The sequence below is a fragment of the Eulemur rufifrons genome, chromosome 24 (genome assembly GCF_041146395.1).
Source record: "Eulemur rufifrons isolate Redbay chromosome 24, OSU_ERuf_1, whole genome shotgun sequence".
Lineage (NCBI taxonomy): Eukaryota > Metazoa > Chordata > Mammalia > Primates > Lemuridae > Eulemur > Eulemur rufifrons.
Genome location: NC_091006.1, coordinates 17,745,689 through 17,817,777, shown reverse-complemented (window position 1 = coordinate 17,817,777; position 72,089 = coordinate 17,745,689). Strand labels below are relative to the sequence as shown.

The window sequence follows — 72,089 nt, the reverse complement described above, 5'->3', positions numbered from 1 at the left end:
TCACCAATTATCAGATAAAAGCAAATCAAAACCACCATGAGATATCACCTTATATCCATCAAGATGACTACTATAAAAAAACAAACAAATAAACAACAACAACAAAAAGAAACAGAAAATGTGTAGAAACCCTTGTACACTTTTAGTGGGAATGTAAAATGGCATAGCCACCATGGAAAACAGTATGGCAGTTCCTCAAAAAATTAAAAATAGAGCTACCATATGATCCAGCAGTGCCACTTTTTAGTATATACCAAAAAGAAAGCATGGTCTGAAAATGATATTTATATAGCCATGTTCTAGCAGCACTGTTCACAATAGCCAAGAGGAAAAAGCAGCCCAAATGCCTATTAACAGCTAAATGGGTAAAAAAAAATGTGGTCTATACGTACAATGGAATATTATTTATCCTTAAAAAGAAGGAAATCTTGTCACATGATACAATATGGGTGAACTTGAGGACTTTATGCTGGGTGAAATAAAGCAGGACAAATACTATAATCCCACTCATATGAGGTATCCTGTCAAATTCATAGAAACAGAAAGTAGGATGGTGGTTACCAGAGACTTGGGTAGGAGGAAACAGGGAGTTATTTAACGGGTACAGAGTTTCAAACTGGCAATGTGAAAATTTCTGGAGATCTGTTTCACAACAATGTGAATATACTTAACACTGCTGAACAATACACTTTAAAATGTTTATGACGGTAAATTTTACGTGTTTTTTACTAAAATAAAAAATTAAAGATTGGTAATAAAACTGGGCAACTTGCTGGTTCCTCAGGAATTTCTACGCAGGTGGGGCTTTAGAAAGGCTAAGAGGAGGGATCTTGAAGCTGGTTTGTATGTAACTTTATAAATAACCTTGAGAAGACATGAGATGCCCACATTAAAGAATGAGGGTTAATTATAGGGATGGGGCCTCCTGTGGTGTGACAGACATTGTTGGAGGGTGTCAGAGGCTATTTTAGGGGGGTTACCAGAAAAGGTCCCTCCAAGGAGGTGACATTTAAGTTGAAGGAAGACTACATCAGAAGTCAGGCGACAATCTGAGGTTAAGAATGTACCAAGAAGAAATGTGAAGACCCTGGAGAGAAAGATGTTGCAGGCATGGAAAGAAACCCGGCATGGCTAGAGCATAGCAAGTGAAGTGGAAGCAGGGAAAAGATTATTTATAGGTGAAGGTAAGGGCTTTGTAAAGGAGAAAGGTCTACAGGAATACTGTAGTTCACAATAATAGCTGTGACTATTGTTTCTATCATTATTATTGTGTTGTCGATTTCCAGAGAGACAGACTGGAATCATGGTGGCCATTACAGGTTGAGGATACCTAATCCAAAAATCTAAAATCTGAAATACTCCAAAATCTGAAACTTCTTGAGCACTGACATGATGCCACAAGGGGAAAATTCCACACCTGACCTCATGCGATGAGTTTCAGTCAAAATTGTTTTCATGTACAAAATTATTAAAAATGTTGTATAAAATTACCTTCAGTCTATATGTAGAAGGTGTATATGAAATGCAGATGAATTTTGTGTTTAGACTTGAGGTGGATCCTATCCCTAAGATATCTCATTATATACATGTAAATATTCCAAAATCTGAAAAAATCCAACATCTGAAATACTGCTAGTCCCAAGCATTTGGATAATGGATACTCAACTTGTATCAGGATGAGCCTGCACAGCCTGGCTTCACCACTCACCAGCTGCATGCCTGGCCCCTGCCCTACTGACGTTTATAGTCTAACAGGAAAGCAACACATCATATCAGCAAAACAGGATGCCTGAGCAGCACAGAAGAGAGACCACTCAGTGGTGGGCTGGTAAATGTCTAACAACTGGCTCTTAGTGGAACAAAACCATGACCGGTAGAGTTTGCCAATTTCTGTGGTGAAAATACTCCCATCATGGCTGATGTCAAGCTAACAACATGGTATCACTGAATGTGGAGCTGGGAAGAGAGAAACACAACTGGATCTCATGAGCCTATGAAAGCCAGTGTCAGCACTCCACTGGGACCACTCCTCCTCTGAAGGGGAGGCAGAGGGATCAGAGAATGGCCCTGAGCAGAGGTGTCCTGAAAAGTACAGGCAATATCAGGAATGGGTGGAAAGAGGAAGGGAAGTGTTTCAGGCCAAGTGTGGTGCTAAGAATTCCAATAAATGCTGAGGAGAATGGCCATCCTGAGGAGCAGTGACCGTTGGGCATTAAAAGTAAGCAGGAGGGAGAAGTGGTCAGATTTTCCTATTGCCAAGCTCCATCTGGCTACAGGTGCGGGTGCATCAGTGGCTACCCAGGGTGGGAGAGGTGGTGAGGAGATCATCGCAGAATCCAGGGAGACACAGGGTGACTTGGAACAAAGGTGTGGCCATGGAGACATGGAATGGTTGGAAAGACTCCTAGAAGGAGAGTCGAGTTACTGTGCAAGATGTGGAGCTGGTGAAGTCATCGAAAGCTTCCAGGTTCCCCGCCTTGCACACCAGGTGGCTGAGGGATGGCTCCCTTCCCTAAAAATGGGGCCACGTTCAATTAGAAATGGTTAGCAGTTGCTGGGCAGGGATCTCCTATAGCTACAGGGAGAGGGAGCCTCCTGTTTCCCCATATGCTGAGCCACCAGATGTGTCCTCGGATCAAATGGCAGCTGTAGGGGTAGAGAGGATGAGAGTTGGGAGGATGCAGGAAGAACTGAGGTAATCCAGCCCAGACTTAATCCTCCACAGTTGCTCTGGCTTTGTGAAAGCAGTATGCCATCTGGGCTGGCCTATCCCCTCGTTCTCTCTTTCAGATAAGATTGTTTTATTCTTCTTATGATAAAAGAAGTATGTGCCCATTGTGGCTACTTTAGAAATCACAGAAAAATATCAAAGGGAGAAAAAAAATAAAAGTCACCTACATGTAGGCCAACCAGAGATGAATTCTGGAAACAATTTGGAATATTTTCATACATTTTTTTCAATGCAAATATATTCACAAAAACTACATTTAATGAAATTGTGAGCATATTATTCATTTTTTCACCAATTTTTAATTGAGTGCCTATTACATACAAAGCATTGTTTCGGATACTGGAGATAGAGTAGTGACCAAAACAGACAAAAGCTTCTGCCTCTATGGAATTTACATTCCGCATTATATGCAGTTTGCTTTTGTTTGCATGTAACATCTCATCGGCATGGGCTCATGCCCATCAAATATTTTTTTAGAGACATGACTTCTTGTAATGGCAGTTTAAATTTTCATCTTATTGAATACACCAAAATGTATTTACCATTCAGAAATTATTGGACATTTAGGTTATTTCCAGCTTTTGAGTTTTTTTTGGTAAATGCAAAAAGAGCTGGAATGAAAATCCTTGTACACAAATTGTTTTGTGCCTTGCTGCTTCCTTCCTTAAGGAAAATTCCTAAGAGTAGAATTATTTGGTCAATGGGAACAAATAGTTGGAGATTCTTGATGGAAGTTAAAAAATTCTTCTCTATAATAAGACAACATAGAGACAACTACTTTTAAGATTTAGGGATGTTTATTCCAGTTTTGTTTTTGTTTTTGTTTTTTTTTGTCCATCCATCCATCCCTCCCTTATCAACATCAGAAACTGCATCATGTCTGACATCAGGATATCAAACTGTTCTTGTTCTCATCACCAGCCCCTGTCCCTTCAGGTCTCCTCCTGTAACACACACACACACACACACACACACACACTTCACATACATAATTCTGTGACAATATTACTGATACATCCATTCTATTACACCTGACTTCATGTCCCTCCTTATCTAATTTAGATTCTGTAGTCCATTCTGACTATCACTCTATATTAGTGTTCTATTGCTGTTTCACAAATTAACACCAATTTAGTGGCAAAACAACATCCACTTATAATTTTGCAATTCTGTAGGTCAGAAGTCCAGGCAGACTCAACTGGGTTCTTTCCTTAGGGCCTCACAAGGCTGAAATCAAGTTGTTGGCTGGGCTGGGCTCTTATCTGGAGGCTTTGCAGAAGAATGCACTTGCACATCCCTCCTTCACCAATACTGATTGCAACCGTCAGCCTCGAAGATGGGTCTAAACGATGCTCACCTCCTTATAATGTGCCTTCCACACTGAGCAGTGATGATCTAACAACATGTTGCAGCAACAGCAGCATGTGGCTCCTGAGGCTAGGTCATAAAAGACATTGAAGCTTCTGCCTTGCTCTTTCTTGGGTCAGATACTCTGGAGGAAGCTGGCTGCCATGTTGGAAGGGCACTCATGCAGCCCTGTGGATATGCTATGTTGAGGAGGAACTGAGGTCCTGTCTGTAGCCAACATCTGCTCACTAAGCACTTGAGCAAGACATCCAGGAAGTGGGTCCTCCTGCCTCAGTCACGTCTTCAGATGGATGCAGCCCTGGCCAACATCTTGATAGCAACCCTGAGCCAGAACCACCCAGCCAAGACATTGTTGAATTCCTGACCCACAGAAACTGTACAGCTATAAATGTGTATTGTTATTTTAAGCCACTAAATTTTGGGGATAACTTGCCACACAACAATGGAAAACTAAGACACTGAAGATTTACATTAACACCTCCAGAAGTTCACCACTAAATTGTTCCAGCAACAGCCTCATTCTTTAGACAGGGATATGTGCTTTTTGGAAGAGAAAACACTGCAAAGGAAGAGGTCCTAATGGGGCCCGTTTAGCTGGGGTGGTCAAGAAATGGTCCCTCAGAAGAGGTGACATTTGAGAATAAGGAGAAGCCAGTGGTGGGAATAGCTGGAGCAAGATGATCCCGGCAAGGGAAATGGAAAGCTCACAGGTTCTGAGGAAGGAACAAGTTTATGTGTTAAAGGAAAATATAGTAGGTTAGTTGGCTCACCAACAGAGTTCAGGGCAGGAAGTATAGACTTAGGCGATGATGTTTAGGAAGTGGGCAGTGGTCTGGAGCACGCAGATTCCTGTAGGCAAAAGTAAGGGTTTTGTGTTCTATGTTTTAAGACTCTGGGTAGCCACCAGGTGATCTTGAGCTGTAGATTGGTATGACATGACTTAATTTTTTAAAAGATGCTTCTAAGCAGAGAATAGACTATAAAGAAGCAAAACTGGAAATGAGAACAGTGAGTCCACATCATAGATGACATGTGGACAAGGGTGGTGGCAGTGGCCATGGAGAGAAGCAGGCAGATTTGGGGTCTGTTTTGGAGCTGGAGCCAACAGAACCTGGCAATGGATTGGAATAGGGGCAAGGGAGAGACAAAGAAGAATGCAACATTGACTTCCAGTTGTTTTTTTGTTTGCTTGTTTCTTCTCATCAACAGCCAGGCAATAGGGGACCAACTGACTTAGAGTGTAATGATAGGGAACATATACCAGGTGCTTAATATGTGATACACTCTGTCACACTGTTGCAAGTGCTCTGTTTGTGTGAAGGCCAAACCTCACAGTGACACTGTAAGGAAGATACATTATCACCATCTCACAAATGAAAAGTAAAAACTTTCCTTGAAAATGACAGAAGTGGGATTGATCCCCTGCAGTCTGGCTCCAGACTCTTACCCACCCAGTACATCAGCTTTTTGGGGGAAACACTGGGAGGATGTGGTGGAGGAAAGTGTAGGGTAGGTGGATGTCCAGGGCTCCACTTGGCTGGGCTAATTTTGAGATGCCAGATAGAGCTCCATGGGAAGACGTCGGAGGGTGTTGGCTGGATGAGTTTGGAAATGGGTCAGAACTCAACCCTGGAGGGTTCCTTGCACCATTCTTTCTACTTTAGCGTAAGTTTCTTTACGTCAACAATATAAAAAGAAGTCAACCCCAGAGAGAAACATGGGAGGTTCATTGGCATAAAGATAATATTTAAAACCAAAAGTGTAGTTGAGCTCTTGAGAAGGGCAGGGTAGATGGAGAAGGGAAGGTGCCTAGGACCCATCCATGGTGAATTCTGAAATTCTGAGGTCCAGCCTGGGAGGAGGAACCAGAAAAGGAGGCTGAGAAGGAGCAGCCAGCAAGGAAGAAAAAAAACCGGGAGAGCATGGTGTCCCTTGATGTCAAGAGAAGATTCCTTACTGAGGAGAGCTTTTAACGGTGCTCACAGCTGCTGAGAGGTCTGGTAACACGAGGACAGGGAAGTACCCATGGAGTCTGGATGGAAGGAGGACACTGGGGCTATGACCACAGCAGTTCTGTTGAAGTCTGTGATAGAAGACCCACTAGACCACATGGAATAGAGAATGTGAGACCAAGCAGAGACTGGGCAGGGCGTGTGGCCTCTAGAAAACTAGTTTGGTGTTTCTGGAGTGTGCAGAGCTGGGACAAGCTCAGGAAGAGACGAGGCTGACGCCTGGGATAGAAATCAGATCACAAAGGGGCTTGAGACCCTAGTAAACAGGCAAGACATTATCCTTAGGACAGTAGTTTTGTTTTTCTAATTGTGGTCAAATACACACAACATAAAATTTACCACCTGAATGATAATATTAAACGTACTGTTCGGTGGTATTAAATACACTCACGTTGTTGTGCAACCATCACCACCATCCGTTTCCAGAACACCTTCATCTTCCAAACTGAAACTCTGAAACCTAATTAAACAGTAACACCTCATCCCTTTCTCTCCCCAGCCCCTGGCAACCACCATTCTACTTTCGGTCTCTATAAATCTGACTACTCTAGGTACCTCACAGAAGTGGAATTGTACAGTATTTGTCTTTTTGTGACTGGCTTATTTTGCTGAGCATAATGTCCCTGAGGTTCATCCATGTTGCAGCATGCATCAGCATTTCTTTCCTTTTTAAAGTTGAATGAGTCCACTGTATGTGTATATATTTTTGTTTATCCATTTATCTCTTGATAAGCACTTGGGTTGCTTCCATCCTTCGGCTACCGTGAATAATGCTGCTATAAGCATGAGTGCACATGCTTCAAAACAGTGCTTTCATTTGGTTTGAGTATGTACCTGGAAGTGGGATTGCTGGATATATAGTTCTATTTAAAATTTTTTGAGGAGCCTCCATACGGTTTTCCAGAGCAGCTGCACCATTTTATATCCCCAATGATGCATATGTGTTCCAATTTCTCCACATCCTTGTGAACACTTTTTTATTTTTAAATGTTTTTTTTTTAATAGTAGCCATCCCAATGGGTGTGAGATGGTTAGGGCAGTAGTTTGCCATGGAAGGGTTTTAAGCTGGGAGAGACTTCATCTCTGTTTTCACACTCGTCTGATGGCTGTTTTGAGAATGGCTATGAGGGGATAAGAGGGGAAGCTACTGCAGCCATGGAGGGAAAGAGGACAGCTGACTCCAGCACAGGATATAGGGCAAGGAGAGAAGTGGGGCCATTTGAGAGTGATTTTGGTGGCAGGGAAAGCATAAAGGAGGCAGTTAGGAGAGAAAGTTTATGTCTAGAAACCTCACTAGAGCACTAACACAAGGCCCAGAGTCCAGATGAAATTTCAGGTCAACAGCTTCCATGGAACTTTTCCTGATTCATGAGCTGAACACTGGGCTGGAGGCCAAGCTACATATGTATCAGTGTCTAGTAACTAATGATGGCAAATTTTCTTGGAAGGGCACAATGTGCCCAGTATTCTGGAGAACGCCCATTTCCAAAATGGAAAAAGGTGTAAAGACCAGCCATCTGTTTTGCAAATATATCTCCGATTTTGATTTTTAATGAGGTTTCCCCTAATTTCCAGGGTACTGATTATCTTACACCAGCATTTCCTAATGTGTTGAGTGCATTTCATATCACCTGGCACAACAACATCAATCAAGGATGCTTCTCAATCTGAATAAAAACCAAGTTTAACTATAAAGCAATGAAAAGAATTTCACTTTTATTGCTTTTTTAAAAAAATTTTATTTATTTATTTATTTTTTTACCTCATTCTATGGTAGTGGTACTCAGGGAAAGGGGGTGTGATTTGGGCCCCCAGGGGACATTTGGCAATGTCTGGACACAATTTTATTCACACAACTTTATGGGTAGAAGCCAAGGATGCTGCTCAGTATCCTACAATGCACAGGATGGCCCCCCACGCAGCAAAGAATGGTCCAACCCCACATGTCAATAGTGGTGAGGCTGAGACACCAGCTTTGTGGATACCTAGAAACACACTCATGTGCACACACTTACACAATAGTCATAGCCATCAGCTGTTTTTGCAATGATTTATACTGTGTAATAATTAGAAAAAACGTATAAGTACAGCTTCAAGAAAGCTTGAATAGCCTCTTCTCACCCCATATCGTACAACAAAATTATGGCCCCTAAGCCCTCCATGGTGGAGATTCTAGAGCTCCCACTACTTACAAGCAGGAGCTTAAATTTTATTCCCACAGCAATGGGGAGGTGCTAGTTGCTCTGACGTAAGGGACTGGAGAATCTTGCCTGTTTAGGGGACCAACGGGAGGGTGGGCAGGAATGGGGGACCAGTGGAGTGGTCCAGGAGAAAGACATGGGCAGGAGGGGCCATGGGATGCAGGGGAGGGTCGGGAACCTGGTGTGGAGGCGGAGGGACTTTTGAGGCACCTCGGCAGGACTTTGAGGTTTGCTACCCCTGCTTCTGCCTCACAGCCCTGTGACGGGCACTTCCCTTCCCCCAGAGATGTGTAGGTGCGACTTGGATTTCCAGAGACTTTTGAGGTTAATGACCAGCCAAGGTTTTATAACTTGAGCAGAAGAAATCAATTCCTTACAAAAAAGAAAGACCAGCTCAGCCAGGATGGTCTGGGAGCAGTATGGGGCCATCTCCACTCTGCTGTGGAAAAGCTGAGCAAGGAGGGAGGAGATTGGAAATGAGCTAGAATAAATCTCTCCCAGAAGTGTGAGCTGGGGTTGCACTCCCTCCCAGGTTCACATAGGGGTAGGGGCACCTGCTACCTACCCACCTGAGCTTGAACCACCTGGGGCCTTTCGGAATCCACTCTGTAGTTCTTCACTTTCTAACCAGGACTACATGTAAGAGAAATGACCCCCAGTCTCTGGGCAAAGGTGTCAGCATGACTTATCACAGGCTCACTACTCTCCATTCCACCCCTGCTCAAGGAACACGAAGTTCTCCAGGTTGCTGATGTCCCAGGCAGCAGTGGGCAACCCAGAACATGGAGAACTTAGGTGGCATGGATTTGGTTCATATGGAAACACAGTCCAAGGAAAGCAGGGAGAGCTGAGGAATACAGGAACAATCTGTAACCATATATGCAGGACATTTACTTTGTCAAAGCATAGCGAGATTACTCTGTTATGGGCTGAACTGTGCCCCTCCTAACAATTCATGTGTTGAAGCTCTAACCCCCAGTACTTCAGAAGCTGACTACTTTAAGTTGGGGTCTTTAAAGAGATAATTCAGTTAAAATGAGGCCATGAGGGTAGCACCCAGTCTCATCCAATCTGACTGGGTCCTTATAAGAAGAGGCAATTGGGACACACACATGCACAGAGGAAAGACTCTGTGACAACACAGGGAGAAGACGGCCATCTGCAAGCCAAGGGGACAGGCCTCAGAGGAACCAACCCCACCGACAATTTGATCTTGGACTTTTAGCCTCCAGAACTGTGAGAAAATAAATTTCGGTTCTCTAAGCTACTCAATCCATGGCACTTTGTTATGGCACGCCCAGCAAGCTAATACAACTCAACATCTGAGATAAAAGGACAATGCTGAATTTATTTCTCACCATAATAAGGCCAACGAGGCTGTCTCTCTGTACAGAATGGTCTGGTTTTATAGAAAGTTTGGGTAACATGGAGTTCAGGGGTTGTCAGGCTTTCAGAGACACAAAGGGGCTGACATCATCCATAGAACTGTGATCTCTCAAGTGAGACCCCTGTGGATTGGTTGGCACTCAGAGTTGTGTTTATCAGAGTGAGTATGTCCTTGATGAGCTCAACTCTCCAAAGCAAAGTGATTATTTGGCTTCCAAAAGTACATTTACTTCATTAATCGGTTGAAAGGGTTTAAAGCCAATTTTGATAGCTACTTGTTTCCCTGGTTGTGGATCAATCCATCTTCTCCAAAGCTTGTGGAAAATGTTTTATTCTCCACTTTTGTGGCCACTGTGGCCCCACTAGACTGTCAGCTCCATGAAATGTGAATGAGATCTACATTGCTCATCTCTATGCATTCCCGTGCATGGAACATGACTGGCCTATTTAGGCATTCAGTCAATGTTGGAAACTGTTATCACTCCTTGCTCAGTATGCATTCTTGGATACAGTCATTTCAGCTCCTTGAATAAGAATGGTTGGGTCAAAGTGTGTGCACACTTTCCGCTCAGGAAGGAGAGCTAGAATGAGAAGTGGGGCCAGTATAATTAGGAGTGTAGAATATCTAAGAAAGTACAAGAAAGAAATATTTTCAAGGAGGAGGAATAGGTCAATCGTGTTGATTGCCACAATGAAATCACATAACCTGAGGACAGGGAAGTGATCATTGCATCTAACAACATAGTGGGTTTTGAGCAGAGCTGTTTCAGGAGTGGGAGGGGAGCAGAAGAAGCTTGCTTGTTTAGAAGAAACTGGTGAGAGAACGGCAAAGCCAACAGATCCTTAGTTGTCTGGTACTAGCCATGGGGTGATTACTGCAAGTGCATAGTGGCTCTGAGTATGAAAACTCCATAAAGGAGGTGGTTGGGTGTGAGTTCTGAATTGGTGGGCTTGCATTTGAAAAGCATGGTCCCAGGAAGGGGACTCCTGCTGGGGAGAGGAGGGGTCATGAGGGAGGCAGGACACCAAGGCAAGGTGACTTGGACATACTATTAGGTTGTCCAGAATGAGGTCCAGCATATACATCTAGGGCAGATGTTAAAGCAGCAAATTTATAGAAGCTGGAAACATGGTCAATGCCAAATGGAAGGTAAGGACATGGAAGCAATGTGGGGAGACAAGTCTAGAGATGATGAGGGCTCCACAAAGAACTGAAAGTTGAAGTGTGGAGAGCCAGGAGGTGAGTATGAGATGAAGCCTGAGACAAGAGCTGGATCACAAAGATGAATGTGGCCCAGGTTGGGGACGTGGCATTGATCTAAGGGCAGTGGGAAGCCACGTAGCAGTACAGTAGCCTGCTTGGGCTGCCACAGCAAAGCGCCACAGACTGGGTGGCTTAAACAACAGAAATGATGGTTTTCACAGTTATGGAGGCTGTAAGAACAAGATCAACATGTGAGCAGGGCTAGTTTCTTCCGAGGCCTCTCTCTTTGGCTTGGAAATGACCATATTCACCACGTTCACATGGTGTTTTCACTCCCTCATCTCCTCTTCTTGTAGGGACAGCTAATCATTAGCATGGATTAGGGCCCACAGTAGTCCCTACAGAGAATTCTCACTCACCCCTTTGTAAATCACTAACAACACTGACTAACATTTATTGAGAGCTTACTATGTGCTAAGCACATTAGGCGCATTATCTAATATAAATTAAAAAAAAAAAGACAGTGGATGCTGTAAGTCTCTTGCTTTATTCCCTGATAGGCAGAAAAAATTGGCCTATGGCCAGGCACGCTTCAGATCAGTTTAGCATCCTAGCAAAGAGAACATCATTCCCCATAATTCCCAAAGACAAGTCCCAGGTAAGTAAGTCTTTGACTGGCCCTTATGGTTCCATCCCTGCACCAGTCACTGTGGGCATGGCAACAGAATGCAGAGAGCAGACCTGGGTTAGGTGCTAACCAGTTCCCCATAGAAAAGAAGGAGCCTGTGGCAAGAAGCATAGGAAGGAGTGTTGGGCAGAAAAACTATAGAGGTCTGCAAACAATATAAATTATGAATAAGAATACTGATAAGACAAACTGTATCTCTGGCATTTTTAGTTACTTAGACCAATAAATTCTTTTTATTTAAATAATTTGGAGTTTAATATCCCGTTTCTTGTAACCAAAAACATACTCATTCACTATATATTTTTTCTCTTTTTCCAACAGAATGCAAGTTCTATGAGAACAGATACCAAGTCTATTTTGTTCCCTGCTATGTCCCCTTGCCTAAAACAGTGCCAGGCACCACAGTAGCTGTTCAGTAAATACTTGTTGTTTTTGTGATTATCTATTTAATGTCTGACCTCAATCCCACCAGGGCCATTTCCAAGCAGCACAGTGTTTTTTTGTTTGTTTGTTTTTAAATAACTCACCTCTGTATCTCTCAGACCCAAATATATGTCTCACATACAATGGGTCAGAATATACTGAAGAATAAGCAAATAAATAAATGTCTTTCTTGCTGGATTCGAAGAAACAGGAGGATAGAGACCATGTCTGTTTCAATAGTAATTATAACCTCCGGCTCTAGCACTGACACATAGAACCCCCCCATCATTATTGGTAGAATAATAGACTAAATAAATTAACAAACAATAAGGATGCATAAAGTTAATATCACTAGTGTTTGCAGCAGCTTTTGAATTGAAAATCTATGGTTTCATGGAGTCTGCAGAGGTTTACATAGCCAACTTTTTGTTCTTCTGCAGAGACCCCATCCAAGAACAGATTTTCAAACATCCAAAATTCTTGCATAAACCATAGATGGAGGAACAACAGGCTTTAAGGCTTCAGGCAGTCCTTCCCATCCTCCAGCCAGGCCAGGTTGTTGTCAATTGTTCTGGTTTATTCCCCTCCAAAAGCTCTTAGCTCTTGTTAGCTAGAGAGACAGGTTTGGTGTGTTACCATAGAAACTGCAGCTGGAGTGAGGAAGGGGAGGGAGGCTGAGTAATGGGCAGAGACTGGAATTTTCTAGCTCTGAAGGCAGATTGTGTGGAATCAAAATCCCAGACTAGCACACAATCAGTTCTCAATAAACATTTCTGGGGTGACAATGAAAATGTGAGAACTCAAACAAGTGACCTGTCTCTGAGCCTCTTTGCGCACTTGTAAAGTAAGAATAATAATCATTCTACTGTGTAGCAGGTTTCAATTAAGAAGATGTAAATACAACACTTAGCACAAAGTTTATAAATCATAGTTTCTCAAGCGTGGTCTTTTGATCTGCTATATAATTGTTTGGAGGTACTTATATATAAATTCCAGGTACCATTTTCTTTCCTACTCCAGTTCTTCTAAGAGGAACAAAATCATCTTCCCTCCTTACCATAACATGTTGTCTTCTCACTAGGATGCCAAATAAAATATAAGGTACCCAGTATCTCCAAATGGGACCTATTTATGCTAAAAAATTATTTGTTGTTTATGTGAAATTCAAATTTGACAGAGTTATCCTGTACTTTTTATTTGCCAAATCTAGCAACTCTACTTCCCACAGTAGGCTACTTTGTGACAAATGAAAAACTGGTATTATCAGCTAATCTGGTTCACTTAACAATTACTCCAGACCCACTTTTTCAAAGACTTCATTCAGTCAGTCGTTTGAGAAATCTTCACCGAGCATCCACTCCACGCCAATTATTAATACCGTTCTAGGCACGGTGGATACCGCACTGACACTGGCCAGAGCCCACCCTCTAATAGCTTTCATTTTGGTCACATTATCATGTATCTTTTCCCCATCCCATAACGAAATCAATTCAAAATGTGATTAAATATAATTCTAAAACCTGAAATTTACTATAATTCTAAAGCTGAAATTTATTCTCAATGGCTTATCTCATTGCCCAGTGTAGAAGTAACCTGTCCAAACGCGCGCCTCCCCATGCCCTGTGACAGGCCGTCTGCACAGCGGATGGATGCCCAGGTTCCGCCCGTGGCTCTACAACTGCTTCCGGGTTGGCGGTGCGCTCCCTGAGGGCAGGGTTTCGTGCGGTCACCGGCAGGCTCCGGGGCGCATGCGCACCACGTACGTCTTCGTGACCAGGAAGTGCCTGTTCCTGGGTCCCACCCGAGTCTTCCTTCGTGAGTCGGGTACGACGTGGGAGACCTGAGGACTCTCAGAACGCGGTAGATGGAGGCTCTACTCTCTACTAACCATCCTCTTCAGAGGAGCCAGGCGACTGGCCCACGAGGGTGGGTGGATGTGCGAACTCGATGCCGCGGCTTGGGCCTAGCTCGGAAAGCGGGGCCAGGGCGCCGTCGTGCCGGTCGTGGGAAGGGCCGTCGGCGTTTCCTTGGGGTCCGCGGGGTTGGTGGGCTCGCGCTGTGGGGCCTCTTGGGCATGTGGGCGTTTCCCCCCTGCGGGAGACATCTCCGACTTCCTCGGACGGCAGGCCTGGATCCCCGTCCGCCCCAGGCTGTAGGCCTTACGCCGAGGCCCAGCACGTCGCGGGGCAGTTGTTCCTCGGGGACCTCACAACCTCGGGTCGCCGGACTCGGTCTGTTCTCGGCCGGAGGCCTGCCAAAGCTTCCACCCTCGCCGCCAGGGACTTTAAAAAAGCCGGTAGTCTTTCAGAAATGGCTACTGCAGTCTCCTCCCCACAACGCGCCCACTCTACTTAGTGTTTTCTCAGAACTTGGTATCCGATTATTAGCATTGACTTGACTGAGAGAAGTCCTATGAGATGCTTAGCACAGAGTCTAAGAAATTGCCTTCGATAAGAATCGGTTGCCGGTATATCCAGCGGCTGGTAACACAGCTTTATTGAGATGTAGTTTACATACGTCAAAATGTACCCAGTGTACAACTCAGTGTTTCTTAGTGCATTTATGGAGTTGTGCAACCATCACCGCAATCCACTTTTAGAAGGTTTCCATCAAACACCGCCCCCTTCCCCCCCAAATTCCCTCGAGCCCATTTGCGTTAGGTTGTGGCTCCCAGCCCCAGGCAACCACTAACCTACTTTATGCCGCTTTCAATTTCCCTTTTCTGGATGGTACGTGAAAACGGAATCGTACAAATTGTGTTGTGTTGCGGCTGTCTTCTTATACTTAACATTTGAGATTCATCTCTGTTGTCGCACTTATTTGGAGATTGGACCCGTCTCGTTTAGAAGATAGTTATGATTCAGAACTGCTTTTTGGCTGAGTGAATTGTGAAGACTTGACTTTGTTTAAAAACTGTAGGTATACCACGCACCCTTCTCTCCCCTTAAGTTTGGCTCAGTTTTGCCAATTTCTGTTTTCCCAGGATTGAGCATGTTTAATTAGGGTTTTCAGATTTATTAGCTGCAAGTCTGTTAAGGATGCTGACTTTGTTGACTGCCTGGCTTGGCTGTGAATCCAGCCTTCTCGCTTGCTGTGTGCCTTTAAACAACCATTGAACTTCCCTGTGTCTCAGTTTGCAGGGGATACTTTGTTTGTAGTTGAAGTGAGTTATTGCATGGGAAGTGTTTGGAATAGTATCTGGCACATAGTCCAGCTAAACATGTTAGCTGTCATTATCTTGCATGGATTTTTTATTTGGAGAGGGAGGTGATGGGTTAAAAAAAGAGATGAGTGCTATGGCAACCCACTGGGCTAGGGAATTAAAATTTGTTAAGAAGCCCTTTTTTATGACCCGGGTCAATTTGTGGCACTTATTTATTTGCTCCTTGGGAATTAGTAGGAAATTTATATACTTCCCCAAGATTATTTTGATACTTTTGGTACTTTGTATTTTGGAGGAAAATTATGCATTTCCTTAATATTTGCAGATTTATTAGATTAAAATTAAATGGTGTGGTGAAGAGTGTAGTCTCTGGGGGCAGAAAATAAGGGCTAGAGTCCTGAGCGCTTACAAGATGTGGGGCATTGGGTAATTTGCATAACATCCTGAGGCCTCAGTTTCATCCCCGGGATTAGATAACAATGGCACCTTACCTTTACTGGTTGTTGGGAGGATTAAATAGAAATTTTTTACTTACCACAACACCTGGCAGCACAGAGAAAGTTCCATAACTGTCAGCTGGTGTTATTTTCATTATGCAGAGTTCTTTCCAATTAAAACAGCTTAGAGATTGTAAACCTTTGTGAACCAGTTAACTGAAATGAACTGGGAAGCCCTCCACTGTTTTCTGGGCCTTGGAACACCTTATGGAACAGAAAAATTATTTGTTCCTTGAAAGTTAGAAGAAAGTTTCCATTTCTACGCCAATCACTCTTGAAAGCCATGTTTTTTCGTCCTTTTTGGGGGGTACTTTTTGTACATTCCTCCTCCATTTCACTAAGAGTTTTAAATTTAATAGCAAAAGGGATCAGCAAAACTTTTTCTGCAAAGGGCCAAAGAAGAAATTTTTCAGGCTTTGTGGAATACACAGTATCTGTTGATATTACTCGACTCTGCCCTTGTAGTGTGAAAGCAGCCATAGACAATATGTAAACAAATGTGTGTGGCTATGTCCAATAAAACTTTATTTGTGAACATTGAAATTTGCATTTCATTTGATTTTCTTATGTTACAAAATATTCTTTTGATTTTTTTCAACCATTTAACCATTTCTGAGTCAACCATTTCATATGTGGGCTGTGTGTACTGTATAAAAATACAGCAGACTGGATTTGGCTAGCAGGCTGTAGTTTGCTGACCCCTACCTTAGAAGTTCATGATATGGTGACTATTAGTGCGGACCTGGAGTCAGAAAGACATGGGTTTAAATCTTGATTCTGATATGTATTAATTGGGCATATTTGGGCAAATTACCACACCATTCTGAGCCCCATGTTCTTGCAAACAGGCTGTAAACATATCTACTCTTTAGTTGTTAGGTTGTGACAGTACATGTGAAGGATCTGGCACAGTGCTGGGAGGCCAGTGAATCACATATTAGCTGTATCACATTATTTAAGAGGCAGTCAAATAGAATAAGTGCTGGAGGGTAGAGCTAGATGACCTGGGTTTTAATCCTGGCCACTTACTAGCAATACTTTGGTGCCCATCATCTACCCTCTCTGTGCCTCCCATTCCTCATCTGTAAAATTAGGATTATTAATAGTACCTACCTTAGACAGTTATCATGAAGATTAAATAAGCTAACAGTTATAAAGTGCTTAGAAACATTCCTGGCACTTATAAATTCTCTATTTAGCTGTTATTGTTTCAAAATATTTGGGGTTGAAAATCCTTGTGCTGCATTGTTCAAATGTAAGACTTTTGCCTCTTTTCACTGAATTGGTACAATTTATAAAGCTTAGGAATTATTTGTTTCTTGGAAGTATGAAGAAAGTTGCCCATAAATGACAAGCACTTAGAGCACTTTTTGAGGAAAGCACTCCCTTGACATTTGCCAAGTTTTTTATTATCTTCCTTCCTTTCAAGAATGATCCATTTCATTATGACTTTCAAATTTAATAGCCTGGAAATGTTCCAGTAGTAGTAGAGAGTTCAGGCTCAGGAGTCTGATAGATTTGGGTTTGATTCCTAGCTCTGCCACCCCTTAGCTTGTACCTGGGAAAAGATACTAACTTCTCAAGGCTACTAACTTCTCATTTATAAAACCTGGATAATAACATCTTTCATAGAGTTGTTATGATAATTAAACATAATTCATATAAAGTGCTTGGTGCCAGGCCTCACTCAGTGTAAATGTTTAATAAATGATAGCTATTATTTTTATTATTCTCCAGGGCACTCTTCAAGTAAGACCCATTTGAGATTGAAAGCCATTTGCTAGCTTCTAAAATGGGCAGCCTTCTCTCTTATTCTAGGTTTGAAATGCTTAATAGCATTACAGGTTGAGTATCTGAAATGTTGGCATCAGAAGTGTTTTGATTTTGGATTTTTTTCAGATTTGTGATTCTCAACCTGTATAGGAATTATTTGTTTTTAGGAGGCTGCCCTCATGCATCTGTTAGTCATCGGTTTATGTTTTCTCAAAAAAAAAAGGAGGGGGGAGGGCATTTCTTGAAGATTTTCAGTGTATTTGCATGGGATTGTGTTGGGAGGTAATAAGCAGAAAGACCTAGATTTGAATCCTCGTTTTCTCAACTAATTTGATTATGACCATGAGCAGATAACATCCTCTCTGAGCTGCAGATTTCTCATGTATAAAACACGTATATTAGTTTCAGTCTCATTAAGGTTGAGAGAGATATATATATTTAATAACAGCTTTATCAAGATATTCAGATACTGTACAATTCACCCATTTAAAATGTACAATTGTGTTTATTACAACAGACTTGTACAACCATCACTGTAATCAATTTTAGAATATTTTCATTACTGTAAAAACCCCTCACTCCCCATGCCCTTCCACCGCCATCCGAGACAACCATTAATCTACTTCCTGTCTATAGATTTGCCTATTCTGGACATTTCATATAAATAGAATCACACAATATGTGGGCTTTTGTGACTGCCTTGTTTCACTTAGTATAGTTTTCAAAGTTCATCCATACATATATCAGTGCTTCATTCTTTCATATTGTCAAATAATATTCTGTTGTCTCCATACATCATGTTTGTCAGTTTATCAGCTGATGGGAATTTGGGTTTCCACTTTTTGGTTATTACGAGTAATGCTGCTGTGAACATTTGTGTACAGGTTTTTGTTTGGACATGTGTTTTCATTTCACCTAGGAGTAGAATTGCTGGATCATGTGGTAACTATGTTTAACCTCCTGAAGAACTGCCAGACCTTTTTCCAAGTGGCACCTAGATCTTTTTTGAAGCACTTAACCCAGTGCCTGGCACACAGTGAGTGCCCCGTACAAGATAGCTATTCCTGTAAAACATTTTCATTTTAAGAAGTATGTTCTTGAAAGCTACTCTTCTAATTTTGTTCAATGAATTGACAAGCAGAAACTTCTGTTTTCTTTTTTTAAAAATGCTCTAGAATAGTTTGTGCAAATTAAGAATAATGTGTTTCTGGGGCTTTGAGGGACACTTCCAGTTAAACTGAGATTTCAGGTAATTGCTGTTTCTCTAGAAAATGATGCATTTCTTTAAGGTTTTCCAGTTTATTAGCATAGAATGACATAACATAGTGGTTGAAGACTCTACCTCTGGAGTCCCTAGGTATGCAACTTCTGAGTGAGACCATAAGCTTCAGTTTCCTTATATGTAAAATAGAGGTGGTGAGAACATCTGTCTCAAAGGAATTATGAGCATGAGCTGTAAATACATGTAATGTCTGATGCAGTATATAGTACACAGAAAATGCTCAATAAAAGTTTTATCTCGTGGAGCCTGTGGGGTGCTAGGTTATCAAAGTGTACTGGAATGTTTTAACACACAGGAAGCCATTGTAAGAAGACATTTCTTACCTTTGTTTTTCCTTCCTATTCCTTTGTTAGACAGGTTTGATAATTTTTATTTTCCTTGAAAATGTTCCTTTTTAAAATTTTCATATGTATTAATCTAAAATCATATTGAATATTAACATGTTTTCTTTAACTTTTAATAGGTAATATATTTGTGTGGTACAAAATTCAAAAAGGAGAAAAGGGAATACAGTGAAAATTTTCTTCCTACTTCCCATCTCTTAGCTACCAGTTTCCCTCCCTGTAGGTAACCAATGTCACTAGTTTTGTGAATATCTTTCCAAAGATAGTCCATGCATACAGAAGCAAATATGTATATATGTATGTTTCTCTTTTTATTTAATAAATGAAATATACTGTGTTCACTGTTCAACACCTTGGCTTTTCATTTAACAATGTATCTTGGAGATCATTCCATAAGAGTTTTTGCATCCTGTTTTATGATTGTGGAATTTTCTGTTTAATCTATGTGCCGTAATTTATTCAACCAGTTCCCTCTTTATGAACATTTTGGTTTTTGTTAGAATTTGTAAAATCTATATCTCTTATCTCCAGCTGTTTTTATGCTTTCTGATTCATGTTTTACTTCTATCTCAATGATTGTCTTTTTCTCTATTCTCCTTAGATTTATCTTGTGGCGGACCTTTAAAACCAACCAGATAAGAATGCATTTTTCTCTACCAGCCTGCTGATCTGCACTGTGGAAGCCAGAGGACCCCTCTTATCATTCTGGTCATGTCCTGAAGCATTGACATGTGAGTATGGGTGGAAATAATGCCATTTTTTCCGGGGGCCTGGGTGAGATTTGAGTGCTGTTCTCACCTAGGAGGAATTCCTGTAGTGTGCTAGAGAGGTTGTGGTTGTCTGGGATCTCCAGTCCTGGACAGGCTTACAGGATCCTGCAAGGTTTGAGTCCTCTCGACTTCTCTATCCTTTATCTTATGCCAATCTGTATTCTAGTGACACAGGTCTCCATCCATATTCCTGTTTGCCTCGTAGCCCTTGTGTACCTTGTTAACTACACATAGAATGTCTTTCCTCACTACCTGGACCAGTTCGGGCTCTCTGGTGTATGCTTTATAGCACAGTGTATCTTTCATCACATTTACTGCTTGTTAGTTCATGTTACTTGTGTGGTGCTTTGATTGTTTGGCTTTATCAATGGGCTGTAAGCCCCATGAAGCCAGAAACTATGTTTTGTTTGTCTATCATTATATCCCTAGTATCTGGATGTAGTTGATTCCCACCAATATTTATCCAATGGTTGGATAAATGAACATCTACTATTTGCCACTTAAGGATTAGAGCTTTATGGCTGGTAAACCAACTTGAACAAAAAGTGGATGAATAACTCTGCATTTTCTAAATAAGTAAAGAACTTTGGTTACCATGTTATGGCTTGACTTCTGAATGTTTTACCTTCCTATGAGAAATGGTGTCCAGTGCCTTTTTGGACAGGGACATGTGAGTTGAACTTTAGATCTAAACCTTAATGCCCTCTGCTAGACGTGACATATTTTCCTTTTATAACATCTGATTCATGATGGGGTGGTTCTTTGCCTATCTTTAATGTTATATGTAATTAATTGCTTTTGGGAGCTGTTCTTTTAATATTTGGATTTAGAGCAGCTTTTGGGAAGGAGTTGATTGCCTTTAATATGAATGTTTAGCTTTATATTGTCCTGAAACTCCTTGAGAGGGTTAAAAAATAAAAGTAAGCCTTCTTTAAGGAAAATTTGTTAGATTTGCATTACTGAGGAACTATATACAAATTTGTATACAAAGATATTTACTTATCCAACACTGAATATATATATACACAAGAATCCTAACTACTGAGGAATTAGTTTCTTTTTTTATTTTATAAAGTAGTGTCTATTTTAATCTGACTATTCCTAAAACAAATTAACTATATGGGGAAGACTTCCTGAGCTCTAGCAGAGACCTCTTCAGAATCCCTACTCAACAAACATCTCCACTTGCTTTAATATAAGCATCTTAAATGTTACATATCCCACACAGGTCTTGATTTTATGCTCTTCCCCTGCCCAAACCTGTGTCTGAAAGATTCACTAAATAACATTTTCACCTACCCAGTTGCCCAAACCAGAAACATGGGAATCATTTCTGATGCCTTTTTTTTCTTTGCCACACATATAGAAATCATTGGCAAGATTTGTCTATTTTATCTCCAAAGCACACTGTACATTTTATATTTGTTCACTTCTTCTATCTCCACTGCCGCCATGTTAGTTCAGAATCCTGTCATCCTTTGCCTAGACTGCTGCCTCCTAACTGGTCTTTTTGCTTCCACTCTTACCTATCTCTAGTCCCTTAGTTCTCCACAGAGCAACATGAATCATCTTACAATGGATTTTGTCAGACCTTATTTAAAAGTTATTAATGGCTCCCCATCACAGTTAGGATTAAATTCAAGATCTTTATCTTGGGCTACAGTTCCTAAAAAGCTGGCTCTTACATACTTATGCAACCTCATTTTTTGTCCATCGCTATCCTCTAGCCATTCATGTATATTTTCTGTTTTTTTTTTTTTTATGGTCTTTGTACATTTTTGTTTTGTCTGTCTGGAATGTTCTTCCCCTTGCTCTTCCCAGGGATAGCTCTTTTCCAAATTTAGTCTTAGCTTCTCTTCCTCAGAGAAGCCTTCCCTGACTACTTTGTATCTACCATACAAACACAACCATTCTCATTTCAGCATCTTGGTTTTTTCTTCAAAGCATTCACCATACTCTTTAAAGGTTGATTTTGTTGAATATTTCTCCCCAGCTAGACTGAAACTCCAACAAAGACATGTTTATTAAATAAATGAATTAGGGTGGGGGCCATTTCAATTTTACTTATAATGAACCATGAACCTGGTCTAGCATTGGGCCTTATACATAGTAGGTACCCAAATATTGATTGAAAGAATAGCTAAATAAGCATTTATCGAGAGACTTCTATGTATTAGACTTTGTGCTAAGCCTTGGGATCATAATAGTGAAAAAGACAGACTTCTTTCTATCCATACCCACCCAAATAGCCCAATCTGTTACAGATTTATTATACAGCAGTAATTCTCAAACTTTTTGGTCTCAAGACCTATTTACACTCTTAAAAATGACTGAGGACTCTAAAGAACTTTTGCTTATGTGGCTTATACCTACCACTATAGGTTGCAAATTTTCAGGTTTCAATCAAGTTGCAAGTTACAAAATCAACATATAGAAATCAGTATTCAATATACTACTGATGAACTATTGAAAAAAGAAATCAAGAAAACAATCCCATTTACAATACCATAAAAGATATTTAGGAATAAATTTAACCAAGAAGATGAAAGACCTGTACACTGAAAACTGTAAAACACTGATGACAGAAACTGAAGAAGACAGAAATAAATGGAAAGATACCTCATGTTCATGGATTGGAAGGATTAGTATTGTTAAAAGTTCATACTACACAAAGCCATCTGTAGATTCAGTGTAACCTCTATCAAAATTTCAATGACATTTTTTACAGAAATAGAAAAAAATACTTTCAAAATTCACATGGAACCACAAAATACCCTGAATAGCCAAAGAAGTCTTGAGCAAAAAGAAAATCTGGAGGTATCAGACTGTCTGATTTCAAAATCTACTACAAAGCACTAGTATAAAAACAGATATATAGACCAATGGGACAGAATAGAGAGCCCAGAAATAAATCCATGCATTTATGGTCAATTGATTTTTCACAAAAGTGCCTGAAACACAAAATGAGGAAAGGACATTTTCTTCAATAAATGGATTGGGGAAACTGGATATCTACATGCAGAAGAGTGAAACTGAATTCTTATATCACCCCATGTACTAAAATCAACTCAAAATGGAAGACTTAAACCTAAGACCTGAAACTAAAACTACAGGGAGAAAACATAAGGAAAAAAATTCTTGACATTGGTCTGGGCAATAATTTTTTGGATAAGACTTCAAAAGCACAGGTAACAAAAGCAAAAATAGATAAATGATATTACATCAAATTAAAAAGCTTCTGTACAGCAAAGGAAATAATCAACAGAGTGAAGAGACCACCTATGAAATGGGAGAAAATACTTGCAAACTATTAGTCCCATCTGATAAAGAGGTTAATATATAAAATATATAAGTAACTTAAACAAGTTAATAGCAAGAAAACAAATCATCTGATTTAAAAATGGGCAAAGGACCTGAAAAGGTATTTCTCAAAAGAAGATATACAAATGGCCAAATGTAGAACGTCACTAATCATCAGGGAAATGCATATTAAAGCCAGGATGACCTATCACCTCACACCTCTTAGAATGGCTGTTATCAAAGAAACAAAAGGTAAGTGTTGGTGAGGATGTGGAGAAAGGGAACCCTTGTACACTGTGGTGTGAATGTAAATTAGTACAGCCACTGTGGAAAACAGTATGGAAGTTCCTCAAAAAACTAAAACTAAAACTACCATATGATCCAGCAATTCCATTTCTGAGTATATATCCAAAGGAAATGAAAATGAGTATGCACTTCCATGTCCTTTACAGCATTTTTCGCATTAGTCAAGATACGGAATCAACCTAATTGTCCATTGATTGATGAATGGATAAAATAAAATGCGTGTACACACACACACACACACACACACACACAGAATGGAATATTATTCAGCCTTTAAAAAGAAGGAAATACTATCATTGGCAACAACATGAAAAAACTTGAGGGATATTATTTTAAGTGAAATTAGCCAAATACAGACAAATGCTGCATGATCTCCTTACATGGAATCTAAAAAAGTTGAATGTATAGAAGCAGAGAGTATAATAGTGGTTGTTAGGGGCTGGGAGGAGATGGGCTGATGTTGGTCAAGGGGTATAGTTAGGATAAAGAAGTTCTGGAGATCTGTACAGCATGGTGACTATAGTTAACAATGTATTATATACTTGAAAATTGCTAAGAGAATAGATCCTAAGTGTTCTTACCACAAAAAAGTATGTGTCTTATAAAGACATTTTTACAAATGCAAATACATAAACCACCGTATACACTAAATGAAAGACTTATTTAAAGATTTACTGCAGTGAGGAAAAAAAACGTACCTAGAGGGAAGGAGTAAGATTCAAGAAATCAGAATGAGTGAGTAAATTATCAAAATGTCAGTAAATATAATCACTGACTGTAAAAATTGTTTTTTTTTTTTTTTTGGTTGGTTTAAGAAACAGTATAACTAAAATCCTAAATAATAAGGAAGGTGGGAATGGGAAATTCAATTAATTACTAAGGTGTGCCAGGAACTTTTTACTCTGTTAAAAGAAATGCTTATGTATAAACAGGAATTTAAAGATAGGCAAGAAGTAACTGAAATATAACTGAAAGCTTCCAAATAAGCAGAGGGAAAATGGGGAGTAAAGCAAACTTGATCAACTCAGTAGAGTACAGGAAAGGAAAAAATAAGCAGCAAAGGAAAAGGCATGTTAAACAAACAAATATATCAGTAATTAAAAATGTAAACAGATGAACTCCCCTATGCTTCTTAACAGGAAATCACGGATTTGTATGCACCTAAAAACATGGCCTTGTTGTATATAAAGCCAAAACTAAAAGAATTACAAGGAGCAATGGATAAAACCATAGGCATATTGGGAGATTTTATTGTAACTAGAAAAATAGATCAAGAAGACAAAATAGTAAAAATACTGAAAATATAAACACGGTATACAAGCTTGATCCTGTGATCATAAGTATAAATTGATACCTAACAATTAGAAGATATTCATTCTTTTCTAACACATTGAGCGATTAAAATTGACCATATTAAAGATCACAAAGAATGCTTTAACAAATGGTAACCTTTAGGCCATATTATTTGAATATAATCCAGTTAATTTAGACATCTATATCCAAAAGATACTTTTGTAAAAGAACTCCGAACCCTAAACATATTCCTTAATGTCACTAAGAGGAAATATAATGGAAACAATGGGGCATTATAGAACTGAACAACAATGAGGTATATGGAATCCGGTTTAAGTGGTACTTGGAGGGAAATTTATAGCCACAAATGCATGTGTTAAAAATTAAGAAAGGTTAAAAATAAATGAAGTAGGCCGGGCGCGGTGGCTCACGCCTGTAATCCTAGCACTCTGGGAGGCCGAGGCGGGTGGATCGCTCAAGGTCAGGAGTTCGAGACCAGCTTGAGCAATGAGCGAGACCTCGTCTCTACTAAAAATAGAAAGAAATTATCTGGCCAACTAAAATATATATAGAAAAAAAAAATTAGCCGGGCATGGTGGCGCATGCCTGTAGTCCCAGCTACTTGGGAGGCTGAGGCAGTAGGATTGCTTAAGCCCAGGTGTTTGAGGTTGCTGTGAGCTAGGCTGACGCCACGGCACTCACTCTAGCCTGGGCAACAAAGCGACACTCTGTCTCAAAAAAAAAAAAAAATAAATAAATAAATAAATAAATGAAGTAAATATGCAACTCAAGAAGCTAGGAAGAGAAACACAAGTAGGAAGGAAATAAAGAACAGAAATGAATTAAATGGAAAAAAAGAAAGAATATGGTCAACAACATCAAAAGTCACTTTAAAAAGACCAGTTGTCAAATTTTTAGCAAAACTGATACAATAAGAATAGGTTAATATTAGTAATAGAAAAGGGGATATAATTCCCAATGGAGAAGAGATTATAAACTGTTGTAGAGAATATAAGAAGTGAAATAACAATCCAGGGCATTTTATTAGGCTAGTATAACCTTGACACCAAAACTAGATAAGGATAGTATAAAAAAAAAGGATGACCTTAGATGTGAAAACAAAGGTACAATATAAGCTAATAGTATCCAGCTGCATGTGTATATAAATCAGAGTCTCATAATCATGACCAAGTAGGGCTTAGGAATGTGAACATATTTCAACATCAGAAAATCTGTCTTATTTACATTATCAAATGATATGAAATAATAAAATATAATTTTCCCAATAGATACAGGAAAGTCATTACATAAAATTAAACTTATTCCTGATAAAAGTTTTTAAAACCTAGAGTTTGGGCTGGGTGCAGTGGCTCACACCTATAATCCTAGCACTCTGGGAAGCTGAGGTGGGAGAATAACTTGAGATCAGGAGTTCGAGACCAGCCTGAGCAAGAGTGAGACCTTGTCTTTACTAAACATAGAAAAAAAAATTAGCCAGTCAACTAAAAATAGAAACAAAAAGTTAGCTGGGTATGGTGGCTTGCGCCTATAATCCTAGCTACTCTGGAGGCTGAGGCAGGAGGATCGCTTGAGCCCAGGAGTTTGAGGTTGCTGTGAGCTAGGCTGACGCCACAGCACTCACTCTAGCCAGGGCAACAAAGTGAGACTCTGTCTCAAAAAAAAAAAAACAAAAAAAAACCACTAGCTTTCCAGGAAATTGGCTTAAAAGAGGCTCTACAAAAAAGCCTGAGGCCGGACGTGGTGGCTCACGCCTGTAATCCTAGCTCCCTGGGAGGCTGAGGCAGGTGGATCATTTGAGCTCAGGAGTTCAAGAGACCAGCCTGAGCAAGAGCGAGACCCCCATCTCTACTAAAAAAATAAATAGAAAGAAATTAGCTGGACAACTATGTATATATATATAGCTGGGCATGGTGGCACATGCCTGTAGTCCCAGCTACTTGGGAGGCTGAGGCAGTAGGATTGCTTGAGCCCAGGAGTTTGAGGTTGCTGTGAGCTAGGCTGACACCACGGCATTCTAGCCCTGGCAACAGAGTGAGACTCTGTCTCAAAAAAAAAAAAAAAAAAAAAAAAATCCTGCAGTCAACATTGTTATTTGATAGTAAAGTTAAGAGTATCCCGTTTCAAGTCTAGGACAAGACTTGTTCCATAATACCATAGAGATCCTAGCCAATGCATTATAATAATGAAATGAGGCATGATTGTCAATGAAAGCAAAAAAAGTTATGAATGACAGTGTTAACATTTTAAAAATCCAGAAAAATCTATAGACAAACTATCAGAGCTAATGAGAGGTCAGCAAGTTTGCTGGATACAAATTAACATATAAAAAGCAATAACAGATCATTCTCAGAAACTCATTAAGTCAAGTCATGGAAAATATCAAACTCAACTTGAGCAACATTCTACAAAATACTAATATGCTTCAAAAACTGTCAATGCCATAAAAAAAATAAAAGGAATACTGAGAAGCTGTCACAGTGTAGGAGAACCTAAGGAGATGTAATCACTAAATGTAATGCAGTATCTTGGATGAGATCCTGGGACAGAAGGAAGACATTAAGGGAAAAATGGGGAAATCTAAATAAAATCTGTAGTTTAATTAATATTTTCTGCTAATATTAATTTCTTCCTTAGACAATGTACCAAGGTTATGTAACGTGTTAACATCAGGGGAAAGCGGGTGAGGAATTTTTGTATTTGCAACTTTTCTGTAAATCTGAAATTATTAAAAAAATAAATTAGAAGTAACCAATTATACAATTAATAGGAAAAAAGACCTCTTAAACTCAAATAGGACCTTTATAGGAAAAAAAAATACATTGTTGATGGACATAGGAGACATGAATAAATAGTGCTATAGACCATGGTCAAAGATAAGAGGTCTTGATATCACAACTTTTTCAGTTTTCTCTAAATTGGTGTCTGGATTTAATAAAAAGTCAGTCGAAATCTTAATAGGATATATCATTAAACTTTACAAGCTGATTCTAAAAATCATTTGAAAGAAGATAACTTTTGAAAAACAAGGTAAGGCAGTTGTCCTTTTAGATACCAAGATATTGTAAAGCTGTAATGATTAATATGGTGCATTAATGCATGGAGACAGACAACTGTACCAACGAGACAGACTAGAGAGTTCTAGAACAGGTCCACTCACAGAAACATGATACAATGTCAGGGGAAAAATTAGATCCCTACCACAGAACATACACAGAAATAACCATAAAAAACTAAAATTTACAGCTATTAGAATATATGACCTCAGCATGGGGAGGGATTTCTTAAGTAAGATATAAAAAGCAGAATTCTGGGAAGGAAAAGATTATGAAATTTTAGAGCACCAATACTTAACACTTCTCCAAGATGATATAACAAGGGCTCGTCTAACTTTGTGTATGGTATGGGTTTTGGATTTTATTCTAAGTGTGATTGGGTTTGGGAGGCAAGAGGTCATTCAAGCTGGAATATGGTATCTTATTTGCTTTGAAAGATCACCCTCGATGTGTGGAGAATATTGGAGGAAGGGATTTGGAGTGGAAGAAGGTTTTCTCCAGAAGATAGTGGTAGTTAGAACTACCACGGAAAGGGAAAACATGAGTCAAATTTGGGATGTGTCTTGGATGTAGAGTAAGGAAAAAAGGAACAAGAACAATTGTGAGATTTTTGCCTACAGGAGTTATTGCTGTTTACAGAAACGGAGAAAGGGAAAATATTTGTTTTGAATGCTTTGAGTTGTCCATTAGACATCCAAGTGGAATATTCAGCTTCCAAGCAGACAGTTGGATATTTGAGACTGGGCTTATGTGTAGAATTCTGCTGCAGAGGACTGGATTTTGGGAGCTACTGGGGAATAGGTGGCATTTAAATGATGTGGTTAGGTGAGGGTGCTACCCCAGGAGTGAGTGTTGACGGAAAAGACTAGTAACTGAGTTCTGAGCAAGCTCCTCCAGCATATAGAGGTTGAGCAGCAGAAGCCAGCTATTACAGAGAAGAGATCATTGACATAGCGAGAGAATGGGGACCATGTATTGTCCCCTGAAATAAGAGAAGATAGTGTGAGATTTTGTTTGTTATTGTTGTTTGTTTGTTTTAATAACGATGTTGACTGTTACTGAGAGATCAGGTGAAATTAAGAGCAAATGTCCTAGCCACACAAGGAATTGCTGAAATTTCGAGCAAAATATGTTAGCAGGAGAGAATATGCAGTTAGATGTTGAGCTGGTGACAGTGGACTACTCTATGAAGAGGTATTTTGGGGGGGGCAGGGGGGTGTGCTGAGAAAAGAAGTGGTAGCTACAAGAGCTCTGAGAATTTGTGGTGTCTAGTGTCTGATGGAAATGAATGATCCAGGATCCAGACAGAAACTGGGCTTTGAGGAAAGGGGATGGGGTCCTTAGAATATGTTAAAATCACCTCCAAATCTTTAACCAGATGTTAGGATTCCTGGGGACGTCCACAACAAAGATCTCTGTGGGATCCTGGGCATCTGTGTTGTTTAACAGCTCTCTGAGCCTAAGGAATAGCCAGATTTGAAAGTCTTTGACCTAAGTATGGGTAGTACCACGTCACCATCTGTAGTCCTGCTGGGGAACTTGTTTTGAAGTTATATTTGCATAGCAAGCACAGTATTTTCATTCATATTTTATGTTTATGTGGCACTGCTGGGCAAGAAGAGATTGTTGGTGGTCTGGGGAGTTTAAAACACATACTCAACCCCAAGCCTGCAGCTTCTCAATGTAGCAAGCAACCACTGATAACTCCTTAGGCATAAATATAAAATCTAATTTTGAGTATTATAGTCTATATGTTTTTAGGTAACTTCTTTTTGTAATTAACTGTATCTTACAATTTTTTCCTTTAAAATTAAAACCATACAATTATTTTTATTGGCTACATAAAATTGCAGTGTGTGGATTTACCAGAATACAGTTTAATTCTTTTCTGCAGAGTACATTTTTGATAATAAAAATGGTGATCTGTGAATATCCCTGTATATAATCGTTTGTACATCTCTGTGTAATTTTCTTTGCTTTGGTTATTTGAGAGTGGAATAGCTCGAGCAAAGGTTACATTAATGAACTTTTAATAATTTATTGATTTTACTACCAGAGAAGAAATAATGTATTTCTGCCAAGGAAATTCACAGTCTAGATGGGAGAACAGAAAAAAAAAAAAATCCCTCCTTCACCTCCCCCCCACATTCCTTTTCCCTAGAGGTAACCAGTTAACAATTTCTTGCATACTTTTTTAGAAGTTTTACATGCATTTGTGTTTATCCTTAACAAACAAATGAGAAAAGCACTTACCAGTTCGTTTCTACAAACTTCAGCAACTTGGGTATTTCACTAAATTACTGAGACATTGGTCCTTAATAGTCCCATATACTTCTACTTCATTATTTTCCCAGGTTACACAGGATTTCCTTATATCAGAGACAGAGTCGTTTATTTACACATTAATCATCTTTTAATTTCTTGCTGTCTTACTAAATGGTAATGCAGTGGATTCACGCAGTGGATTCGCGCAGTGGAAGGGCTATGTGGAAGGCTGGTAGGAAACAGCCTAGTAGTGTAGGAGACTGCCCGCTCCCATAAACCGCAGTTACCCGGTGTTTTGGGTTTGCATTTCTTTATGCAAAGGAAGTCAGGTCGTGATTTTTCTTCCATAGGTCTCCCTGGCATTTGTATTTTCCTACGAATTGTCAGTTTTCTCCCCTTTGCCCATCTTTCTGGCATAGTTTGGTCTTTATCTTGTTGGTTTCCAAGAGCTCTTCATTTGTTAAGGAAATTAACACGGTGTCCTTCATGTGTCCCAGGCAGAAAAGTCTTCCCCGTTTGTCCTTCGTCTTTAGACCTCAATTGTATATGTTTTTGCCTGCGAGATTTTCATTTTTTCATTTAGCCAAATGTGTAGGTTTGCCTTTTTTTCTTCAGTGGTTTTGCGTTTGAGCATCATTAGTGGGCTTTTCTCCATTTTACCCCCATTTCTTTGTTTGGGGGCTGCACCCCCACCGCCCACCCCCGACCCCCTTTCGGGCCCCTTGCGTTGGCTCCGTTGACGTCAACCCCCAGCCTTGGGGGGGGGGGCCCAAGCTGTTACCACGACAACCATGGCCTGATTGGCAGGGCTCGGGGGTGTGGCTAGGGGGCCGGGGCGGGCAGCGCAAGTGCTGATTGGCTGGCGCAGAAGCCCCGCCTCTGCAGAGGAGCCCTGACAAGGAGCCGCTGTCGGCCCCTGTGTGCAGACTCCGGGAGCGGCAGAGGAAGAGCGTCGCAGGAGCTGGGGATGTCCACTCTGGGCTGGTGGCCCCGCCGGGCGCCAGGTGCCATGTGGGCGTGCTAGACAGCTGCACTCTGAGCCCGGGTGTGCGTGTGGGGAGGTGAGGTGAGTCTGCCCACCCTGCTGCCGCCGTGCCGTGCCTCAGTGTCTGCACGATGTCCCGCGTCCAGACTCTGGCCGTCCTGCGGCAAGTCCCCGAGCCCCTCGGCAGGGGCGGGCTGGGCGGCAGTGCAGGGGACCGGGCCGGGCTCCCTCATGAGTGGTCACTCTGTGGAGGTGACCGCAAACGGGGGCGCTCGTACCATCTTCCCGCAAGGCTTCTGGGCTGCGGCACGGGGACTAGACGGGATTGCCGCGCGGCAACCCAGGGAGGAGGCAGTACGGCCGTGGGCTTCTCTCACGGGTGAGTCGGCGCAGGGTGTACACAGGGCGCCGTCCCTGACACCGCGGGCAGGGCTGCGGTTCTCGGGAGACCTGGGTTTCCCCAGCTGGGTCTGGGGGCTGCAGAGGACTGCCCCGCCCCATGGGCCTCTGATTGGCTGGGCCCTCGCAGGCCCGCCTCTGCGCTGTCTTGGGGGCGGGGCTAGTTTTGCCGCAGTGGCCAAGGGAGGAGCAAAGAGCTGTAAGGGGTGGGGCCGTGGGCGGTCCTGTCCGCCACAGAGCTTTGCTCCTGCCCCCACACCATATTTGGTGGGGCGGCTGAGGCTTCTTGCGCAGGAGCTGTCCTGATTGGCTGACTGTCGGTGGGGGCGGGGCCAAAGACTAAAGAGATTCTGCCCCGGCGCCATCTTTGATGCGGGCGGCTGAGGTTTGCCGCGGAGGTGCGGCTGGGCTGGCGGGCAGGGGCGTGGCTGGGGAGGCCACCTTCTCTGCAGTGTTGGAAGCTGGGGTGCTGCCTTCCTCGGCGGTCGGGGGGCCCGCGGCGGAGGCTTGTGACCTTGATTTCCGAGATCATGTCACGGCCAGTGGCCTCGAGGCTGTCTGGCCGGCATTTGCCGCGGCTGCTGTTGCCGCGGAGCCATCTGTCCTGAAGGACAGGCTGTAGGTTGTCAGTGTGCCGCAGCTTCTCCTTCGCGGAGTCTGGGGCTGCAGAGGCTCACCCCTCCCCAGCGTTGTCTGACCGAAACTTTTTTCACCCTAGGATATCGGGCTTCATCATTTGGGGGTGCAGAGGGGTGGAGGTGCTGCCAGCGTGTGTTGCACAGGCGCCCTGTCTGCAGAGCCGAGGAGGTCGTCGGAGCGTCCTTTGGGATTGACAGTTGCAGAGCCCCGCTCACCCACCGTGGTGCCGTCTTTGCTGGCCGCTGGGGGGCGCTTGAGGTTTACTGCGCAGGCGCTGTCTTTAGTGACAGCTGACCAGGCTGCAGGGGGCGGGCCTGCGAGAGGGCTGTGTTGTTCCTAGTGACTGACGGGGTCACAGAGCCTCGCCTACCCTGGCACCATCTTTGCCTGTTTGGGGCTGAGGCTTACTGCGCAGGTGCCATCATGAATGACAGCCAGGCTGACTGCAGGGGCGGGCCCAAGGGAGGGGCTGTCTTGTCCAGAATGACTGATGGGGGCTGCAGGGCCCACCCACCCTGGCACCATCTTTGGCCAATAGGAGGCAGCCAAGGCCATGCTGCGCAGGCGCCATCTTGAATGACAGCCGGGCAGGCTGCAGGGATGAGCCAAGGGGAGGGGCTGTCTTGTCTTGAATGACCGATGAGGGCTGCAGGACCCACCCTCCCCGGCACCATCTTTGGCCAGTAGGGGGCAGCCAAGACCCTGCTGCGCAGGCGCCATCTTAAATGACAGCTGGGCTGGCTGCAGGGATGGGCCTGAGGGAGGGGCTGTCTTGTCTTGAATGACTGATGGGGGCTGCAGGGCCCACCCGCCCTGGCGCCATCTTTGGCCAGTAGGGGGCAACCACAGCCGTGCTGCGCAGGCACGATCTTGAATGACAGCTGGGCTGGCTATAGGGGCGGGCCGGAGGGAGGGGCTGCCTTGTCCGGAGTGGTTAAAGGGGGCCGCAGCACCTGCCCATCCTCTGTGTTGGCCGAAGGGAGGCGCCTGAGGTTTACTGCGCAGGTGCCATCTTGAATGACAGCTGAGCTGGCCGCAGGGGTGGGCCCATGGGGAGGGCTGTCTTGTCCCGAGTGACTGACAGAAGCCATAGAGCCCCGCGTATCCTAGCGCTATCTGTTGGCCTAAGGAGGGGGCACCTGAGGTTTACTGTGCAGGGACAATCTTGAATGACAGCTGGACTGGTCGCAAGGGGTGGGCCCATGGGAAGGGCTCTCTTGTCCTGAGTGACAGAGGCCGCAGAGCCCAGTCTGCCCGAACACCGTCTGTGTTGGCCGAAGGGGGGGGCACCTGAAGTTTACCGCATGGGCGCCATCTTGAATGACACTGGGGCTTGTGGGAACAGGGACCTAAGTGACTGACAAGGCTGTACAGCACCATTCACTCTAGTGCTGCGTGTGTTGAGCAAAGGGTGTCAGCCTAAGTGCACGATACTGGTGCCGTCTTGAATGATAGCTGGTTTGGCTGGTGAGGGTAAGCCTGAGCCCCGCCCACCCTAGCACTACGTGTGTTGGCCGATAGGGGCAGCAGAGGCATACTGCGCGGGTGCCATCTTGAATGACAGCTGGGCTGGCTGGTGAGTGCGGGCCCCGAGCCCCGCCTACCCTAGCACTCTGTGTGTTGGCCGATGGGGGCAGCAGAGGTGTACTGCGCAGGCGCCGTCTTGAATGACAGTGGGACTGGCTGGTGACGGTGGTCCCGAGCCCCGCCCACCCTAGCACTAAGTGTTTTGGCCTGTGGGGGCAGCAGAGGTGCACTGCGCAGGCGCCATCTTGAATGACAGCTGGGCTGAGTGGCTTTGAAGGTAGGCGGGGCTGCAGAGTCCATTCATTCTGTGCCATCCTGCTGGCCGACGGGTGGGGCTGTGCTGCGGCTGTCTCGAGTGACAGCCGCCTGCAGGGGTACGCCCACTAAGCCCCACCCCGCCCTGGCCTGTGCGGCAGTGCCGCTATCTTGTGCGACTGCACAGATGGAGTTGGTGGCGCTGGGCTTCCAGCAGGGGGTGCCAGAGCCCAGTACCGGGAGGGAGACTTGGCCGCGCAGATCTGGGGTTAGTGAGAGAAAAGCGGGTCCAAAATCCAGGGTTTTAATATTAATAGATTTGGAAGAGGGAGGAGGACAGCTCGACTGCACAGCTCTGGGATCAATGAGAGAAAAGTGGGTCCAAGTCCAGGGTTTTAGTAGATTTGGAGGATGGAGGGCGACTGATTGTAACTTGCAGCTCTGGAGTCAATGAGGAGAAAAGTGGGGTCGAAAGCCCAAAATTCGAGAAATTTAAGAGATTTTTGGGAGAGTGGGATTTTAATTGAGAAAACAGACTAGGTGGGCTGTGGGTATAAGATTTGGGGTCTGGGTAATTTGGAAGCTCTGGAGGGTGAAGGGATTTAGTCAAAATCCTACAGCTTGTGGAATGGAGTTTGGAGCCGTGGGTGGTCTTGAGGGGGGACGGGCCTTGGGAAGTAAGCTAGAGGAGGCTGGGGGAGAGGGGAGGATGGCCGAAGGGGCTGCCCAGGTGCTGGGTGGGCAAGAGGGGTGACCTGCGAGCTGCTGGTCACGCGGGCTTGGTGCAGGTCGGGGAGGGACACTGCGTACGCACGGAGCCGCTATGGGGTTCCACAGCATTTAAACCTGAGCTTTTTTGAGTGGAGCCTCCCAGTCCTGCCTCCCCCCAAGATTTTTAACTCCCTGCCCCCATCCCCTTTTTTGAGGTGGAGAAAGTGACACACAGGATTCCTACTTCCCAGCTAGTTACATTTGCCAATGACTGTAGCATTAACAGTAGCAATTAATGACATTTGTTGAACATCAATAAATGGCAGATAGTTTTTGATAAATAAACTCTCTAACCTCACCAACTCCTGTTTCCTGGAACATAAACCAGAGCGGTAATCGTGAAGCTGTTTCCAGCAAGAGTCTGTAATTGATTGAACACGTGGGCGCTGTGGGACTTGAATTATGTATGTGGTGTTAGTCTACTGGGAGCCTGTTGATAAGCCCTAAAATATTACACATCATTAAATAATGATACCATTATCTAAAGATGATGATAGCGTTGAGGTCCTGATACAGGGATGGCCAGTGCTATACAGCTAATCAGTGGCAAATTGGGTTCTTGAATTGATACCTTAATCCAGAGCCCCAGAAAATGTTCTAAAACAGCGTAGAGATTGGCTTGAATGTCCCTGACATAATCTTGGGAAAAGGGTGCAGCATGGCCTCAGGGAACATCCTGGGAGGGATGCTCCTTCTAGTCTCACTTCATATGTGCCATTGTAGAAGATAAAGGTGAAGCCATTATGGGGTCATTTCCAGCCTGAGGAACCCAGTAACTCAAAATAAATTTGGTATCTCATGTTTTTTATTTTTTTGTTTTTTTTCTTCTTCAGCTCTGCCTTCTTGATCCTCCACCCTTCTTGGAGACAACTAGCAAAAGGAAGACGGACTAGGTCCAAACACTAGGTGTCTGGGTCCAGGTGAGTTGAGCTTCCTCTTCACAGGCACACCTGTCCTTGAAGTGACCAGTGTTGTTTCTCACCCTGACAATTTTCTGCTGCACACAGTTCCACATAGCTTCTGGAGCACTGTCTGTGCCTTCTGAGAACACACAAAGTCTTCTGGTGGGTTGGGTAGTCACCAGAAATTCTCCTTGTTGGCCTCACACCATCCTTTTTGGTGTCTTTCCTCTTTTTTCAAAACTCAGCTTCTGCCTCAGGCCTATTCTTTCTCTCTTGTCTGCTAAAGAAGCATGAGTGATTCATTGACTTACCTGCCATTGTTGACGGAGTATATACTTTGTACCAGGTACTGGGAACATGTCTCCAACGGGAAAAAAAATGTTTTCATGGAGTTTATAGTCTTTTGGGGAACTAAAGATGTGGAAAACAAAATCATGTGATTCATGCCTTTGCACGAGAACATTCACTGGGGATAGCTGACTTAATCTGGGAGAGGCCACATAGGGCCTCCCTGAGATAGTTGGAAACATTAAAGCTGAGCCCTGAAGAACTGTGAATGGTGTGTGTCTTGTGGGGAGTAGTCCTAGCAGAGGAGACAGGGATGTTCCTGAGGGATGCAGAGAGAGGAGCCAAAAATCCAGGATGCCTAGAGCAAGAGAAGAGTTGAATGGCATCTGACTGAGGTGGGAAAAAGGTAAGTTGAGGCTTCATAGTGAAATGCCTTCAGTCAGTGGTAAGTATTTGGGCTTGACCTGCAGTGCATTGGGAGGCTGTTGTAGTGTTTTAACTGTGGGAGTAACATTATAGTCATGTTTTCATCATGGTTTTGAAAAGATCATCTGGTTATAGGATGCAGAAGAGGAGGGTGGACATAGTGAGTGCAAGGAGACCACCTCGGGTCTAGGTGAGAGATGGTGGCCTGGCTGTGGTCACATCTTGAGAGGGGAGTAAAGAAGGTAGATTTGAGAGGTGCTGAGAAGGAAGACTCCACAGGGATTACTTTGTGTTCACGGCTTACTGGCTGATTCAGAGCAGGAGCAGTGGATCATGATGAGGGGAAGTGAGTAAATAGCCAGGGGTTGCCCATTTGTTCATTCTGTTAGGAAGTGTTGGTCCTGGCCCTGATCCAGGAAAGGGTCATGCCAGACCAGGGTCGCCAGAGGTGAGTGATGCCATCCCAGGCCTCAGTGGGTACTGAATGAGAATTCCCATTACAAGGAGAGTAAGGAAACATGCTTACCAAGATAGGTGCCTATGCTGGTGGTAGAATACTGCCTGGGGAGAGGCTAGCATGCCTAAGTGGGCCCCTGGGGATGGGTTGGTGTATTCCTGGCCTCATTGAATGCTCAGGGTATCCAGTATGGTACTCAAGTCTGTGGAGACTTAGAAACCTTCCTTCACCTCAGGACTCATAGTGGTAAATCCACACCTAATGAAGCTCAGGAGACTTAAAACCATACTGATATATGACTCGAGATAGGATGTTCCTGTTCCCTCTATTCTGGTTCATTGATTCATGGTAGGAGACCACAGTAGCAGGGACCCAGGTGCTGAACACTGTGTATGATCATCAGATTCTCTCCCTGTAGGCAGTCCTACATGGGTAGCAAAACCATAGTGAGAAGGTTGCTTGGTGAGTATGGAATCAGAACCAAGAGGATGTGGGTGAGCTTTAATAGCACCACCTGCAACATGGCTTGTGCAGCCATCAGGTCACAGTGCAGCCTTTGCTATGGTTACCAGGATACTGGAAGCCCCTTATCTACCCTCCCCCGTATCCTTCCCAAACTCCATTCAAGTTAGGTCTGATTTGAGTAGCTCTCGCTCCTGCAGATGGTTAGATGAACCGTAATTGGTGGCCTGCTTTTTCATGCCCCTTCCCCTTAAAAATAAGATAAGCCAGTTGTTATCAGAATATGGTCAAATAAGTCATACTGGTCTGGAAGACATTTTTTTCTCTTTAAATTAGCTTTGTCTTGAGCCATTTTTGTGCTAGCCTTAAAACTAGACACCTAGATAATATTTCCTCTCTTTCTAAACTTCTGGGGAAATCCCTCAAGAATGGACAACAACAAGGAAATTTTGCTGCAGTGTGCTAAGTGCTAAGCAGATGAGATAGAAGTAAGCCCACGATGTTGAGATTGAGGAGCCACCCAATAGAACAGAGGGTAGAGAGCATGGCCTGCATGATAGTGTTGGCAGTCATATACTCCTGATTCATATTCCCATATAAAATTGTTCCCCCCAAGCTCCTGTTGTCGCATATGTGCCCTGTTCATAATTGATTGGACCAGACTGGATACCTAAGCTCTAGAGCATTGGTTCTTAAAGTAAAGCTCTTGAAGTGGTTGTTAGATTGTCTGTTTCCTGGGGAACCACAGACCTCCTGGGTCGTTCCACTTGGAAAGGCAGCTATGTTTTTCATAAGCACCCCAGGCAACTCTTCCACGTACCTGAGTTTGAGAACCACTGCCCTAGAAGGAATCAGGCTGTAGCATGCACTTTTAGACTGAGAGTTTGGATGAAGGGATACAGACTGATAATGATGAGTCTGTCAGTGTTGGGCACTTAAACTGGGAGGTGAGGTAGGCCTGGGGCTGGGACAGCATCTTACTCGATGTGCATGCTGAAGTAGAGAATGTCAGTCTGCAGAGAGAGACAGGAGAATGGAGCAAACAAGAAGAGAGAAGAAACCACACACCACACTGTCCCTGAGAGATGAAGAGAGTAACCACCTCGGTTCCTGACTTTAAAGTTCTCAATTCCAGCCCCCTTTTAATGAGGTAGGTAGAACATGTCAGGGGGCTGAATTTAGGTGATCCTGATGAGGGACCAAAGTAAGTAAGTAGAAATGGGGCTGAAGGAAATATGGTGGAGTTTCTTTTGTGTCTGATGGGATGTGGGAGCCTGAGGTCAAACAGTGGGGTCACAGGATTTCCTTCCCTCTTCTTGCACATGGTCCCAGACACATTCCAGCATCTGATACTGTTCTTTAATTGAGTTCTTTCCTGTTCAATTCAACACTGACCCACAGTTTCTCTGATTGAGGCCAAAGATCTCCCCCATTTGTGGTGAAGAGCTGCAAGTATTTCATCTTTGTTATGTATTATATTAACTGTGAGACCCCTGCCTTTATTTTCTATTCATTTTATGGAATGGGAGTGAAGTGTTATAAAATGTCCAAAGAATGGCATCAACACCACCACACAGACCCCAGTGGCAACGCTGGCATGCAGCTGGCAGTGCCACTGTCCTGTGGTTCTAGAAGTTCCAGGTCATAGATGAAACTTACTCTGTATACTCAGATGTTTCATGCTTATAAGTTGCCTAGTATATTTAAGAACAGATTCTTTGAAGGTTGAAGAACAGCCAGACACCTGTAAGCACCCTCTCTTCCCAGCCATGTAGAAGGATCCTGCATTATTGGCCCCCAACACTTGGCTCCTGTCTTTTCCTCTCCTTGGAATTGGTGGCCTTACTCCCCTCGCACAGAGTCGGGCTGGTCCCCATTGTGCCCCCACCTGCTTTTGTCTACTACTCATGCTAAGATTCCTGCTCCAAAGAAAGAGCAGAGGGAAATGTGAAAGCTTTCGTAATGAGGGGTGTGCTGGTGCCCAGCTTCAAGCCAGGAAATGAAGATGGGTTTGTCCTGTGGCAGAAATTTAGTCTTGAGCTGTGAGACAGATGAGACAGCTAGCTGTCAGTGAAGTTAGGTTTGGGGGGTACAGCTTGATGCCGGGTAGTGAGCCTCCTAAGTAGTGTACTCACTGGAGACGAGTGCACAGGTAGTGACTGAAGGATGGCCCAGGAGTGCTTAGGGAAGATGAAGGGATCGGAGATTAAACAGGGAGGCCGTGTCATGGGGATCCAAGCAGGGGAAGGTGAGGGGCTGATGAGCTGTAACAAGAATGCAGGAAAGAAAAGGAAACACTCTATAAAATGACAATTGAATTTACTTCCAAATTTTTATATTCAATTTTATTCTGATTGTGAAATTAAAATAGCATTCTAAGTAGGAATGGAAAAAGAAAGAGAAGCATATTTTATTAATCACTTATTTTTTCTGATAGATTTTCCCTATGTTATGAATAGTCCTTATACAAATTTATGTGCAAGTTCTCTTCCAGTTTAGTTTGTATGTGCCACTATATATTTAAGTAACTATATTGTTGTATTTTTTACTTAAGTGAAATCATGACATTCATCAAACATAGCAAACTCAAGCTTTCCATCTATAGCTTTGCTTTCTGAAAATTGCATTATATTCCATTGTGTGGATATTCTCATTACTTCATGTGCACACAGAAAGTGTGGCATCAATACCACTACACAGACCCCAGTGGCAATTAACTGCAGTTAGAACAACGTATATATAGATTTTAAAAGGTTTAGTAGTAACTGCAACAAACTTATCAGTGGATGTGGCTTGCAGTTTTTACATTGAATATTTTGCAATACCTGAATGTAGTATTAATACTATCTTTTATATTTGTAATCAGAAAATGTACAGAGTTTCTTAAAACATGACTTAATGATTACTAACATTCTGTTAAAGACTTTGTTTTCATTCCTTGTTTATTGACAACTGAGGAGGAATGCTGTTTGTTGAGTGCAGTGACTTATTTTAGTAAGAATGGGGTATCTTTTTCATAGCCCTAGTTGCCTTAGCCTTCCAGAGATGTGTAGTTGAAATACCTAATTTCTTGGGGGAGGCTCGACACCAGCAGTGGTTTTATTGGTCTTTCCTAATGTCAAATGCCAACTCTGTTAGAGTTACGTTTTACTATTTAGTCCTAAGAAAGTTGCTAGTTCATATTAAAGTAGTTAATCCTTTTATGATTTAAAATCCTTCCTTTATTATAAACTAAGTCCCCATATGTGTATATGCAAAACCAAGTTGATTTCTGGACTTTGTTATGTCCCAGTGGTGTATTTGTCCTCATACCTGTATCCTTGTGTTGAAAAGAACACTTTATTTTCATGTGTTTAGGTCATTTTACAGACAAACCACCTCCCATCCCCACTCACTTAGGCTTCATGCAGGGTGATCTTGATATTCCTGTGCATTTATTCTTCCAGAAGAACTGCATTATCAGTTTGTCTAAGCTCCTCAAAAAAAGCTTTTTTAGTGGAATACATACGTCTTCATTTATTTTGGACTTATTTTATGTCCTTCTGTAAATTTTTAAAATTTTGTTTGGAGTTGCAGATACTGTGTTAAACTTATTTATGGGGATTTATTTATTTTACTATTAATGGGATTTTTTTCTTGATGTATTTACTGCTAAGGTTTTTCAGTTTAAAATAGTGCTTTCTCCATATTTATACCTTTCTTTTTCTCCAGTTGCATTAGCTAGGACTTCCATGATAATGTTGCATGGTGGTTGTGATAGAAGGTGTCCCTTCCCCGTGTCCACCTCCAGAAGAACCTTTAGTGTTTAATAATATGGTTGCTTGCATTTCTGTGAGATAAGTCTTTATTGTGCTTAGATAGTCTCTTAGTCTTACTCTTTGCTAAGAATTTATAAGGAAAGGCTGTTGAAGTTTGCAAGTATTTTTTAACATGTAACACTGCTCATGGAGGCCGGGCGCGGTGGCTCACGCCTGTAATCCTAGCACTCTGGGAGGCCGAGGCGGGTGGATCGCTCGAGGTCAGGAGTTCGAGACCAGCCTGAGCAAGAGTGAGACCCCGTCTCTACTAAAAATAGAAAGACATTATATGGACAACTAAAAATCTATATAGAAAAAATTAGCCGGGCATAGTGGCGCATGCCTGTAGTCCCAGCTACTCGGGAGGCTGAGGCAGTAGGATCGCTTAAGCCGAGGAGTCTGAGGTTGCTGTGAACTAAGCTGACGCCACGGCACTCACTCTAGCCTGGGCAACAAAGTGAGACTCTGTCTCAACAAAAAAAAAAAACAAAAACAAAACACTGCTCATGGGCTCCTCCTCCCCTGTTATCCATTGTACATAACAGTTTAGCTTTAGGGGATGTCATCCTTGTATTCCCTGAATAGCTTTTCATGGTCATGGGCTATCATTTAGACTTTGCTAGGTTGGATTTATTAGATGTTTTTGCATCTGTATGTAAAAAAAAGTTTATTGAACACCTTCTATAAAAATAAAGTGGTAAAAAGGCAACAGAGCCCTTGCCATCAGGCGCCTTGCAGTAGGGTGTAAGTGCAGTTGCTCTAATGTTCTATTGGGTTCACATATCTGATTATTTGGGTATGTTTTTACTGATGGCCTTGAGCATGTTAAACAAAGATTGTATTTGTTTACTTTAGTCCTGAATTTCTCAAAGAACTATGATTTTTTTTTTTTTTTTGCACAGAAGTTGGCAAAACCTTGTAATACGATACTTACAGACATTCAAGTGGTCACATTATTAATGAGTAGAAAATGTTTCATCTCTTTTCTGTGCTCTGGAAATGTTTTTGATAACAAAGTAAATACTTTCTTTGTTCATGAAGAGTTTATTTGGGAAGTTCCTTAAATTATTTCAGCTTTTTAGTTTTCTTCCCTGGTGGTCATATTTTCTCTGCTTCCTGAGTCAGGTTTGGCTATTTATATTTTCTTAAAAAATTGTTGATTTCCCATCAAACTTCTTAAGCCTTTAGTTCTGATATATAGTTTTCACCTAGTGGCGCTTTATGCTTCAAATATATGTGTGTTAGGGAGAGAAATTAACATAATATTGAAACATATATATAAATTTTACATAAGATAGTTACAGTTTCATATCTTTCTCTCCTTGCGCCTCAGCTTTGCTTTTCTTGTCATGTTGTAATAAGCTAGAACTCAATAGAATAATGTTGAATAATAGCAGCATTGACTTTTATGAGTTTGGTCCACAATGGGTTAGTACTATCTTTGTCTTGGGTATTTGGGTTGTTCTGCTTTCATAAAGACAGTTTGAAAGTTTTCTATTCCTCCTCTCGGCATGGTTTACACGGCACAGGAATGGTCTTTCCCCGAAGATATGGAAGGCCTCACCTTAGCACTATTTGAGTCCCCAGCCACTTGGGGAGTTAATTTTCTGACACTTCTTTTGCGTTTCTTCCACGTTTCTTAGTTCATGTATTTCTTTCTTTAAAACTTTGCAGGTACCTGTGTTTTGACTCTGTTTGTGTGGAGAGCTGCTTGGTCTGAAGTTCCAGGAAGGATCCTATACCCAGACAGGTGATTACATACCTAAGGGCATCTCATTGCCCAAGAATGGGGGCCAGTGTCATCTCAGATACTGGAACATTCTGAGCCTGGATGCTACAGAGTGGGATTGGGCACTCTGCCCTCGCCTCTCTCCCTCACAGGCGCAGGACTCTGATCTTGGCCTGTCCTGGATGAGAGTGACCCTGTCCTGGTGTCTGAAGTGTCACACCAGTCATCTGGAACCTGAACTCTGGCCTGTTGCCTTCCTTTGCTGGGAGTCTTTTGCTCATCATAGTATTATCTATATTGTCCTCTCTGTTGTGTCTCAGTCCTCCTGAAGGAGGGCAGGGAGGAAGTGGTCAGGTCGCCAAGGTCTTCAGGATCGAGGCATTTGTATTGGGTGGTGCTGAAGCTGCATAGGAGGATAACATAACAGGAGAGAGCGTGGGAGGGCAGTTTGCATCCAAGGGAAGCAGGAACCCATTACCAAAAAGAAAAAACATGAGGTTACTGCGTTTACTTCTAAGTGATAATGTCTAGTCAGAGACTCTGAATGATTGATATACCTTCAGCTTTCCTGTAAACTTTTGATAAATTTAAAAAATTAATTTTAAATTTGTTTTCATTTTAAAACAAAGGCAGAGAGTTTTTGCTGCATGTGGTTTTGTTCTTTGGAAGTAAAGCCAGAAATACAAAACCAATAGGTAGTTAATTCACCCTCCCAAACTTAGATTTCTTTCCCAGTTGCCCTACTTTCTTGCACCAGTTGTGCTGACCAGTAACAAAAAGGCAACATGATAAAACTTTAGTGATAGCAAAAATGGTTTAAGTAAAGGGAAATGTATAGCTTTACTTGGTTATATAAGAAAAGAAGAAAGATTGAAAATGAACATTTATGTCCAACCTAAAAAGTTAGAAAAGGGTAGGGGGGTACATAATAAAAGAAAATAATGACAGAGAAATAAATGAATTAGGTAAAGAAATAATAGAGGACTATAAAAATAGAAGGCTGGTTCTTCCGAGGCAGACTAGATCTTTGGCAAGATTGATCAAGGCAAAAGAATGTGCAGTAGGATTAGGAAGCTCAGTGGTCTCTTCCTCATGTTCTCACATGTGAGTAATGCCAGTTTATCAGCTGTGTAAGGGGCAGATGGGTTCACCCACCTTTAATTTAATTTCCTCGATGTACCAGGCACTGTTCTAGAAAGCTCTGTATCCTACCAGTGCTTCCCATACATGTCTGCCTGTGAGCACCGAGAAAGACTGGTAGAAAAGTGGGCAGGTGAGGGGGAATGGACACCCTCAAAATATTCTGTTTGAAACAGTGGCATAGAGGTTACCCTAGGATGTTTCCTCTCCTCAGAAATTATGCTGTGGTTTTGCAGGCATATGTGCAGAATGCTTGTCTGCATCTAAAACCAGTTTTAAAATGAATTTTCATATGTTATCTTCAACATGCCACAGCAGTGTCGAGATCTGCCTTTGTGTAAGGCACCAGGGTGATGGAGAAAGTTAATCTCTACTCCCTTTGCAAAAGTCTACAGTTTATTCTGGGAGAAAGGCAATAAACCCAAATAAATATTTAGGAATAATCGTGATACATGCTTGAAATACCTAGTTAGTGGAGTGAGTGTCAGGAAAGAAACCTGATGAAGTGGTGTTAGCATGAACGCTGAGGGCTGCAATTTGGAACTTGTGCACTGTGAGGAGGGGTCCTGAGCCTTCCTGCAAAACTTAGGTAAACCAGTGGAACTTCCCATGATAATGAAAATGTTCCTCGTTGTCTAGTGTGGTAGCTACCCAGCACTTGTGCCTATAGAGCACTTGCAATGTGCTAGTCCAAATGAGGAACTGAATTTTTAATTTATTGAATTATAATTGAAATAGCCAGGTATGGCCAGCAGCTGTATTATACAGCAGCACAGATGTAGAGAAATTAATCAGTGAAGGGAAAATGCAATCACTTGCAATCATATTACCCAGAGTTGAATGCTTGTAACATTTTTGAGTGGTCTTCCATCTTTTACATGTTGATTCTGTGTTCCAGTGATTGTGTTAAGGGAGGAAATGCTTAGAAATGGCAAGATTTGCCTCCATCCCTACTTCTCCCTTTCCATTTTTGCTAACAAAAATATTGATACCTAATTTTAGTAATGGCTAGGCTTTGAACATTTTTCATGTAACTTGCATTAGACAGGTAAGCCTTTTTAGGTATCTTAGTTTCTAATTTCTAAAAGGGATATAGATACTATTCTTCTCATTTCACAGATTACAGAGACAGACTCCAGGGCATTAGATAAGTTGTCTGTGATTACATAACCAGTTAGGAGCAGAGCTAACTCCGCAGGCATATGTCTGTGCAAAGCCCGGGGGGATCATGTTTGTAATTGTTGTGCCAAGGCCAACTTTGTATAGTTGTGTATGTGTCTGTTTACTGGGAGATTTCCATATCCCAAAGCATTGTTGATGCGCCTGGTAGGGTAGCCCCGAACTGCTGCCTGTTCCTCAACTTCTGGGACATATGTATATCTCCTTACGATCTACAGGTCCCTGATTACTGCCTGTCATAGGCTGCTGCATCTTTCCTGTTGACTCATGTTTGGTTCCTCCAGTGAAAATTTTACTTAGAGAAATGCTGCCTCCAAAGCACTTGTCTGCCACCAAACCTAAGAAGTCCTGGGTCCCAAATCTGTATGAGCTAGACAGTGACTTGACTAAGGAGCCGGATGTCATCATAGAAGGCCCAACTGACTCTGAATTCTTTCATCAGAGGTTTCGGAACTTAATCTATGTCGAATTTGTTGGGCCTCGGAAGACCCTGATCAAACTCCGAAACCTCTGCCTCAATTGGTTGCAGCCGGAGACTCGCACCAAGGAGGAGATCATTGAGCTCTTGGTCCTTGAGCAGTTCCTGACCATCATCCCTGAAAAGCTCAAGCCTTGGGTGCGAGCAAAAAAGCCAGAGAACTGCGAGAAACTCGTCAGTCTGCTAGAGAATTACAAGAAAATGTACCAGCCAGAAGGTGAGACTCTCCAAAGGGTAATGGTGGTCAGCACATGCTGACAACACAGCAAATGCTCCCTGGGGTTCTCTGCCTTGGCACTATAGACAGACATTCTGGGCCGGAGCCTCCTCTGTTGGGGGGTGGGGCACAGGGTCATCTTGTGCACTATAGGAAGTCAAGCCACATCCATGGCCTTCTCCCACTGGATGTAACTGCCAAACGTGTCTCTACACATGGCCAAGTGTCCCGTGGTGGCTGAGAACCACCGAATCACCACACTGAGTCAGGGAAGGAAAGGAGACACTTCCATGGAAGGAAGAGAACCTCCCATGACCTGCGCCTTTTGGTGCAGTGCCCCAGGAAGTTGCCTGCCGGCTGTTCTTGTCTCGGTGTGTATAGGGGTGATCACAGCCATGCTCTCCATCCAGCCTTTAAGTGGCAGGCGTGGGTGAAGGGTTTTGAGTTGAGAAATGACAGGATCAGATCATTCCAGCTGCTTGTGTGTTTAACGGGGGAGGCATAGTTAGGGACTGGTGGGAACTATTGTGAGAACACTGGGCAAGGATGATAAAGTATTAAGTTGGTGTCTGGTGTCCCCTCAGACGACAGCAACAGTGACGTGACCAGTGATGAGGACATGAACCAAGATGGAAGAGAGTCCCCCCAACCTCGCGCAGTCCGTTCTTTCAGCAGTGAGTAACCAACCCCACTGGTCACACCACCTATGGGGACGGGGGTCGAGGTATCTGTGGAGATGACATGCTGTTGATGTCACTCAGCTCTGATGGGAAAGGAAACTAATTGATGACAGAATGAGACATTTTTATATGTAAACACACACCAATAAATGGAATGAAATACACGGTTTTATTAAACACTGAAGTATTTACATTTATTTGTAATTTGCAGCAGGCTGTTTCAAGCTGTGTCCCCAGCCTCCCCAGGGGTGTTTGTTAAAGTACTTGAGTGAACTTTTTCAGGGAGCATTGCTTTTGTGGAGGGTGTAGGTTTTACTTCTCTGTAGTAGAATAACATGTACTCTAAGGTCAGTTGTGTGAGCCAGACATTAGAGGATTTGCTATCCATTTTCCTGAACGTGGACTCAGCCCCTTAGGTCCTGGGAAGCCAGCAGAGGGTCTGGAGGGAGAGCTGGCTCTGGACTGGGCTTTGGAACTTGCTTTGAAGCCCCACTGGGGAAAAGCCTCCAGAAACCGTGTTGCAGGTTTGGGTAGGGAAGAGGCCAGATTGAGCCAGGGAGTCTGGAGCCCTTGGTTTTGGATCCATCTCCTCGAGGGAAGAATAGGGATAGAGTCCCTGTCTGGGAGAGTGCACATGCCCATGAAGGGAGGTCAGGCACATCAGAGCACTTGGTTAACTCCTCAAATGTCTGACCTGCTCAGGTGACCGGGATCATGACCTCGACTGGGCCAGGAGGGGCAGAAGCAGAGATGTGGAGCCACGAGACCGCTGGTCATACACCAGGAACCCTAGAAGCAGTAAGTTGTCTTGCCGTGTGTGTGTGTGGGCTAGAGGGGAAGATGGCAGGGCCTCGGGGGTCCTGTCGCTCAGTTTGGGCTCTGTTCTGCTTCCCCCAACTAGCCCGAGGCTCCTGTTTCTGAAGCTCCAGTCAGCAGTATCACCTGCACAGTTTTTGCCCCAGCTTCTCATTTCCACCTGTACTGTTGTATGCTCAGTGTTTTCTTAAGCTGGCACTTTATTTTAAACTAGAAGTTTCTGTATAAAAGACTGTGCCACTAGGGATGTTTATGGGGCTCCTGAGAGTCTGCCGCAGAATACAGAGGAGGGAAACAGACACGTGCATGCACGCACACACCCACCCCCCAGATGGGTGTAGGATTGGCTGGGACAAACCTGGGATCTGCTGGGTTGGACTGGGCCTTGCTCCTTCCTCATGTCTTTTCTCTTCTCAGGGCTGCCTCAACGGGATCTTTCCCTTCCTGTGATGGCAAAAACAAGTTTTGAAATGGAAAGAGATGACAACAGGGACTCAATGGACTATGAATCCCGATCTCAGGTATGCTTAGGCTTCCTCTCTTTCCAGAAAGGCCATCTTCCTTTCATGGCAAAGATGCCTTTCTTTCCCCAGATGATGTGTTCATCTGCCCCCTAGAGTCCCACTTGGCTGAGAGTCCCATTCACTGCCATGAGGAGCCTGGGCCCATCTGTGCAGGTGACAAGAGGCCCAGGTCTCTGATTCTTCCATGTAGTCAGAGGAGCTCTTGCCCCCTCAGTGTGCATCCTTGGTAGGTTGGTCACATGAGTTGTTCTCTACAGGCGAGGGCAAAGCAACTCTGGAGATCTTTCTGGTCCTCAGGAGGGACCCAGGGAAACTGTGGGTCTGCAGAGCAGACTGGCCAGGGAGAGCAAGGCTCTGGAGCTGATGAGAGCTGGGTTCGAAGCCTGGCTCTGCCACCTGCTGGCTGTGTGGCCTTGGGCCATTTACTCAACTGAGCTGAACCTCAGTTTCTTCATCTGTACAATGGGTGTGGTGATTGCTCCCAGGGCTACTGTGAGGAGCCAGTGAGTTCCACTCTCATGCATATATGAAGTGCCTACTATCACCTGGCACGTGGCAGGCACACCATAAGTGTGAACATTTATGGCAGGCCTGGGTTCAGAGGCAGCGTGTGCTAGGGAGATTGGTGAAAGGGAAAAGGACATGGGATTTGAGCTGGTCCTTAAGGAGGAGAGGGGTCACTTAGACATGGAGTGTGGAGGAGGACCCCAGCACCGACTGGACTCGAGGAGGAGGAGTAGCCAGTGGGCTGAGCCATCCTTTCCTTCACACTTCAGTGTCCACCCTACATCAGGCCAGAGGGCAAGGCCCTGGGGAGCACAGCAGTGACCAGGACAGATAGGGGCCCTGCCCCAAGAAACTTTTGACATTTGCACAAATAAATAGTCATATAAATATTGTATATAACTGCTAATCATTCTCAGTGTGCTGAAAGAAAAATAGAAGGTTAACAAGAAATTCTAATAAGGATCTCGATTTATATTGAAGGAGAATGTCTTTGAAGCAGTAACACTTTGACATGTCACAGCTGGAGGAGGAGGAAGAAGAGTAGGCTGGGTTAGGTCTGGGGAGAAAGGGATCCTAGGCATTAGGGAGAGCTCAGGTCCAGGCCCTGGGGCACCGAGGAAGAGGCTGGAGGTGTGGGTGGGCCTGGTCACTGGTGTCCTGGTAGTTGGGCCTTGTCTTGTTTTGCTTTTTAAATGCCTTTCCTTGACAATGTGTAAAGAATTGGCAACTGAGCCATGTCTGCATAGTCCAGAAGTCTGGAGGCCACTGAGTCCTGCTGACTCAGTATGGTAGAAACAGCAGCAGTAGATGATATAAATTACATTCTGAGGTGTACAAAACAGAAAATCCTCTCATCATTTAGCATCATGTGCAAATCTCTTAATAGTTCATATGAAGAGCTCATATTGAGAAATTAAATTGTGCCATATTGGCATTGTTTTCAGGATAGCATCTCTTCCAGTTGAACTTGATTGCAGCTCGTGTACATTTAGATGTTATTTGTTGATTTCAAACACAAAGTGAGCAACTGCTTTATGGCTACCCACTAGCATAGATAAACTTAGATTTTAAGTCAAAACATCGTTTTTCTTTCATGGGAGAAAGAGTTGCATTTTTGAAGCTCTGCCTCGTTTCATTGCCCTGCTTAGTTTTTGTTGTTGTGTTTGCTTTTCAATGGCTAGACACTGGCCATTGCATAAATAAGGTTTTCCACTTAAACCCCGATGCCTATGTCTCTTCCTCTTTCTTAGTAGCAGATGCACCTTAGTCTGCAAACCCTTTTTTCCTTACGTTTTTCATGTAGCTATGACATTCATGTCTCTTCCCAGCAATACAACTACATTAAATTTAATATCAAAACTTTTATATTTTCTTTACAAAACACACCACATTGCAGAAAATCCTCATCCACAATATTGCAAGGCAGGTAAATGCTCTTCTTCCCATTTTAAAGATGAACAATCTAAGGCTCAGAAAGATTTCTGTTCTCTAAGGTTGCACTGCTCATAAATGGTGTGATCCTCCTTCGACCCAAGGGTTCTCTCCAGCTCCAAAGCCTGTGGGCTTCTCACAATACCATCTCCCTGTCAAGTCTCTCTCCAGGCCTCAGTGCTGTCCTCTCTGGGACCATGACTCACCAAAACCAGTGATGTTCTAGTGCAGCCATCTGGCAATAAGCAAAGATCCTTTAGGATCCTGCATAGAAAGGTTCTCCTGAGTAATGCAGGGAATTTTTTAATTCCTTTTTAGGTAAATGTCCATTAAAACAGAAAAGAAAATGAAGGCCTTCAGTTCTTACAGTTATTCCTGGGTTATTTGGAAATTCTGCACACTGGAAGTGCCCTCAGTGTAGCCATGCTATGTGGTGGAGGAACAGGAAGGGAGGTTTAAGTCACATGTCCTGACCAGACGTCTGCTTGAATGCATCTTCTTTCTGTTCCCTGAGTATACCATGTGTACTTGCTATTTAGCCGGTTCGAGCTTTCCCACCAATCCCCTCCTGTATGTATCACAATCTCACCTACCATTTAAGGCCCTAATTGAGGCCCTCTGTAAAACCTTTGCTCACTGTTCAGGCCCACCCTGAACTCTCCCTTTACAAAACTTTAGCACTTATTATCTATACCCCAATTTATTGTTTATTGTTCTCTAATTGTTTCATGAGTCTTTTCTCTCCAACCAAATTATAAGCTGCATGAGGGCAAGGAATATGTGTCATGCGTCTTTCGGATCTGCCTCAGAGTGTAGCAACAAGGTAGGTACGACGTAGGCCCCTAGTAACACTTGACTTGGATCACTCAGCACCCCAAATAACGTGAGCACTTCTTATATAACTTCATATATGTAGCTCCCATGTTGCCAACGTTATTCTTCTCTCTTTGGATGTCCATGGGGACAGACTCCATTGAGAGGTCTGTGTTTGCTGTTTTAGGATGCCGAATCATACCAAAATGTCGTGGACCTTGCTGAGGACAGGAAAACTCACAACACAATCCAGGACAACATGGAGAACTACAGGAAGCTGCTCTCACTAGGTAAGCAGCTGCTTTTCTCGATCACTCCCAGCCCACTCACTGGAGCATTTTGTCACCTTGCTCTTTTCATGCTGCGGGACATTAAGAGTCTGTGTTAAATATTTGGACTTGAAGGGTAATAAGAAGCATTTGAAAGATTTCAAACAAGGGAGTAAATGATAAGATTTGTGTTTTTAAGAAATCCTTCTGGCTTTGGGTGAAGAATACATTGCACAGGGTGGGGGCGATACGTTTTCTAAGAGCCGTGGCACTGGAAATTTTTAAATGACATTTAGAATGGGATCCTTAGTTCTCCTATGGACTCTCCTGGAAGACATCTAGCCCAAGTGGTACTAGGCAGTTGGCTGTGCAGGTCTGTAAGGCCATGGAGCCTCGAGGAGCTCCGGTGTTTGGCGAGCAGGTGGAGAAAGAACAGTCAAGAGGTAAGAGGAAGACCACGGAGGCCAGTGAAAAAGAGATATCAAGACTTAAGAGGTGTTTACGAGAAGGTGAAGACTAAAAGAGGATGCACAGAATTCGGGGACACATGGGGTCTTTGTACAAATTTCTGGGTGGAGTCAGAAGAATTAATTAAAATGCAGATTAGAATGTGTTAAGGAATGGATAGTAGGGAAATGAGACAGCAAATGAAAGACATCCAAAGAATCGGATATGGGCCGCTTCCTATTTAGTGGCTCAGAGAAAGACGGAGATCAGTTTATGGTGATGAGTCTTGGTCAACTCGAATTTGAGCCGTCGTATTGTTCTTGTGACCAGGGGTGCAGCTTGCCGAAGATGACCGCCACTCCCACATGACACAGGGCCACTCATCCAGGTCCAAGAGAAGTGCCTACCCAAGCACCAGTCGAGGTAAGCACCAGGCAGATCCTACAGAGGAGCCACACAACCAATGAGATGCATATCGAGAAACCTACACTTTCCATTCCTACACATCAGAGAAGGGTGCTCTCCTCCAAGTCCCACTGTCATTTTGTACAAGTACAGGGACTAGGGAGCATTTACATTGGGGTTTCTTTCCAGGTCTGAAAACTATGCCTGAAGCCAAAAAGTCAACCCACCGGCGGGGAATTTGTGAAGATGAATCTTCCCATGGGGTGATAATGGAAAAGTTCGACAAAGATGTGTCACGCAGTTCCAAATCAGGAAGAGCAAGGGAGCCAAGTGATCGGGCGCAGAGATTCCCCAGAACATCAGATGATAATTGGAAGGACGTTTCATTAAATAAGAGGGAGTCAGTGATCCAGGAGAGGGGTTATGAAGGGAATGCAGTTAGGGGAGGCTTTAAGTTTAACTCAAACCTTGTTTCCAGAAACAGAGTTATTGAAAGAAAGAGGCGCTATCATTTTGACACAGATGAGAAGGGCTCAACTCATGATCAGAAAGGCTGTGCCAGAAAGAAGCCCTTTGAATGTAGTAGTGAAATGAGGAAAGCTATGAGCATGAGCAGCCTGAGCAGCCTGGGCTCTCCCTCCTTCACTGATTCGCAGCCAGTTATTGATTTTGCGGCAATGCCCTATGTGTGTGATGAGTGTGGGAGGTCGTTCAGTGTCATCTCAGAATTTGTCGAGCACCAGATCATGCATACTAGAGAGAACCTCTATGAGTATGGCGAGTCCTTTATTCACAGTGTGGCTGTCAGTGAGGTCCAGAGAAGTCAGGCTGGAGGGAAACGCTTTGAGTGTAAGGAGTGTGGGGAGACCTTCAATAAGAGCGCCGCCTTGGCTGAACATCGGAAAATTCATGCTAGAGAGTATCATGCAGAATGTAAGGATCAGGAGTATGAGGAGACCTTCATGCCTAGCCCGACCTACAGCGAGCTTCAGAAAATATATGGCAAAGACAAATTCTATGCGTGCAGGGTGTGTAAGGAAACCTTCCTTCATAGTTCTGCCCTGATTGAGCACCAGAAAATCCACTTTGGTGATGACAAAGATAATGAGCGTGATCGCGAACGGGAGCGCGAACGGGAGCGTGATCGCGAACGCGAACGGGAACGCGAACGCGAACGGGAGCGTGAACGCGAACGGGAGCGCGAGCGCGAGCGTGAACGCGAACGCGAACGCGAGCGTGAGCAAGCCTTTATGCCTAGCTCAACCTTTAACGAGTTTCAGAAAATGTATGGTAAAGAGAAAATCTATGAATGTAAGGTGTGCGGGGAGACCTTCCTTCATAGCTCATCCCTGAAAGAACATGAGAAAATCCATACTAGAAGAAGCCCATTTGAAAATAAGGGTAAAGTGTGTGAGGAAACTTTTATTCCTGGTCAGTCCTTTAAAAGAAGTCAGAAAACTTACACTAAGGAGAAGCTCTACGACTTTAATGATGGTAGGGATGCTTTTATGCAGAGCTCAGACTTCAGTGAGCATCAGAAAATTCATTCTCAAAAGAACCTCTTTGAAGGCAGAGGGTACGAGAAATCTGTCATTCATAGTGTACCCTTCAGTGAATCTCAGAAGAGTCATACTATAACAAGACCACCTGAAAATGAAGAGGAGGAGAAGGCGTTCACCATCAGTTCTAACCCCAATGAAAACCAGAAGTTTCCTACTAAAGAAAATGTCTATGAGGGGAAACCATATGAGAGGTCTGTTATTCATAGCTTAGCCTCTGCTGAACCTCAGAAAAGTCCCAGTGCACCGGGGCCCATTAAACCCAAAGTGATTGCAGAGTCTACCATCCAGAGCTCGGATGTTATTAACCATCAGAAAGTCCGTGTTGGAGGGAACACCTGTGAAGGAATGGAATACAAGAGGTCTGTTATTCATAGCTTAGCAGCTCCCAAACCTCTGAAAATTCACAATGGAAATGAACTGGTGGAATGTAATGAGAAGGGAGAATCCTCCATTTATATCTCAGACCTTAATGATGAGCAACAGAAGATTCCTGCCAAAGAGAAGCCTTACGAAGGAGGTGAGAATAACAACTACGAGGACTCTGTTATACAGAATGTATCCCATGCCAAACCTCAAAAAAGTCTTACTGGAGAGGGATCTGGTGAAGTTAAGAAGGATGGTGAATTCTCTGTTCCCAGCTCGAATGTTCGTACATACCAGAAGGCTCGTGCTAAAAAGAAGTACATTGAACATAGAAGCAATGAAACCTCTGTAATTCACTCTCCACCTTTTGGCAAACAGCACACAGTTCACCCTAGAGAGAAGCTCTACGAATGTCAGGAGTGTGGGGAGTCCTTTGCTTATAGCTATGACCTCACTGAGCACCAGAAGATTCATGACAGAGAGAAGCCTTCTGGAAGTAGAACCTATGAGCTATCTGTTATTCGCAGCTTGGCCCCTACTGACCCTCAGACAAGTTATGCCCAAGAGCAATACGCTAAGGAACAGGCACGCATTAAATGTATGGAGTTCAGGCAACACTTTGCTACTAGTGAAGACCTCAACACATATCATAAAACCTATGCCCAAGAGCAGTCCCATGGTGAGGAGACCCAAGGCAACGACACCCATGGCAAGAAGACTCATGACGAGGAGACTCATGGAGAAGAGACTCATGGCGAGAAGATTCATAGTGAAGAAACACATGGCAATGACATTCATGGTGAGGACACTGATGGTGAGGAGACTCGTGGTGAAGAGACCCGTGATGAGGAGATCTGTGGTGAAGAGACCTGTGGCAAGGAGACCCATGGTGAAGAGATCCGTGGTGAAGAGACCCGTGGCAAGGAGACCCATGGTGAAGAGGCCCGTGGTGAGGAGACCCATGGCAAGGAGACCCATAGTGAGGAGATCCATGGCCAGGAGATGGTTGAAGACTCTGTCATTCAGGGCTCAGACCTGGCTGAACCTCAGATGGAAGACCCTGATGACACAATCTATGAATGTCAGGAGTGTGGGCTGGGCTTTGTGGATCTCACAGACCTCATAGACCATCAGAAAGTCCACAGCAGGAAGTGCATCGTTGACAGTCGTGAGTACACGCATTCTGTAATTCACACCCATTCCATCAGCGAATATCAGAGAGATTACACTGGAGAGCAGCTGTATGAATGCCCAAAGTGTGGGGAATCTTTTATTCATAGCTCATTCCTTTTCGAGCATCAGAGAATCCATGAACAAGACCAGTTGTATTCCATGAAGGGGTGTGATGATGGTTTTATTGCCCTCTTGCCCATGAAGCCACGGAGGAATCGTGCTGCAGAAAGAAATCCTGCCCTTGCTGGGTCAGCCATTCGATGCCTTCTGTGTGGGCAAGGCTTCATTCACAGCTCTGCCCTTAATGAGCATATGCGACTTCATAGGGAAGATGAGTTACTGGAGCAGAGCCGGTTGGCTGAGGAAGTTATCATTCCAGGGTTAGTCCTCACTGAGTTTCAGAGAAGTCAAACTGAAGAGAGACTCTTTGAATGTGCAATATGTGGAGAATCCTTCGTTGACGCAGCAGACCTTGCGGATCATGTAAGCATTCATAAGAATGAGCCTTATGAGTATGGGTCTGCCTATACTCATACCTCATTTCTTACTGAGCCCCTCCATGGAGCTATACCATTCTATGAATGCAAGGATTGTGGCAAATCCTTTATTCATAGCACAGTCCTCACTAGGCATAAGGAGCTTCATCTTGAAGAAGAAGAAGAAGCAGCAGCAGCAGCAGCAGCACAAGAAGTTGAGGTCAATGTCCTTGTTCCACAAGAAGTTCTGCGGATTCAGGGGTCAAATGTAGAGGCTGCCCAGCCAGAAGTGGAGGCTGCCGAGCCAGAGGTGGAGGCTGCCGAGCCGGAGGTGGAGGCTGCCGAGCCAAACGGCGAGGCCGAAGGGCCAGATGGGGAGGCTGCAGAGCCGAATGGAGAGGCCGAACAGCCGAATGGAGAAGCTGAACAACCAAACGGGGATGCTGATGAACCAGATGGTGCAGGGATCGAAGACCCAGAAGAAAGAGCTGAAGAGCCAGAGGGAAAAGATGAAGAGCCAGAGGGAGATGCCGATGAGCCTGACGGCGCAGGGATCGAAGACCCAGAAGAAGAAGTTGAAGATCAAGAGATTGAGGTGGAAGAACCATACTATGACTGCCACGAATGCACAGAAACCTTCACTTCCGGTGCAGCGTTCGGTGAGCACCTGAAAGCTCATGCTAGCATAATCATATTTGAGCCTCCCAGGGCCTTTGGGGAGTGCTCGGGCTACATCGAATGCGCCAGCACCAGCACAGGTGGTGCTGATCAGGCTGATGAGAAGTACTTCAGATGCGATGTCTGCGGGCAGCTCTTCACCGACCGCCTGTCCCTTGCCAGACACCAGAACACCCATACCGGCTGAGAGCATGGGAGTAAAAGTTGGAAAACCTTCCCCTAGGACGTGACTCTTAACCAAACTGGAAAATTCAGACCAACCCTTGGTAGTGCCAGTAGCAAACTTACCTTAACGTATACACCTGACTTACCATCAGACAACTCAGACTGAGAAGAGACTGAATGTGGACACTCTTTCAGTATTAGTCTCTGCGTCAGACATCAGTGTCTACATGTGGGACAGCCACAGCACACAGCTTACCTTTCATACAAATAACCAGAGTGAGGGAAAAACCCCATAAGTATTTGAGACTACAAAGATTGCCCCAATCAACTGTAAATGACATGCCTGTGAACTATATATATTTCCTGAGGTGTATATAAAATAGCAAATCATAGCAAAGCAGTGATCATATATTTGGATTTAATATGATATACAGTTACAGTTTACTGTGCAGAGGTACCTTACTTGGTACTCTTTGATTTTTCTTTTTTTGGAGGAGGAAGAGAGCAACAAATTAGAATATATTTGTAAGTGTCTTAGATTCTGAGAAAGATTGATTGTGCGTTATTTGAACCCCGTCAGTATCTTTTTGAGTAATCGTATTTGTTCCTTACTCTTAAATAGTCTTGTGAAGGTATAGGCATGAAAGATAACATGCCTTTTACCCTTTGCTGTTTGAAAAGAGACGTTCTTTTAGCTTCTTTCTGCAGCCATTTTGTCTGCACCAACACTTTGGAACCTAATGTTGTGTAAGCTTTTACAATATGCAGATTGGCCTTTTGTGACCCAAACATGATCGGTTGCCGCATTGTATGTACCTTGCAGTGTTTCTCATTTAAAAATATTACAAGTTTCATTGGTTTTTTTTAAACCAACTCAACGTGTGTTCGATAGTGAATTCATAAAACCTGAAGCTTTTCCCTGTAAATCTTACGTCTTTGCCTTTAAAGAATGGGTTGCAACCATCACTAGATCACGGTAGTGCCTAATGAAGGTTGAGAACCGTAGGGGAGGCTCTCATGCTGTAAATAGGGATGCAGGCTAACGACCTTTCATCACTTCCTTTGTGCGCTTCCCTGCCTTAAGTGACAAGTAGCAATGTGGCTTGGGTCCCCATGCGTTAGTTTGTGCTGCCACAAGTCAGTTTGCATCCTGGGTGCCCAGGAGCTAATATCCTTAGATCTTTCTATGGCTAATTTTCCTCTTCTTTACCTGTCTTACCCTCTAACCCCATGTTTTGCATTTAAAATTAAAAAAAAGCTTTCTTTACAGTCCAACCCAAGCTGAACATGGACTCAGGTTCCCCAGCAGCCTTAATTTGTTTTGTTACCATGTGTTCCTTCTCTTTTAGCCCTCAGTATTTCTGAGCTGTCCATTAGAGTGTTGTATTTGTCTGATCTCCTCAGTTTTCCTCTTAATCACAAGTTGATCTCACAGCTTGAGGTCCCCCCCCAACCCTGCCCCACCCTGTGTCCTATAATGTGGACCACCTGTGCTCCTTTGCTTCCCTTCCCCTCGCATAATGGCTATATTAAGAAATGTTTTGGCCATGAGTTGGCTGGAAAAAAAAAATTAAAATTTAAAAAAACTTAAAAAAAATAAAAGATCTGTACATTAAGTGAGCAAAAGATAAGTGCAGATCATTAAATACCCACTGGGGGAAATGTGTCTGAATCTTACTCTCCTAGATCGGGATTAGGACTCGTGGGGAGCGTGTCAAAGCTGCAGGCAATGCCAAAGTCTAGGGACGTTGTAGAGCTGACAGCAAGAAGCAAAAATGAGTAAGCCAAAGAAGGGAGTCCTAATACATCGCCAGACCTAGGAGGGAGAGGAGACAGACAGAAGAAAACACCGGAGGCAGGATTGGAAAGCTAGGTGGTGAGAGTGAATTGAGGTGGTGTCCTGCGCAGTTTGAAGGAAGGTGCTTTCTTGGTGGCATGGTGTAGGTGAGGGTCAGCTGCATAGGAAGACCTGAGGTTGGAATGGGCATCCTGGCACACTGAGGGAAGAGGAGTCTTGAGATGGGACTCATTGTTGATGTTGGGGTGAACTTGATGGGTTCGTTACTGTTAGCAGTGTTAATCAGTAGGCTCTTTTCAGAAGGCAATTGCCAAATGTCAGGGTGTCTGTTCCAACCTTAAGTTAGTGAAAAGTTAGTAACAACTTAAATGATAAACAATAGGGCAATGATTAAGTAAATGTATCTGTGGACTCTTATGCAGCTGTTTAAAAATGATAATCACGAATTGTAGTAACGTGGAAATATATTTACAGAATATTAAGTGGAGAGAGCAGGACACAAAATTATATTTATACTTCAATTATAACTGTTTAAAAATGTATGCTTATAGTGAAAAGCTGTTGTGGTGGTGGTGGTGGTGTTGTAGGCTTATAGTTGAGCATTATTTTCTTAAATTCCTTGATCTTTATGGTAGTGTTACTAAAATGTTTATGATCACGTTTCCATTGTGAACATAATTTGAACTCATTATCAAACACTTGGAAAATACAGAAAAGTGGAGGAAAAAAAATTTACATTCCCCCCCATCCAAAGACAGATATACTCTTCAATATCTTATTTACTTTTGTTTCTGTGCACAGGTTTATGATTATAACTGTGTCAAAATATGTATTCAAAATAGCTATTATGTTACCTTTTTGGAATTATGGTTAAATACTTTCATCTTAATTTTTTCAAATGTTCCTTAAAGTAGTGTCTGGATAACAAAGTATATTATGTATGTCCCCAATACAAACATAATACATTCCTCAAAGGAAAAATTAGGAAATAACAGTAAATTAGAAAAGAAAAAATTCGCCCATATTCCCAGCACCCAACAACTACTGTTAACATCTTGATCTATTTCCTCCATCTTATTTCAGTGCACAAGCTTGTGATTATAACAGTGTTAAATATGTATACATAAAGTCAAATATGAAAAGAAATGTGGAAAATAACTAAAATAGTATTGTCATTGTGGGATTATGGTTAAATATTTTGTCTTAAATTCATTGAATAATCAATCTTTGGTGTTTTGGTAATAAATTTTATGTATGTATTTTTCCATTACAAATATAATACATACTCATAGAAAACTTTGGAAATTCAGTAAAGTAGAAGAAGAAAATTCACCCGTATTCCCAACACCCAGCAACAACTGCTGTTAGCAACATCTCGATCTGTGCACCGGTCTGTGATTATTGGGGTGTTAATGATAAGTATCCGTAAGTCCAAAGATGGGAAGAAGGATGGAAAACAACTAAGAAATCGTTGTGTGGTCGTTGTGGGATAATGGTTATTTTGTCTCGATTTCCTTGAGTGGTCTTCATCATTATAGTGTTTTGGTAGTCCACCTTTATTACATATATTTCCATTATATATGAAGATATGAAGTATGTGTTTATTATAGTAACTTTGAAGTACAGAAATGTAGACCAGAAACTCACCCATATTTTCACCATCCAAAGACTATGGTTAACATCTTGATGTATTTTCTTCATCTTGTTTCTGTGCACAGGTTTTTGGTTTGTTAATATGGTTGTGGTCGTTCTATCTATCTGTAATAGTGTCAACAATAAAAATAAAGTTAAAAATAAAATATTTCTCAGTCTCTTGTTTGTAAAGTGTTTGGGGTGGTTAAATAGGTTTTTTTTGTTAAAGTTATAAATCCAGAAGCTTAGTGCCTCTTTAGGCCTAAAAAGTTTGGCTTGCAAATCTTACTCTATTTTAAAGTATTACATATATCATCCAGTTACTTCTAAGGGGTCTTTTAATACTACTTGCTTCCACATTTTCAACTGTGCTTACAAAACTAAAGCATATATTCCAATAATTTTTTAAACTTAATAATAATCACAAGTATATTTTAGTTACTTTAATGGGCATTTTTAATTGGAATTAAGAGATTTGCTCAAACAGAAAAAAATACTGATGAACCCTTAACATAAAAGTGTTAATATTAAGGTTTAGAATCTCTTGAAGGTGTCTATTCCTAACTCTTGCCTGAGGTTAAAAGGTGATTATCCTCAGAAGGGTCATTTCCATACTTTTTGTCTCCCAAGTTAATTAGCCATACATCAACTTGACTTCACCACCAGAAACATTTTATCATCCTAGATAGACTGTAATTTTTAGACATGCTTGTGATTCCATAATGACCAGAGATTTTCAGCCAAATCCCTAACTTGGCCATAGATACCCAACTTGTGGCTTCTGTGTACCTAATTCCATAACTCAAAGGAGTTGGTTGTGTACTCCACGCCCTTCTGATTCTCTGTATGTCACATGATTGGATTTTGCACTTAAGATATAAAAGTGTCTTAATTTTAGAATTTCATTTTCATTTAATTCTGAGATTTGAAAGAATCCTTCATTCTTTCATGTTCTTAAAACTGTTATGTCTTGTGTCATCTATTTTGGTCACAGCTTTGATGATCATTCTGTATGATAAGGGGTGTCAGCATAGGTCAGGGTGAGAGGGTCAGCACTTTTAAAGATTGACTTCCTGAAAAGTATATTATAAAAGGTAGTAGAGGAAGGGAATGAAGTGGGTGTCATTTGGGGTTACCTGACCAGCTGTTATGCTCTTGGGGAATTCCTTCCTTTACCCACACCCAGGTGAAGGGGTATTGAACTCCCTTGCTGCCATGTTTATTCCATCAGATTTAACCCCTCCCTGGCATCAGCTGATAGGTGTTCATGGGTTCCTAATGTCCAGTCAGACTCAAAAGAGACTAAGGGCTACCTGAGTGGTCATATAAGTTGGGGCTGTGTATACTCATGAACAAACAGACCTGGAAGGAGATAAGGCCACATGGCCAGAGAGAATCCTGGTTCCTGGTGCCTCACCTACCTACCCCAGTGCCTTATAGAGTCCGGCTGAACTGCCTGCCCTTGGGTTCCTTTTACATAAATAATTGATTTGTTGACAAAGAAACCTCCCAAGGACTACTGGATGTTAATCTGAAGTACTAATTCTTGGGGACTGAAATATTGCAAGGTAAAGCACAGTTAGGATGTAACATTGCTGTCTGCAGGAAAACCAGCTCTTAAGGAGTTTAAGCCACTCCTCCTATAGAAAGGCATGAGTGTGAAGGAAGCCAGGAGTAGTACCATATGCCCCCACCAGTCAGATATCTGGTGGCAGGTTGATCATACCAAGCGCTTTTCACCATTGAGAGAGAGCAATGTAGCTTCAATGGCATAGAGATTCTTTCTGGACTTAGATTTTTCTTTTCTTGCCTGCTAGCCGCTTATTAATATCTATGGACTTACTGCCTGCCTCATATATCACTTACATACCATATGTAGCAGTTACCTAGTCACAATAATGCTGGATAACGAGCTACCACGAAACCTCAGTGGCACACAATAAGTGTTTATTGTTCCCATATCCAGGATCAGCTCAGGGTTGGCTCGGTGGCTCTGTTTATCTTGGCTGGGAGTTGGCTGGCTGTCAGCTAACTGAGGCTAGTTATAGCTGGGATGGGAGACTCTTATCCACATGTGTCTCATCCTCTGAAGACAAGTGGACTGCCTCCTCTTGGTGAAGGCAGAAGTACAAGAGAACAAATGGAAACACAAGGTCACTTGAGGTCTAGACTTGGAACTGGTATGCTGTCACTCACTGCAATCTACTGGTCAGAGCAAGTCACCAGGGAGGGGGGAAATACACTCCACATTTAAGAAAAGAATTCTAAGGCCACTTGACAAAGGGCATGGATACAGGGAGGAGTGAAGAATGGGGGCATCAGTGTAGTCGGTTTACTATATTATACCTCATCACATTGCTGATAGCCAAGGAATTCTCTTTGTGCTGACATATATCCCCTACACCTCCATAATCCCTATAAAACAGTGATGTGGCTTAAGGAAGACTCAACTATGGTCTTCAATGAGGGATCCCACTTTCTGAGGTTGGAGAGCTGTTCTACCAGCTGTGAAATATGCCCCTAATCCTATGATGTGTCTGTGGTTGGAACACAAATGTCCAGAAACAAAGAATTGAAAACAGGTATACTTTTCTCCATTATATCAATTGTCTACTGAAAATTCTTGCTTTCTGTTCCTGCCACCTGGGGTCCTGTTGATTTAGAAGTTTTACTACCCAAGGGAATTTTTCCACCGCACACACCAGACACAATAGTTCCATAGAACTAGAAGCTGAGACTATTCCCAAGCTGCCTGGGTACCTCTTACCATTAGACAAACAGGCAAGAGAGGATTATGGTGATAGCTGAGGTTGGCCCTAAGCATCAAGTAGAAATAGGGCTGCTGCTTGTTTTGGTCATCTCTTGCCACATAAGGAACAAACTCAAAACTTAATGACTCAAACACCAACAATCATTTGCTTACAGTTCTGCAATATGGGCTGGGCTCAGCTGGAATGTTCTGCTGCTGATCTTGCCTAGGGCCACTCATGCAGATGTAGTCATCTGTCTGAAGGCTCTACTAGGGCTGCAAATGCAAAAAGGCTTTACTCCCATGCTATGATGGCTGGAGGTCTCTCTACCAGGGTCTCAGGACCTCTTTACATAGTGGTTCAGGGATCCAAGAGGGCAAAAGGGGAAACTACCAGACCTGTTAAGGCCCAGGGCCATTACTGGCACTACATCACTTCACCTATATTCTACTGTTCAAAGCAAGTGATAGTCCAGCCCAGATTCAAGATGAGGAGAAATAGACTCCACCTCTTGGTGGGAGGAGTTGCAAAGAACTTACAGCCATCTTTATTTTACTGAATTGCTAAATAATGTTAGCAAGGAACAGTAGGAGAAAAATCTGGGGAGACTACCCTCTGGCAAAATAGTTCAAGAAGATCCCCAGGAGAGTTCCGTGGTTTCTTCCAGAAGCCAAAGGGTGAATTGTGCAGGGCAGCTCTTCTTTGGCTGTGTGGCATCATTTTAATAACAGCATGCTGCTTGATTTTGGTGAGCTATCCCTCCTCCATACCTTGTGGATCACCATCTATGACCCTCCCTCATCCCAGCCAAGGGACAAGCATGTTGTTTGGAGTAGACCAATCAGACTTCCTCACCCAAGAGTTTGAATCTTCAGAAGAGCAACACATGGATGGAAAGTGTTCAAAGCTGAGTCATTGTTAGAACCACACCTTAAAGAGACAGACCATTAATTCCCCCTGATGAGATGAATGGGCCTTCTCTGACTGCTGTTTTTCTGGAAGGAACAGTTGTTCAACTCTTTATTCAACTGTTTTGAGCTACACAGCATTACTCCAGTAAAATCCATTTTCCCTCTTAAGTTAACCTGAATGAATTTCTGTTGCTTGCAAGCAGAGAAACCTAGCATACAGATGTGGTTTATATTCCCTGACAGAGATACTGATGACCATCACAAGCTCAAAAAGACTCCTTTCCAAGGAAGTCTTTTCCATCACAGCTGAACAGATAGAAAGTTTCTGTTTAATCATAACATGCTATAAATGGGAGCTTACCTTCTCAAGATTCTGATTGAAATTCTTATTCTTTTTCCCCTTTTCCCATCATGAGGAAGTGCCTATACTGACCATTTGCCTATCATCCTGCATTAGTCTTTAGAGAACACTGGGAGAGAAGTGAACTTTCATTTTGGTTTATACCCATATTTTGCCTTTTACTCAAGAACCATGCATTTCTCAAGAACCATTCTCATTTCCATGCAATGTCATTCTCATTCCATTCTCAACCATGCATGCATCACTCAAGAACCATTCTCATTTCCATGCAATGTCTTCTTAACATTTCTCTGACTCTGAACTCTTCTTTTAAACTATCTTCATGTACTGACTAATTGATGGAACATTTGTTAGTGTCAGGTACTGTTTTGGGCATTTGGGATTCTGGGGGACAAATCAAACATTGTCCTTGCCCTCATAAAACCAAGAGTATCTGTACGTTTGGGCTGCTATAACAAAATACCTTAGACTGGGTAATTAATAAACAGCAGAAATTTATTGGTCACAGTTCTGGAGGCTGGGAAGTCCAAGATCAAGGTGCCAGCCTATTTGGAGTCTGGTGAGGGCTTGCTCTGTGCTTCAAAGGTGGTATCTTCTTGCTGTCTCTTCACATGGCAAAATAGGCTAGCTCTCTTGCATCTCTTTTGTATGGGTACCAATCACATTCATGAGGGCTCAGCTCTCATGATTTAATTCCCCTCCTAAAGGTGCCATCTCTTAACACTAATACACGGTGGTTTGAACATCAACATGTGAATTTTGGGGGGACACAAACATTCAGACCATAGCAGTATGTATGGAGAGGAAGGCAGTGGCAAAAACAACTAATTCTTTCCCAATATATATTCTCTCCCATTCTTCCTAAATGCTGATTGGGTGTGTGGGTATTCAAAATAAGTAAATATTTTCTCAGCCTCCCTTGCAGCTAGGTGTGGCCATATGACTAATGTCTAGGCCATGGGATGAGCACCATAGAGATATGTGCCATTTCCAGGTCACACCCAGCCCTCTACTCTCTTTCCTCTTCCCCACAGCCTGGAATGTAGATGTGATGGTGGGGCCTGGAGGAGGCATCTTGGATCACAAGATGGAAGCCATGTGTTAAGGATGTCAGAATAACAAGATGAGAGCTTATGTCTGGTGATGCTTGGCTACCTACCTAGGCTTTCACATGAGAAATAAACGTGTATCACATTTAAGCATCTAGCTATGGGGGCTCTCCTTTGCAGGAATGAAATGAATGTCTTAATAAATTGAAGCCTTAAACGATGACCACCCAAATACATGGTTACAAATTATGATGAGTGCTAGAAAGAAAAAGGATAAGGGCCAGGTGCTGTGGCTCATGCCTATAATCCTAGCACTCTGAGAGGCCGAGGTGGGAGCATTGCTTGAGGTCAGGAGTTCGAAACCAGCCTGAGCAAGAGCAAGACCCCCATCTCTACCAAAAATAGAAAAATTAGCCAGGTGTGGTGCTGTGTGCCTGTAGTTACAGCTACTTGGGAGGCTAAGGCAGGAGGATCACTAGAGGCTAGGAGTTTGAGGTTGCAGTGAGCTACAATGCCACTGCACTCCACCCAGGGCAACAGAGTGAGACTCTCTCAAAAAAGAAAAGAAAAGAGAGAAGGAAAGGAAAGGAAAGGAAAGGGAAGGGAAAGGAAGGAAAAAGAAAAGAAAAGAAGAAAGAAAGAGGATAGGGTGTTTGAAAGAGAATAATGGGTGGGAGGAGACAATTTAGATTAACTGATAGTCATTGACTTGTTACTGTAAATACTGGCTCACTCCTTCAACTCCCTTCAGCCCTCCAGGTCTTGTTTGAATGTTTAATCAAGATCTCACACCAACTCCCTGACTCCTTTATCAAAGACACATTCTCTAGGCAATGCTGTGGTTGTGAGGGTTGTTCTTACAACCCTGAGGGAGTGTCATTCGTTTAGAGTGGCTTTGGCAACTAGTATAAAATGCCCAACTGCCATGGTTTAAACAAAGTGCAGTTATTTTTTCACTTAACAAGAAGTCTAGAAGTAAGCATTTCAGGCCAACAGGCTTCATGATAGCATCAAAGACCTGGACTCCTCCCATTGTTTAATTCTGCTATCCTCCTTGTATCAGCAATGTCTCTCCTCATATTTGTAAGATGGAGAGAGAGCATTAGGATGATATCCTCACATAATGGTATCCAAACACAAAAAAAAGAAAAAAATATGTAATAATGAATTATAAATAATTTAAATTTAGAATTAAACTATAGAATTCTTTTATGATATAATTTATATTTATGATTATATAATTATGTAATATATAATCGTAGATGATTATATAATTTATTATAATTGAAATTACAACATAATTTTTTTACTTTTTTAATGAGGTAAGACAGAGAGAAAAGTAAACTAATCATACTTGCACATATCCATGAATTACCACAAAGATCACAGCAGTGTAATGGCCACACATATGAAATATTAGAGCCTTGGCCCAGAAACAGTCCCTTCTGACCCTATCCAACCATGGTGCTTCCCTTCTCCCCCATAAGTAGCCACACTCCTGAGTTCTAAACCATAGATATGCTCTTACAGAAATCATTTGAAACTTGTTGAGCCTTGATTATAGCTGAATGTACAGTTTATTTTGTTAGATGTTCAGTATGCATACAAGAAGAAAATGTATTTTGCACTGTTACTTTCAGTGGTCTCTACATATTGGTTAGGCCAAGTATCATAATCATGTTGTTCCTACATTTTACAATTTTCCAGTTTTTTCTTCCCTTTTTGTCTACTTGTATGATCATTTGCTGGTGGTTATTTATAAAATCTCACACCATAATTACAGATTTGACTCCTATTTCTATCACTTTTTGCCTTATATATGTTACATATTTTTAGTGAATTCTGCCTGCTGTGATTATGAAATATTCACTTTGTCTCAAGAATGGTTTTTCTCTTAAAGTCTGCTTTGTCTGAATATTAAAATAACTATACCAGCTTTCTTTTGGTTAATATTTACATATCTTTTCCCATAATTTTACTTTCATTCTAAAAAATTTTTATTTTTAATTATTATGGGTATATAATAGTTATATAAATTTGTGAGGTACATGTGATATTTTGAAACAGGCATACTATATGTAATAATCAAATCAGGTTAATTGGGGTATCCATTACCTCAAGCATTTATCATTTTTGTTGGGAACATTCCAGTTCCACTCTTTTAGTTATCTTAAAGTATGTCTTATAATAACTTGTTGAGTGTAGTCATCCTGTTGCACTATCAACTGTTAGATCTTGGTCATTTTATCTAACTATATTTTTGCACCCATTAACTATTCCCACTTTACCCCCATCCTCCACTACCCTTCTCAGCCTCTTGTAACCATCATTTTACTATCTCCGTGAAATAAATTGCTTTAATTTTTAGCTCCTACGAGTGAGAACATACTAAATTTGTCTTTTGGTGCTTGGCTTATTTTGCTTAATGTAATCTTCTCCAGTTCCATCCATGTTGTTGCAAATGACAAGATTTCATTTTTTTATAGCTGAACAATATTCCATTGTGTATATGTACCACATTTTCTTTACCCATTCATCCATTGATGGACACTTAGGTTGATTCCAAATCTTGACTATTGTGGATAGTGCTACAATAAACACCGAAGTGCAAATATCTTTTTGATATATTGATTTCCTTTCTTTTGGTTATATGCCTAGCAATGGGATTGCTGGGTCATATGGTAGTTCTATTTTTAGTCTTTTGAGAAACGTCCATAGTGTTCTCCATAGTGGTTGTACTAATGTACATTCTCACCAACAGTGTATGCTGTTTCTCCACATCTTCACTAGAATTTATTGCCTGGTTTTTGGATAAAAGCCATTTTAAATGGTGTGAGATGCTACCTCATTGTAGTTTTGATTTGCATTTCTCTGATGAATAATAATGTTGAGCATTTTTCATATACTTGGCCATTTATATGTCTTCTTTTGAGAAATGTCTATTTAGATCTTTTGCCCATTTTTAAATCAGATTGCTTGGTTTTTTTTTCCTATTGAGTTGTTTGAGCTCCCTGTACGTTCTAGTTATTAATTTCCTTGTTAGATGTGTAATTTTCAAATATTTTCTCCCATTCTGTGGGTTGTCTCTTCACTTGGTAAATTGTTTTCATTGCTGTGCAGAAGCTTTTTAGCCTTGGCACCTTTATTGAAAATGAGTTCACTGTAGATGTGTGGATTTATTTCTGCGTTTTCTATTCTGTTCCATTGGTCTATGTGTCTGCTTTTATGCCAGTACCATGCTGTTTTGGTTACTACCATTCTGTAGTATAATTTGAAGTCAGGTAATGTAATTCCTCCAGTTCTATTCATTTTGTTTGCTCAGGATGGCTTTGGCTATTCTAGGTCTTTTGTGATTTCCATATAAGTTTTAGGATTATTATTTCTATTTCTGTGAAGAATGTCAGTGGTATTTGGACAGGGATTACATTGATCTGTAGATTGCCTTGGGTAATATGGACATTTGAATAATACTGATTCTTCCAATCCATGAACATGGAATACCTTTCCATTTTTTTGTGTCCTCTTCAATTTCTTTCATCAATGTTTTGTAGTTTTCATTGTAGAGATCTTTCACTTCTTCAGTTAAGTTTATTCCTAGGTATTTTATTTGTAGCTATTGTAAATGGGATTATTTTCTTGGTTTCTTTTTCAGATTGTTTGCTGTTGGCATATAGAGATGGTACTGATTTTTGTATATTGATTTTGTATCCTGCAACTTTACTGATTTTGTTTATCAGTTCTTACAGTTTTTGGTGGAATCTTTAGGTTTCTCTAGATATAAGATCATGCGATCTGCAAACAGTTTGACTTCTTTTCCAATTTGGATGCCCTTTATTTCTTTTTCTTGTCTGATTGCTCTAGGTAGAACTTCCAGTAGTATGTTGAATAAGAGTAGTAGTGAAAATGGACTTCCTTGTCTTGTCCCAGATCTTAGAGGAAAGGCTTTCAGTTTTTCCCCATTATGACACTAGCTATGGGTCTGTCATATATGGCTTTTATCATGTTGAGATATGTTTCTTCTATACCCAGTTTTTGAATGTTTTTTTATCATGAAGGGATGTTAAATTTTATAGAATGCTTTTTCAGCATCAATTGAAATGATCATACAGTTTTTGTCCTTTGTTGATATGATGTATCACATTGATTTGCATATGCTGAACCATCCTTGCATCTCTGGGATGCACCCATTTGATCATGATGAATAATCTTTTTAATGTGGTGTTGAATTCAGTTTGCTTGTATTTTGTTGAGGATCTTTGCATCTATGTTCACCAGAGATATTGGCCTATAGTTTTCTTTTTTTGTTGTGTCTTTGGTTTTGGTATTAGGATTTTACAAGCCTTGTAGAATGAGTTTGGTAGTAGTCCCTCTTCCTTGATGTTTTTGAATAGTTTGAGTAGGACTGGTATTAGTTCTTCTTTAAGTGTTCGTTAGAATTTAGTAATGAAGCTCTCGGGGTTTTTCTCTGATGGGAGGCTTTTTATTACAGCTTCTATCTCATTACTTGTTTTTGGTCTATTCAGGTTTTGGATTTCCTCATGGTTAAATCCTTGGTAGGCTATGTGTGTCTAGGAATGTCTATTTATTTTTTCTAGGTTTTCCAACTTATTGGCATATACTTGCTCATAGCAGTCTCTAATGATCCTTTGAATTTCTGTGTATCAGCTGTAATGTCTCCTTTTTCATTTGTGATTTTATTTATTTGAGTCCTCTTTTTTTTTTTCTTAGTCTGGCTAAAGCTTTGTCAGTTTTGTTTATCTTTTCAAAAATCAACTTTTCATTTCATTGATCTTTTTAATTTTTTGGCTTAAATTTCATTTATTTTGCTGTGGTCTTTATTATTTCTTCTAATTTGGGGTTTTGTTTGCTCTTGTTTTTCTGATTTTTTAAAGATACATCATTAGGTTATTTATTTGAAGTTTTTTCACTTTTAGATGTAGGCATTTACTATTATAAACTTTTATCTTAGTACTGATTTTTCTGTGTTCCACAGGTTTTTGTAGGTTGTGTTTCCTTTTTCATTTGTTTCAAGAAATTTTTTTGTTTTCTTTTTAATTTCTTCATTGACCCACAGTTAAAGTCAGTGTGTGCATCTGAGGTCAGGCAGGCTCGGCTATTTTTCAGCCTCACCAGGCAAACCAGGCAGTGCCAGAAAGCCAAAAAACTGTGTTTCCTAAAAAAACTGACACTGGAAATAGAACAAATGACTTGGTTAAATGCTAAAGCAAGATCAGTTCTAGATTTTCCTAGCCAAGACTAGAGATATTTTTTCTATGATTCCCTTTATTGAATGGATATTTTGCACTTCCCCAAGCAATGCATGTGAGTTCTGGTTGCTCCGTAGCCTCACCAACTCTTGATGGCATCTGTGTTTTTCAACATAGCCATTCTAAATCCATGTGAAGTGGTATCCTGTTGTGGTTCTAACTTGCACTTCTCTGATGATTAATAATGTTGTGGCTGGCAGCGAATTCACACCGATACATAAGTCAAGGTCAGGCAGCCAGAGGTGTTATGAAGAAATTTAAAAAGTGGTTTAAAACAACACACATTTATTATCTTACAGTTCTGGGGGTTAGGGGTCTGAAATAGGTCTCACAGAGCTAAAATCAATGTGTCAGCAAGGCATCGTTTCTCTTGGAAGCTCTAGAGGAGAATCTATTCCTTGATTTTCCAGCTTCTAGAGGCCTCCTACATTCCTTGATTAATGGCCTCACCACATCCCCTCGACCTCTACTTCTGAGGTCATGTCTTTTTTTTTTTTTTCTGATTTTACCCCTCCTGCCCTCCTCTTACAGAACCTTGTGAATACATTTATGTCCCACTCAGATAATCCAGGATAATCTTCTCATCTCAAGATCCTTAACTTACTTGTATTTGCAAAGTCCATTTAGCCATGGAAGGTAAAATATTCACATGTACTAGGGATTAGGATTTGGACATCTTTGCAGAGTCATCATTCTACCTACCGCTTCCTTAATTTGGAAAAGAAGAAGGGGCAGAGTGTCACCTGCTTTATATTCTGGAGTGAGAATGGGAGGGCTGTTCTCCTGCATGGCTCTCCCAAGGTCAAATATTGCCCAGACCAGTGGTTAAGAGCACCCACCCTAGGGCCAACCTGAGTTTAGGTTCAAATTTCAGCTTCCCATTTCCTAGCTGTGCTTTAGCATCTCTAGGCTTTCATTTCTTGCAAAATGTAACAAATAATAATATTTTTCCAGAACTGGTATATAATCTACAGGGCCCAGCACACAATGAAAATGTGGAACCCTATGCTCAGAAATTACTAGGAATTTCAGACATCCACAGCAGAGCATTAAACGTAGCTAGGGACACATCTGCAATCCCATCCCCTCGACTGGGATGAGGATGTTCTGGGTCTTGGGCATGTGAGAGATGGGGCTCATGACAAAGTGATTTCAGAGCTCAGATTCTTCCCCATCTAGCCACACTCTCCCTCAACCAGGAACTGTAAGTCTAATGGGAAAAAAAAAACACCATGAACTTCACCTGTGAGAGAGGAAGAGGTAGAATCTCTCCCCACCCCTAACTCTGGGCAGGGTCTTCCTTGGTGAGAGGAACAGACCACTGGCAGTGACTCTGTCCTGGACCTGAAGGAATGCCCACCTCCACCAACCCCTTCAGACTCAGGAGGAGGGATGGTGGGGCCCCAGACCAAATGCCCAAAGGCCTGCTAGCGTCCATTCTTTCCTGCCCTGGGCTTCAGCTACCCTGTTCTCCTTGTTGGTCCTCAAACACATCACACATGTCCCCACCTCTGGGCTTTTGCACTTGCTGTTCCCTCTGCCCAGAACACACCTCCTCCTGATATCAATATATCTTGTTACTGGGGCTCTTTTGGAGCTTTGTTCAAATGTCACCTTATTAGGGATACTTTCCTTGGCCACCCTAAAGTCACAGCACTTCCCAAACATAACCACCACCCTCAGACTGTTTAATTTTTCTCCATAGTGCTATATTCCACCATCTGGTTCACCTTACTTATTTTTATTGTCCCTCTGCTGCCTAAATACCACAAGTTCATCTGTTTAGTTTCCTGTTGTGTCTTCAGCACTAAGAACAGTGTCTGGCACATTTAGTAGGTAGGTGCTTAATGAATGTTAGATACTTGAGCAGTCAGGTACCTGGGCTCTAGATTCAGACTTCCTAGATTCAAATTCCAGGATTGCCACTGGCAAACTTTGTTACCTTGAGCACATATTTTATTTATTTTACGTTTTTTTTTAAAAGAGATGGGGTTTTGCTCTGTCACCCAGGCTGGCGTTGATGGCACAATCCTAGCTCACTACAGCCTTGAACTCCTGGCTCAAGTGATCCTCCTGTCGCAGCCTTCTGAGTAGCTGAGACTACAGAAGTTGCTGCCATGCCTGGATGATTTTTTTTTTTTTTTTTAGAGATGGGGTCTTGCTATGTTGCCCAGGCTGGTCTCAAAATCCTGGCCTCAAGTGATCCTCCCACCTCAGCCTCCCAAAGTGCTGGGGTTACAGGCATGAGCCACTGTGCCCAACCTAAGCACATATTTCAAAC

At 42.4% G+C, this 72,089-nt stretch overlaps 1 protein-coding gene across 1 annotated transcript; it reads left to right on the top strand.

The window, feature by feature from the left end:
- The first annotated feature begins 31,033 nt into the window (after positions 1–31,033).
- Positions 31,034–58,658, top strand: LOC138375063 (paternally-expressed gene 3 protein-like). Its single transcript, XM_069458410.1, has 10 exons — positions 31,034–31,146; positions 35,490–35,576; positions 42,663–42,738; positions 45,255–45,731; positions 46,316–46,405; positions 47,114–47,209; positions 47,645–47,748; positions 50,690–50,792; positions 51,549–51,641; positions 51,813–58,658. Exons 4-10 carry the CDS (start codon positions 45,341–45,343, stop codon positions 56,060–56,062), a joined length of 5,127 nt encoding a protein of 1,708 aa, XP_069314511.1. The 5' UTR covers positions 31,034–31,146; positions 35,490–35,576; positions 42,663–42,738; positions 45,255–45,340; the 3' UTR covers positions 56,063–58,658.
- The last annotated feature ends 13,431 nt before the right edge of the window (positions 58,659–72,089 follow it).

What these genes read in the sequence shown, in the direction of transcription:
- LOC138375063 (XM_069458410.1), top strand. Translation starts at nt 45,341, where the DNA reads ATGCTGCCTCCAAAGCACTTGTCTGCCACCAAACCTAAGAAGTCCTGG. An exon ending in CGCAGTCCGTTCTTTCAGCA is followed by an intron (nt 46,406 to 47,113) that starts GTGAGTAACCAA and finishes TGACCTGCTCAG; the next exon opens with GTGACCGGGATCATGACCTC. An exon ending in CAGGAAGCTGCTCTCACTAG is followed by an intron (nt 50,793 to 51,548) that starts GTAAGCAGCTGC and finishes TCTTGTGACCAG; the next exon opens with GGGTGCAGCTTGCCGAAGAT.